The sequence below is a fragment of the Theropithecus gelada genome, chromosome 3 (genome assembly GCF_003255815.1).
Source record: "Theropithecus gelada isolate Dixy chromosome 3, Tgel_1.0, whole genome shotgun sequence".
Taxonomy (NCBI): Eukaryota; Metazoa; Chordata; class Mammalia; order Primates; family Cercopithecidae; genus Theropithecus; species Theropithecus gelada.
This window is the reverse complement of record NC_037670.1, coordinates 56,909,352-56,981,440: the sequence shown is the minus strand read 5'-3', so window position 1 is coordinate 56,981,440 and position 72,089 is coordinate 56,909,352. Positions and strand designations below refer to the sequence as shown.

General features: G+C 43.8%; 2 pseudogenes; both read right to left on the bottom strand.

The window, feature by feature from the left end:
- Positions 1-17,411: 17,411 nt before the first annotated feature.
- Positions 17,412-38,301, bottom strand: LOC112621617 (annotated as a pseudogene).
- Positions 38,302-58,471: 20,170 nt separating this feature from the next.
- LOC112621616 lies at positions 58,472-59,206 on the bottom strand (annotated as a pseudogene).
- Positions 59,207-72,089: the final 12,883 nt, after the last annotated feature.

The following is a 72,089-nucleotide window of genomic DNA, read 5'->3' as shown; positions in this document are numbered from 1 at the left end:
GTAATGATAAAAGGCTCAATTCAACAGGAAGACTTCATTATCCTAAATATATACACACCCAACATTGGAGCACCCAGATTCATAAAACAAGTACTTCCAGACCTATGAAAAAATTTAGAGAGCCACATAATAATAGGGGACTTCCACACCTCACTGACAGCATTAGACAAACCACTGAGACAAAACCTACAAAGAAATTCTGGATTTAAGTTTGACTCCTGATCAATTAGGCCTAACAGACATCTACAGAACACTCTATCCCCAAATCACAGAACATACTTTCTTCTCATGTGCACATGGAACATACTCTAAGGTCAACCGCATGCTTGGCCATTAAGCAAGTCTCCATAAATTAAAAAATAAAATCATACCAAACACATTCTTGTATCACACTGCAATAAAAACATATCAATACCAAGATATCTCAAAACCACAGAATTACATGGAAGTTAAAAAACTTGTTCCTGAATGACTTTTGGGTAAACAATGAAATTAAATAAGAAACAAAAAATCTTCAAAATAAACAAAAACAGATACACAACATATCAAAACCTCTGGGATATTGCAAAAGAAGTGCTAAGAGGAAAGTTTACAGTGTTAAATGCAAATGCCAATAAGTTAGAATGATCTGAAATTAACAATCTGACATTACATTTGGAGGAACCAAAAAATAAGACAATAACCCCAAAGCTAGCAGAAGAAAAGAATTAACTAAAATCAGAGCAGAACTGAATGACACTGAAACCCCAAAACCCACACAAAGGATAAACAGAAATTGATTCCTTGAAAGATTAAAAAAGATTGATAGACTTCTAATTGGATTAACCAAAAAGTGAGAATATTTAAATAAGCACAATCAGAAACGACACAGATGACATTACAACCCATCCAACAGAAATAAACCACATCCTCAGAGACTATTATGAACACCTCCATGCACCTCCATGCACACAAATTAGAACTTCTACAGGAAACAGATAAATTTCTGGAAACACAAAAATGTTCAAGACTGAACCAGGAAAACACTGAAATCATGAACAGACCAGTAACAAGTTCTGAAATTGAAGCAATAATAAAAAACCTACTAACCAAAATAAGGCCTGGACCAGATGGATTCACAGCTGAATCAGAACCAAAGCTGTTCTCAATCCTGCTGAAACTATTCCAAAATATTGATGCAGAGGGATCCCTCCCTAATCCAGGAGTTTGAGAACACCTGGACAACATGGCAAAACCCTGTCTTTACAAAAAATACAAAAATTAGCTAGGCATGCTGGCACACACATGCTGTCCCAGCTACTTGGAGGGCTGAGGCAGGAGGATCGCTTGAGCTCAAGAGGTTGAGGCTGCAGTGAGCTGTGTTTGCACCACTGCACTCTAGCCTGAGTGACAAAGTAAGACCCTGTCTCAAAAAACAAAACACAAAGCTAAAATTGACAAATGGGACTTAACTAAAGAGCTTCTGTACATCAAAAGAAACTATCAACAGAGTAAAAAGACAACCTACAGAATGGGAGATTTTTGCAAACTATGCATCTGACAAAGGACTAATATCCAGCTTCTAAGAGGAACAAACAAATTTACAAGAAAAAACAACCCCATAAAACAGTGGGCCAAAGACATGAACAGCTATTCCCCAAAGAAGACATACATGCATCCAGTAAGCACATTTTAAAAAAAGATCCCTATCACTGATCATTAGAGAAATGCAAATCAAAACCACAAAGAGAGACTAACCCACACCAGTTGGAATGGCTATTAGTCAAAAATACTTAATAACAGATGCTGGTGAGGTTGTACAGAAAAGGGAACACTTACACACTGCTGGTGGGAATGTAAATTAGTTCAGCCATTGTGAAAAGAAGTTTGGTGATTTCCCAAACAACTGGAAACAGAACTACCATTCTACCCAGAAATCCCAACATTGGGTATATACCCAAAGGAATATAAATCATTCTACCAAAAAGACACATGCACTTGTATGTTTATCGCCACAAAATTCACAATAGCAAAGACATGGAATCAACCAGGAGCCCATTAAAGGTGGACTGGATAAAGGAAACATGGTACATTCACACCATGTAACACTATATAGCCATAAAAAGAGCAAAATCATGTACTTTGCAGCAACATGGATGCAGCTGGAAGCCATTATCCTAAGCAAACTAATGCAGGAACAGAAAACCAAATACTACATGTTCTCTCTCACTTAGAACTGGGAGCTAACCACTGGGTACACATGGACAGAAAGATGACAACAGCAGACACTGAAGACTACAAGAAGGGGAAGGATGGGAGGCGAACAAGCGTCAAAAATGACCTATTGAGTAGTAAATACTCACTACCTGGGTGACAGGGTCAATCATAACCCAAACCTCAGCATTATGCAATATACCTTTGTAAAAACATCTGCACATGTACCCCCTCAATCTAAAATAAAAGAAAGAAAACGAATAAATAAAATGCTTTTTAAAACTCACCAAAAAAGGTGGGCGCAGTGGCTCACGCCTGTAATCCCAGCACTTTGGGAGGCCGGGGCTGGCGGATCACAAGGTAAGGACATTGAGGCCATCCTGGCTAACACGGTAAAACCCCGTCTCTATTAAAAATACAAAAATAGGCCGGGCGCGGTGGCTCAAGCCTGTAATCCCAGCACTTTGGGAGGCCGAGACGGGCGGATCACGAGGTCAGGAGATCGAGACCATCTTGGCTAACACAGTGAAACCCCGTCTCTACTAAAAAATACAAAAAACTAGCCGGGCGAGGTGGCGGGCGCCTGTAGTCCCAGCTACTCGGGAGGCTGAGGCAGGAGAATGGCGTAAACCCGGGAGGCGGAGCTTGCAGTGAGCTGAGATCCGGCCACTGCACTCCAGCCTGGGGGACAGAGCAAGACTCCGTCTCCAAAAAAAAAAAAAAAAAAAATACAAAAATAAATTAGCCGGGCGTGGTGGCGGGCGCCTGGAGTCCCAGCTACTCGGGAGGCTGAGGCAGGAGAATGGCGTGAACCCGGGAGGCGGAGCTTGCAGTGAGCCGAGATCGCGCCACTGCACTCAGCCTGGGCGATAGAGACTCTGTCTCCAAAACAAAACAAAACAAACAAAAAAACTTGCCAAAAAAATAGAAAAACAATCCTAAAATTCACATGGAAGCAAAAAAAAAAAAAAAAAAAAAAAAAGAAAGCCAGACTAGTCCACCTAATCATGAGGAAAAAGAGTAAAGCTGGAGGCATCACTTCTACCTGACCTCAAAATGCATTACAAGGGGCCAGGGGCAGTGGCTCAGGCCTGTAATCCCAGCCCTTTGGGAGGCTGAGGCGTGCGGATCATGAGGTCAGGAGATCGAGGCCATCCTGGCTAACACGGTGAAAGCCTGTCTCTATCAAAATACAAAAAATTAGCCGGGCGTGGTGGTGGGCACCTGAGTCCCAGCTACTGGGGAGGCTGAGGCAGGAGAATGGCGTGAACCCAGGAGGCGGAGCTTGCTGTGAGCCGAGATCACGCCCCTGCCCTCCAGCCTGGGTGACAGAGCCAGACTCCCTCTCAACAACAACAACAAAAATTACAAAGTACAGCGAATCTACGTATTTACAGGCACGATTGTTGACAAAGGTGTCAAAGGTGTCAACAACAAAACATTGGGAAAGAACATTCTCTTCAACAAATTGGGCTGGGGAAATTGGATATCAGTAGGACGAAGAATGAAAGCAGATCCTTATCTTTCACCATAAATTCAACTCGAAATGCATTAAAGACTTAAACATAAGACCCCCCCACAGGAAGGGGAGCATCACACACCGGGTTCTATTGTGGGGAGGGGGTTGGGGGAAGAGATAGCATTAGGAGATATACCTAATGTAAATGACAAGTTAATCGGTGCAGCACACCAACACGGCACATGTATACATATGTAACAAACCTGCACGTTGTGCACATGTACCCTAGAACTGAAAGTATAACCAAAAAAAAAAAAAAAATAAGACCCCAAATTATGAAACTACTAGAAGAAAATATAGGGAAAATACTTTAAGACATTGGTCTAGGCAATTATTTTATGGCTAAGACGTAAAAAAAAAAAAAAAAAAAACAGGTAAAAAATAAAAACAAAGATCAAAAATAAAAAAATGAGACTATATTAAAAGTTTCATTACAGCAAGAAAAACAACCAATGGAGTGAAGAAAATCCATAGAATGAGAGAAAATATTTGTAAGCTATTCACCTGACAAAGGTCTAAATCCAGAATATATGGGAAGGCAAACACCTTAACAGTGAAAAAGTTAGTAGTCCAACTAATAAGTAGGTAAAGGCTCTGAGTAGATATTTCTCAAAGGAAGACATACAAATGGCCAATATATGAAAAAGCACTCAATATCATCTCACCACAGTTAGAATGGCTACTATCAGGAAGACAAAAAGTAAAAAATGCTGGTGAGGTTGGGGAGAAAAAGGGAACTCTTATGCACTGGTGTAGGAAATAGTAAACTAGTTATGAAAAACAGTGTGGAGGCTTCTGTAAAAACTAAAAATAGAACTGTGGTATGATCCAGCAATCCTATTATTGAGTACTTATCCAAAAGAAAGAAAATCAATATATCAAAGGACACCAGTGCCCCCATGTTTATTGCAGCACTATTTACAATAACTAAGATGTGGAATTAACCTTAATGTTTATCAACAGATGATTGTGGTTGATGAATTAAAAAAATAGGATATACATACACAATGGAATACTATTTAGTCAAAAAATAAAATCATGTCATTTACAACAACATTAATGAGCCTGCAGGACGTTATGTTACGTGAAATAAGGCCCGAAACCATAAGTACTGCATGTTCTCACTCGTGGGAACTAAAATAAAAAATTTGAGGTCATGGATGTAGACAGTAGAACTGTGGGTATTGGAGGGTGGGAAAGACAGGGTGAGTGGAGGATGGGGAGAGGTTGGTTAATGGATACAAAATTATGGTTATATAGTAAGAATGAACTCTAGTGTTCTGTGGCATTATAGGGTCACTATGATTATGATTTTATAGTGTATTTTTAAAAAGCTAGAGGAGAGGATTTTCAATGTTCAAAGCACAATGAAATAGTAAATACTTGAGGTGATGGCTTTGCTAATTAGCCTGATTTGACCATTATACACTGGCTACACTTATCAAAATATCACTGTGAATCCCGTAAATATGTACAATTATACACGTCCACAAAAAGTAAAAAGGAAATTATTGGGTATGATGTAATACACCTGTAGTCCCAGCTATTCACGAGGCTGAGGCAGGAGGACCCCTTGAGCCCAGGAGTACAAGGCCAGCGTGGGCAACATAGTGAGACACTATGAAACAATAAAAAATAAACAAATAAATAAATAAATAAACAATTCATCTTATAAATAGACTATGGGCCACACTTAGTGACTTGCTTCTAATGAAAAGAATGTGGTACAACTTATACCTCGTGGCCTCCAACATTAGGTTAGAAGAGGCTCTCAACCTCAGACTGCTTGCCCTTAGAACCCAGCCCCCACGTTGTGAGGAAGCTCAGGTCACAAAAAGCACACAGAAGTTCCAGTGCAAGTATTTGGGCTGCCTGCCCCAACTAAAGTTACAATCAACAGCCACTGTCAACAACCAGACATGTCAGTGACCAGACCTTCGGATGATTCCAGTCCCTCAACATTTGATTTACTGCAAGTGAAACTGAGAGGAGCAGAGAAGGTTGTCCTGGACAAGGATTTTCCAAACCACAGGTTGGTGAACTAAATACATGCTGCTGTTTTAAGCCACTCACCTTTGGGTAGTTTGTTAGGGCAAAATAAACAGGAAAACGGACTTAAATAAAAAGACAATAAGAAATATAATAGCTTACACAGTAGTAATTAGTCTCTTTTAAAGTAGGATCTACTAAATGTTGAGGTTAATTTATTAATGAGAAACAATGCTAATGAGAAACAACAACTAGGATACAAACGTATGAACTACTGAGGAGGATGTTTAGAAAAAGTTCCCCTCAGTTACAAATTCTCACAACTAAGCAAATGAGGCTCTTTAGCATTTGCCCCTCAAGTTGTGGGATAAGGAAGATGAGGCAGGAAGGATATATAATTTGAAGTATAAAAGTTGAAAAAAAAAAACCGTAAGTATTTGATATAATAACCTAAATCAGACATTTTACCTGATTTCAATTAACTAAAATTCTAAAAGTGATAAGCAGCACTGAGTAATTATTAATCAATCTAGTATTTGATCTTCATTTTAATTTCCTCAATGAGAAAATAAAAAGAATACTAGGGAATCAGTTTTAATCTTCTCAGTAGTAAAACAAATGTAGTGTCCTTTACATGTATAAAAAATTAAATACAATTTCCCTTCAAGACCATCTCATCCTTACGTTGCACCAAAATGCTGCTCCATATCATACAAATTGGCTCTGAAATTTTGAAATTCAATAACTAATTTGACTATTTGTCTCTGATAAATGCCTGCACATCTCCTGATTTTTAGGTGCTGCATTCCTGAAAATTTTTATTTGAATGGGTTGAACTACTAATTTGATTATGTATTGAGCTATAAAGCATAGCTAGGCACTTCTGTTAAGTAAAAGTAGGTAAATACAGAACACTGTAATTTCTGAGAATGTAGGATCTGTGCCAAGAACAGGATCAGCTGCAGTGTTATACAAAGAACCAAGTACCAGGTCAAAAGAGGATCTATTTGTGAGCTGTAAGATGATGAATTAGCTCAATTTTCAATGAGGATAGCAACAGCCCAGACTTAATCTCCTTTCTACACAGCAAAAATCTACACGATTCTATGACTTATTATGAATTAGTAAATATAATTCAGTAAATAGTAGACTGAGTCAGCAGATCCTCTAATCAAGATTTGATGAAAATGGGAGTGAAGAGGTAGGGACTGAGAGAAAAACAGTTTGAATAGAGAAAAAGAAATGAATATGCTCTTTGTAAGCCTGAGTTCCCATTGTGTCACAGAAGTCAGCAAGGTATTAATACAAGCCGGCCCCACATTCCTCCAGGAAGCAAACAGTGAAATTAAAGGCATCCTACTACTCGAATTTCTATTCTTACTTAGGGCAATTGGAATAATAAGCAACATGACTGAAAAACAATTCTCCTAAAATCAGATTCGGTACTGGCATAATGACAGACATAGATCGACATATTAAAATTGAGAATCCCAAAATAAACCCACATATTTATGGTCAATTGATTTTCAACAAGGGTAAAAAAACAATTAAATGAAACTATTAATTTGTTAAAAATAATAGCCTTTTCAACAAATGGTAATGGGACGACTGGTTATCCACATGCAAAAGAATAAAGATGGACTCCTAACATATGCCATATCTAAAATTAACTCAAAATAGACCTGCTAAATATAAGAGCTAAACTAAAAAGTCTTTATCAAAATTTAAAATGTCTGCACTTGAACAGACATCATCAAGAAAGTAAAAATAAAAGCCATTGAGTGAAAGAAAATATTTGAAAATCGTATCTGTTAAGGATCTTACAGCTACGATATATGAAAAACTCTTAAAATTCAGGAAAAAAGGGAAGGCAATTTAAAAATGGGCATAGCATTTAAATAGACATTTTTCCAAAGATACGCAAGTGGCTCCTAAACACATAAAAAGATGCTTAACATCATTAGTCGTTAGGGAAATGCAAATCAAAACAAGAATGAAGTATTGCTTTGCCGGGTGCGGTGGCTCATGCCTGCAATTCCAGCACTTTGGCAGGCCGAGGCGGGCAGATCACAAAGTCAGGAGATCAAGATCACCCTGGCTAACACGGTGAAACCCCGTCTCTATAAAGATACAAAAAATTAGTCAGGTGTGGTGGCTGGAACCTGTAATCCCAGCCACTCAGGAGCCTGAGGCAGGAGAATGGCTTGAACCTGGTGTGGGGGAGGCTGCAGTGAGCCGAGAGCGTGCCACTGCACTCCAGCCTAGGTGCCAGAGCGAGACTCCATCTCAAAAAAAAAAAAAAAAAAAGGAATGAGGTATCACTTCACACCACTAGGATGGAACCTTCAATCAAAAATGTGAAAAATGTTGGTAAAGATATAGAGAAACTAGAATCCCCATACAATTCTGATGGAAATGTAAAATGGTGCAGCCACTTTGGAAAACAGACTGGCAGCTCCTCAAATTCCACTTGTAAGTATACACCAGCAATTCCACTTGTAAGTATACACCCATGAGAAAGGAAAACATATGCAAACATAAAAACTTGTACATAAAAGTTCATAGCAGTCTGATTAATAGCCAAAACACGGAAACAACCGAAAGGTCCATAACTGATGAATGGGTAAATAAAATGACTGGTATATCCACAGAGTGGAATGTTACTCAGCAATTAGAGGAAGGTGAGTACTGATACATGTTACAATGCGGATGAACCTTAAAAATGTTATGCTAAGTGAGGCCAGGCATGGTGGCTCATGCCTGTAATGCCAGCACTTTGGGAGGCCGAGGTGGGTGGATCATGAGGTCAGGAGATCAAGACCATCCTGGCTAACACGGTGAAACCCCGTCTCTACTAAAAATACAAAAAAATTAGCCGGGCGTGGTGGTGGGCACCCATAATCCCAGCTACTTGGGAGGCTGAGGCAGGAGAATGGCGTGAACTCGGAAGGCAGAGCTTGCAGTGAGCCGAGATCACGCCACTGCCCTCCAGCCTGGGCAACAGAGCAAGACTCCCGTCTCAAAAAAAAAAAAAACCAGTTATGCTAAATGAAAGAAGCCAGTCACAAAAGACCACCACATGTTTTGTGATTCAATTGATATGAAATGTCCAGAATGGGCAACCCTATAGAAACAAAGTAGACTGGTGGTTCCCTAGAGCTGAGGAAGGGCAAACTGGTGGATGATGGCTAAATGATGCAGGGTTTCCTTTCAGGGTTGTCAAGATGTTCTCAAATTGATGTTGCTGATGACTACACAACTCCATGAATATACTAAGAGACTTGTATATTTTCAATGGGTGAACTGTATGGTATGCAAATTATATGTCAACACAGTTGTTTTAAAAACTCCAATGGTAGGATCTACTAGATACATTTCTTAATTCTCTACTTTGGATGTATATACTCTACATGATCTGAGTATTTCCATGCTTTTACAATATACTTAAAATGAAACGAAAATGAAGGAAATGCCTAACATTTCAAGTACTTTGTAAATTAATCTAAAACATTTGCATTTTGAAGAAGAGTTTAATGGCCTTTCTGTACAAGTTATCCTGAAATTCATACAATAAACAGACACAGATTCTGTACCCATTCATGAAAGTAACGACAAGCAGTAAGACACTTCTTTGGAACATTATATTAAACATCCTCTGATTTTAATCTGGCTTGCCTTACCATGACAGTAGAGAAACAGCTAAAAAATAATGGTTTCAAGAAAAAAACTCTCTCAACTTCTGTGAGGAATGACGTATAATTCCCAACTTTCCTAAGGGTAAATATTATTTTTAAAATGTATATACTTATGAGAAAAACATGACAGAACGAAAATCAGAGGTTAAGAAATAAGTGCACGATAAAGATAGTAAAATTAATTACAATAAAAATAAAAAAGAAAACTATCCAACGCAATTAGTATCCTAAAACATTAGATATTATTCCACCACCTATAGATTAACCATTGACATGTTATGTTTCATACATACCTGACTTCTGATTTTACCTAATTCCTTCTATGAATCCTGTGTCTCTTCTAAATTAATATGGCAATGTGGTGTAGCCTCTAGAGAAGGCTCTGACATAGGTTGTATTTTTAGGGTATCAGCCAGTTCTTGTTGAAGTTGTCTCATAACTACCTGTTCAGATATTTTTGTTACTGATTTTACATGTTACCTTATTAGTAAATCATGGTAATAAGATTTAACGTGTACTCTGAAAAATAGCACCACATACATGAATTTACCTTCTTTTCCTATGTGTATACATGCTTCTTTATTACTGAATTCAGTTAAGGACACAGAAGGTGTTATTTCCTGCCAAGTTAGTGTTCTGCTTAGATTCAGTTCACTATTCACTCATTCCTGATACATTTGCAATGCTTAACTTCCTACTTAAGTCTCAAAAAGAAATCAGTATGTGGGTGGGGCTGGAAGTAGAAAATGCAACATTGTAAAACGTTTTTCCTCCTTCTTATTAGAAGCTCAAAGAAACCTCACTACTGACATCCTCAATTGCCTGCTCAGATCATTCCAAAAGATTTCTATCTCAGAATACAAGTAAAATTCCACTGGCCTTGCAGGCTCTAGGTAGTCACCTGGCCTCCACCTCCCTCCCTGACCTCAGCTCCTTTAAATCTCTTCCCTACTCACTGCATTCTCACTGTATGTGAATCCTGCCACCTCCCCTTAGATTGAAAATGGGGACCCAATGTCAAACAAAGCAATCACAGATAGCCACAATTATCTTTGTGTGGGACAAAGTTATATCCAAATGATAGCCATTGAACCTTGAAATAAAAATTATGGGCAAATTATTTTTTAAGAACATTCAAATTATAAATACCAGTGGTAAGATTAAATCAAATATGGTTTTGCTGGAAATTCACATTTGTCCCAAATTATGATTTAATAAAAAGTAAATGCTTCTAAACAATTGAGATGTCATAATAATACTGGGATATTGCAACAGTCTCAGATTAAAGTCAAATTTATATGAATAAAAATAAAATTACACCAACTTAAATACATAAAAACCCCTGAATGAAAAGTATTATGAGATACAACAGTATATACTTCAGTTCACCTGGAAATCTTGAATTAACAAAGTAACCCACCTAATTGAATCTTAATTTCAAAAGACTCATTTCAGATACAAGGTATTTCTGTTTATCTGCGTCATCATGGTCTTAAAATGTGGCCACATACAAATATTAAAATTATTTTAGCAGTGTGTCTACATCATAAATATTAGTCTATATCTACTAAAAACTTGTAACTTAACCTCTTAACATTTCCAAAGTGATATAATTTCTTTACTCAAAGTAAAGCATATTTCAGTTCTTTCTTTTTGCTGATATGTTTCTAGGCTAACACAGCAAATACACTTATATTCTAAGTGTACTTGTACACACTTTTCTTTTTTTCTTTTGAGACGGAGTTTTGCTGCCCAAACTGGAGTGTAATGGTGCGATCCCGGCTCAATGCAACCTCCGCCTCCCAGGTCCAAGTGATTCTCCTGCCTCAGCCCCCCGAGTAGCTGGGATTAGAGGTGCCTGCCACCGCACCCAGCTAATTTTTTATTTTCAGTTGAGACGGGGTTTCTCCATGTTGGTCAGGCTGGTCTTGAACTCCCGACCTCAGGTGATCTGCCTGCCTCCACCTCCCAGAGTGCTGGGATTACAGGCATGAGCCACTGCGCCCGGGCTATTCTACATACTTTTATATTCAACTATATATAACATCTAGCATAACCAAATATTACTTTAAATTTTCTTTCAGTTTGAAAAATACCTTTCTTCATACTTACCTTTTTTCTTTCTCTTTTTCACATTGATATATTCTTTCTTTCAAATTATTACATGCATTGATTAATTCCTTGTTTTTCTCTTCTAGCAGAAGACTCTGCTTTTCACTCCCAGCTAGATTTGTTTACAACAGCATGGATTTGGTCTTGGATAGTACTGATTGTCTTTTCTTGACTGTCAGCTTTCTTGTGGGATCATCCAGTTGCTGTCCAAGCAACCTATTTTCACTTTGTAGTTGAGCACATCTGTCCTCTATAGATTTCTGCTTCTTTGGCGTATTTATTTACTTTGCTTTGTTCATTTTTATACATTCGTTCAATTTCTTTCTTTTGACACTGTGCTTGGCCTAGGTCTCTTTGGAAACATTCTAAAACTGACGTCTTTTCTCTGAGTGTTTCTCTTGCATGATGAAACTTAATTTTTAGGCTGTTAATTTTACTGTCAGCATTACAGAGTTTTTCAGAAAGAATCTCACTGTTATTTTTCAGGTTAGACATATCAGAATTCATTTTCTCCTGCAAATGAACCCAATCACGTCCTGTTCTCTGGAAAGCAAGTTCTAGGTTTGCTTATGCTGTCTGACTTTGATCACAATCATGTACGGCAGCATCCATATGACTGAATTTCCATTTCCAGTCTTTCCTCGTTGTGTTTTACATTCTCAAGTCGAGAACTGAGAATTTTATTCTCAGCTGTCAAAATGCTAAGTTGTCCACTGTACTGAAATACTATTTTTGTTAATGTTTCCTCATTCAGTTTTATCATATTTTGAAGGTTATCATTCTTTTATTTCACACTTTCAACATCCTTCAAACCTTTTTTTCTTTCAGCTGCTTCTGATGTTTTATTGGTCTAGTTGCAGTCTTAGCATGGCGATTTCTTCCTGCAACATACTATTTTTATGCAACAGGTCTTTTTCTTTCTTATGGCCTTGAGAAATCTAAGTAAACAAAGGAAACTTAGCACTCAATAGAATGACATATCACAGTTTCTTCTGAAATTAAAGAATAACCTGTATTGTACAATGAAAGGATTCCCATAAGTGGATATTTAACTGGAAAAAATGTTAAATCAAAATTTCAAACCTGAGTATAAATTCCCAAACGTTAAAAATATCTATTTGAAGACAATGAATCAATAAAAGTAAAAAATAAACCACTAGAGGATTTTTAAGAATCTCAGAATTGACAAAGCCTTTCTCTGAATTACAAAAAACCCAGTGGCATAAAATATGAGATTAATAGATTTGACTACATTTTTTAAATTTTTACATTTTAAAATCTGATATCTAACCTATACACCACTCCATTGTAGGACGCTTAGCTCTGCATTTATTTGGACAGAAGAAATGTCTCAAAGTTCTTTAAGCTCCTTTTTCCTGAGAATGTTCTACAGATATTCTACTTTTCTAACAATTTTATTGTAAGTTATAAAGATTACATTTATTCATAAATGTTAAATCTAAGCATTGTACGCATTTCTACATTTTACACTTCTACATCTACCCATTGCACTTTTACATACATCACTGAATTCACTTAAGGTCACAATTCTGAAAAGCAGAGGTCAAAATATATGCAAGATGCAGGATTTTCCCTTGGTCTTCTGATTCTACTTCTAGTGCTTCTCCATCAAATTGCGGTTACTTCTGTGGTGTAAACATATAAATACAAAAGAAGCCTCTTATTTAAAAATACCAATGGTAAAATTTATAGAGATCTTCTTTAAAAATCATGAGATTATTTCCTATTGCAATAACTTTTATTTCCTCTTTATAATGTTTAAACAGTAGTAAGTGTGAAATAGGGGGAAATACACTGAACTATTTTTCCAGGAACAAAACATTTATCAATAAATTATCATTAAATGTATATTATGCTATATCATTGTTTTCAAAGCCCTTTGCATTGAAATTAGAAACTACTTGGAGAAAACTTTTACCTTCTTCAAAAGTAAGAAGAATGACATCCACAATATGGCCTCTAAACTGGCTATACATTTCCTCCTTACCTATCAGTGAAAATAATAAACTGACTTCTCCATTAATATTTTGAGAAGATAAAACAATGTCCAAAAACTAGAACATCTGTTGTTAGTAGCAAAAGTTTTGAGATTATGGAAAGATCATCAATTCTTATAAAAAATATCAGCTATCAAATGTTTCTTCTTTGACGCCATTGTGAATGTCGCTACTCAACTACTGCAGACTAATGGAGCTGAATTCAGAATATGGCTTTATCCTACACACACACAAACATGCACACAAACACACACGTGTATATTCTATATATATATCTACACACACACACAGGATATGTGTGTGTGTGTGTGTATATATATATAATTTAAAAATCCTTTATACTTCCCAACGTACATAGAGTTGGTTTTTCAAATATATACACATACAAAAATAAATTTGAAAATGACTAAAGAAAATACCTCAGAATTCATTTTCTTTGAGCCCCTTTGACCTTCTTTTGCTTACTGGTCAGAATCTCATCTTGTAATATTCTGGCGTTCTGCTCTTCAGAAAGTTGCTTGTGGGTATCGCTTCGCTCCTGCACAACCTAGACATACACTACATTTTTGGTCTAATAGCATTGGAAAAGAAGGTCTAAAAGAGCAGAACCTCTTCTGTAAAACTGTTTTTTAAAAAAGGTAGCCTATTAAAACACAAGGACTTTTATTCCTCAAGAATCACTCAAATTTTAATTGCATACATGACAACTAAATTTCTCAAAGAGGAAAAACAGTTCTTACCTACAGAAAAATACAGTATTGTGTAATAAAATTTCTTTCAAAACATTTAACTAGCTTTGTTATAGTCTCAAAGCTATACAGCCTGTATTTTAACATAAAAATGCATAAATATTTATGTCAGTGATTAAACTCAATTTATCCTCCATTCCTTCATTCAGAAAACACAGAGACAGTTTGAGCATCTAAGACTGAACATCACAGGCAGAGATGCCAAGGTTTACAAAAAATGTCATACTTCCTTTTTAAGATTAAACTCTNTTTTTTTTTTTTTTTTTTTTGAGACAGAGTCTTGCTCTGTCACCCGGGCTGGAGTGCAATGGCACAGTCTCGGCTCACTGCACCCTCCAACCTCCACTTCCTGGGTTCAAGCGATTCTCCTGCCTCAGCCTGCCAAGTAGCTGGGATTACAGGTGCCCACCACCACACCTGGCTAATCACTCTATATCTCTTGATTGGAGAGTTTGATCCATTTACATTCAATGTTATTATTGATAAGTAAGGACTTACTCTTGTCATTTTGTTATTTGTTTTCTGGTGGGTTTGTGGTCTTCTCTTCCTTTTTACCTACTTTCTTGTCTTCTTTTTAGTCCAGGTGATTTTCTCTGATGGTATGCTTTAATTTCTTGCTTTTTATTTTTTGTGTATCTGTTGTATGTTTTTTGATTTGAGGTTACAATGGGGCTTGTATATAACATCTTATAACTCATTATTTTAAACTGATTACAACTTACCCCTGATTGCATAAATGAACAAAGAAACTAACAAACAAGCAAAAACTAATAAAAACTTTACACTTTAATTTCATCCCTCCACTTTATTAATATTTTTAAAATTTCTATTTATATCTTATACTGTCTATGTCTTGAAAAGTTGTTGTACTTATTATTTTTGATACGTTTACTTTTTAGTATTTCTACTCCAGATATGAGCGCTTTACCCATCACAATAAGCTTGTTTTAACATTCCATGTGTATCTGTATGCTTACTATTAGGTTGGTGCAAAAGTAGTTGCAGTTTTTGCTATTAAAAGTTATGGCATTAAAAGTAATGGCAAAAAACACAGTTCCTCTTTTTGTCTTTGAGACGGAGTCTAGCTCTGTCGGCCAGGCTGGAGTGCAATGGCGTGATCTCAGCTCACTGCAACCTCCGCCTCCCAGGTTCAAGCAGTTCTCCTGCCTCAGCCTTCTGAGTAGCTGGGATTACTTAGGTACTTAGGTGGGTGCCCACCACCATGCCCAGCTAATTTTTGTATTTTTAGTAGAGATGGGGTTTCACTATGTTGACCAGGCTGGTCTCGAACTCCTGACCTCGTGAGCCTCAGCCTCTCAAAGTGCTGGGATTACAAGCATGAGCCACTGTGCCTGGCCCACAGTTCCTCTTGAGTTAACCTAATATTACCAGTGAGTCTTGTACCTTCAAATGGTTTCATATATATATATATAATATATATTATATATATATTTTATATATATGAATTCTCTTTAGTATTTATTTTAAGACAGGTTTGGTGTTAATGAAATCCTTCAACTTTTATTTGTCTAGGAAAGTCTTCATTTATCCTTCATGTTTGTAGGATATTTTTGCTGGTTATACCATTCTTGGCTAAAAGGTTTTCTTCTTCAGCATTTTACATATGTCATGCCACTCTCTCTCGGCCTGTAAGGTTTTCACTGAAAGGTGTGCTGCCAGACACGTTGAAGCTCCATCGTATGTTTGTTTGTTTTCTCTTGCTGCTTTTAGGATCCTTTCTTTATCCTTGACCTTTGGGAGTTTGATTATCACATGCCTTGAGGTAGTCTTCTATGGGTTAAATCTGCTTGGTGTTCTATAACCTTCTTGTACTTGAACATTGATATTTTTCTCTAGGTTTGAGACGTTCCCTGATATTATCCCTTTGAGTAGTCTTTCTCTTCCTATCCCTCTCTCTCTCTGCCTCCTTTTTAAGGCCAATAACTCTTAGATTTGCCGTTTTGAGGCTATTTTTAGATCTCTTAGGCGCACTTTATTTTTAGTTTCATTTTCCTTTTCTTTTATTTTTTTTTCTCTTTCTTTTTGAGATGGAGTCTCGCTCTGTCTCCCAGGCTGGAGTGCAGTGGCGCAATCTCAGCTCACTGCAAACTCCGCCTCCCGGGGTCACGCCATTCTCCTGCCTCAGCCTCCCGAGTAGCTGGGACTACAGGCACCCACCACCATGCCCGGCTAATTTTTTGTATGTTTTTTAGTAGAGATGGGGTTTCACCATGCTAGCCAGGATGTTCTCGATCTCCTGACCTCGTGATCCGCCCGTCTTGGCCTCCCAAAGTGCTGGGATTACAGGTGTGAGCCACCACACGCAGCCTCATTTTTCTTTTGTCTGCTCTAACTGTATTTTCAAATAGCTTTCTTCAAGTTCACTAATTTTTTCTTCTGCTTGACCAGTTCTGCTGTTAAGAGACTCTAATGCATTCTTCAGTATGTCAATTAAATTTTTCAGTTTCAGTATTTCTGCTTGATTTTTAAAAATTATTTTAATCTCTTTGGTAAATTTGTCTAATGTGATTCTGGATTTCTTTTCTCTGTTATCTTGATTTTCATTGAGCTCTTCTAAAACAGCTATTTTGAGTTCTCTGAAAGGTTACATATCTCTGTCCTGAGATGTGTGATTGGGATTGGTCTTTAGTGCCTTATATGGTTCATTTGGTGAGGTCATGTTTTCTGGGATGGTCTTGATGCTTGTCATTGTTCATCTATATGTGGGCATTGAAGAGTTAGATATTTATTGTAGTCTTTGCATTCTGGGCTCAGTTGTGCCTGTTCTTCTTGAGAAGGTTTTCTAAGTATTCAAAGGGAATTTACTAGGGAGTACCCTAAGTCCAGTAACACTGATTCTAGCAGACTCATACTGCCTCAGTGGTCTTGGATAATATCTGCCACAACACTCCAGCCTGGATGACACAGCAAGACTCTGTCTCAAAAAAAAATGAAAGAAAGAAAAAGAAAACCACAATTTGGGTGAGTAGGTATTTGGTCCCCTGAACTGTCCGGGTATGGACGGCCCTCCCATTGGACTGGGACAAGAGGCTGATCTTGAACAGCATACGCCCACCCCAGCCAGCCACCTGCCTGGGTCTCCTTCCCGATCCAGCCCATAGCAGGCAGGGGGCACTCACTGGAAGTAGTAGCCGGCAGATTCCAGGTAGGATGCAGGCTCGTTGGCCATAGACCACTTCACCACAGCATGGTGGTTCTTGTCCCTGCACACCAGTTCCTCCATCAGCCACGTGTGTTGATGCATAGACACAATTGAAGAGCTGCCTGCGGGCCAGGAGGAAAGGGACAGAGGGTCACAGTGCGGCCCATGGGCTGGGCAGGTGGAGCGGGGGCGTGGTGGGGACTCATGGCAGCACCAGGCCCACGGTGGGACACTACTCATTGATGACCACAATCCCATAGCAGTCACATATCTGCAGCACTTCCTCCACCTAGGGGTAGTGGCTGGTGTGGAAGGTGTTGGCACCAAGCCAGAGAAGCAGGCTGAAGTCTTTCACCAGCAGTGGCCAGTCGAAGCCCTTCCCTCGCATCTAGGAGACAGCAGAGCCAAATGACCCTTTCCCTGTCGAAGCTGCACTTCCTCCGAGAGCCAGGACCCTGGAGAGCCACCCCATGAGCCCCCTCTCCAGCCCAAGCACCGGCACCACCATGGGGCAGTTTGGAGCCATTTGCCTCATTGCCCTGAGCTGCCCTCAACTGCGGGACACAGGGAAGGCGAAAGTGGAAGGTGACCAGAAGCCCCCACGAAGACCCAGGGGCACAAATGCAGGTCTGCATCCTCGTGCTTGTTGATGCTGTGGAAATAGAAAGGTTTCCCATTGATGAGGAACTGGCTCTCAATAACAGCCACAGTGCAGATCTCCACAGGGAGTGTGTAGAAGTCAGACACAGGCCCCAGTGACGTCTGTGCAGTCAGCCGCACCTACGACAGCCAAAGCGCCAGGTGTGAGCACCCGACAGCCTGAGCCCCATCCGGCCCGCCCTCCGGCAGGAAAGCCCCTCGTGTACCCCAGCAGCTGCCTCAGGGCTGCAAGCAGAGAGATGCAGCAAACAGAGGCTCTGCCTTTCCCTGGCTGACCCTGGGACCTGTCCTTCAAATCCAGGCCTTCCCCTTGACCAGATGAGGTGGCTCATGCCTAGAGTTCCCATGCTTTGGGAGGCTAAGGGAGGAGGATCACTTCAGTCCAGGAGTTCAAGACCAGCTTGGCAACAGAGTAAGACCCCCATCTCTAAAAAAGAATTTTTTTTTTTTTTAAGACAGTCTCACTCTGTTGCCAAGGCTGGAGTGCAGTGGCGTGATCTCAATTCACTGCAGCCTCTGCCTCCCAAGTTCAAGCAATTCTCCTGCCTCAGCCTCCTTAGTAGCTGGGATTACAGGTGTGCACCACTGTGCCCAGCAAATTTTCGTATTTTTAGTAGAGACAGGGTTTCACCATGTTGGCCAGCCTGCTTTCAAACTCCTGGCCTCAAGTGATCCACCCGCCTCGGCCTCCCAAAGTGCTGAGATTACAGGTGTGAGCCACCATGCCTGGCCTACAAAAAATTTTTTTATATTAGCCAGGCATAGTGGCATGTGCTTGTAGTCCCAACTACTCAGGAGGCCAAGGTAGGATTGCTGCAGTCTGGGAGCTCAAGGCTGCAGTGAGCTGTAATCAGGCCATTGCACTCCAGCCTGGGTGACAGAGTGAGACCATCTCAAAACAAACAAACAAAAACCTGGGCTTCCCACCAAGGGTGGGAAACATCAGAAAGCTCAGAGAAAAGCACCTGCCTGTTCACCTGTCCTGGGCTCCTGCTGAAGCCAGGGCCACCAAATGGGAGCAAAAGACCTCCCTTAAGCGAGTCCCAGCCATCATTACCTCCAACGAGTATAGATAGGTCGAGCATTCGTGCATCAAGTACGGCCACAAGAGGCTGGCAACTGGCACCTTCAGCTGGCCCTGGGTCCTCACTTCATTGACCATGACTTTGTTTTCTGCATCCAAAAGACGCACTTCCAACTCAAACTGTTTACTGCACTTGACGGAGATCTGGTCATTCACTGGCCCTACAGGAGGCAAGAGAGACCAGAGCTGAGGGAGGAATATGGCCTGGGCCACACAAACAGGAGTACCCCACAGCCACCACTCCCAGGCAGCCATTTGTTTCTGTTGCTTTTTTTTTAATATAAATTTTTTTTTTTTTTTTTGAGACAGAGTCTCTCTCTGTCCCCCATATTGGGAGTTCAGTGGTGTGATCTCGGCTCACTGCAACCTCCATCTCCAGGATTCAGGTGATTCTCCTGCCTCAGCCTTCCAAGTACCTGGGATTATAGGTGCGCACCACCATGCCTGGCTAATTTTGTATTTTTAGTAGAGATGGAGTTTTGCCATGTTGGCCAGGCTGGTCTCCAACACGTGACCTCAGGTGATCCTCCCGCCTCAGCCTCCCAAATTGCTAGGATTACAGGTGTGAACCACCGTGTCTGGTGCCTTTTCTTTTAATTGAAAAAAAAATTTTTTTTGGCCAGGCGCAGTGGTCACACCTGTAATCCCAACACCTGGGGAGGCTGGGGTGGAAGGATTGCTTGAGCCCAAGAGTTCAAGACCAGCCTGGGTAACATAAGAAAAGCACTTCTTCCCTAAAAATACAAAAAATTAGCCAGGTGTGGTGGTGCATGCCTGCAGTCCCAGCAGCCCCAGAAGCCGCAGCTACTTGGGAGGCTGAAGTAGGAAGAATGCTTGAGACAGGAGTTCAGGGCTGCAGTGAGCTATGATCTTCAGGCAGGGTAGGTAGTGAAGGAAGGGACTATGTGCCAACCACGGCGCTGAGACATGTGTAAACAAGCAAGTACAGCTACTGCACATGTGCACCAAGAGGATGACCCAGAACGTGCTTAGAGTAACACCTCTTCCCAGCTCCTTAAGAATTTATCAAGTAAGACCCTCAGAAAGGGAGTTTCGCCAGTAATAATCAGCGCCGTCTCATCCTTACGAGCAGCCTGCCCTGAATTCTTTCTCTCAGGGTGAACCGTGTATTTTACACTTCATTATTTTTTTTTTTTTTTGAGAAGAGGTCTCGCTCTGTCACCCAGGCTGGAGTGCAGTGTTGCAATCTCAGCTCACTGCCACCTCCATATCCCGAGTTCAAGCAATTCTCCCATCTCAACCTCCCGAGTAGCTGGTATTACAGCAACACGCCACCATGCCCAGCTAATGTTGGCCAGGCTGGTTTGAAATCCTGAGCTCAAGTGATCCACCCGCCTCGGCCTCTGAACGTGCTGGGATTACAGGCATGAGCCACTGCGCCCAGGCTATTCTGTATTTAACTGTTGAAACACTTTTTCCATTGCAATAAATTGCTCTATGCTGCATCACCTTTGCTGTGACTTTTGTTTAAATTCTTATTTACTTATTTATTTCACTTATTTTTCTTGAGACAGGGTCTCACTATGTTGCCCAGGTGTATCTTGAACTTTCAGCTCAAGCGATTCGCCCACCTTGGCCTCCCAAAGTGCTTGTGGTGACAGGCATTAGCCACCACACCCAGCCTAAATTCTTTTTTTTTTTTCACTATACTTTAAGTTGTAGGGTATATGTGCACAACGTGCAGGTTACATATGTATACATGTGCCATGTTGGTGTGCTGCACCCATTAACTTGTCATTTACATTAGGCATATCTCCTAATGCTATCCCTCCCCCATCCCCACAATAGGCCCCGGTGTGTGATGTTCCCCTTCCTGTGTCCAAGTGATCTCATCATTCAATTCCCACCTATGAGTGAGAACATGAGGTGTTTGGTTTTCTGTTCTTGCGATAGTTTGCTGAGAATGATGGTTTCCAGTTGCATCTATGTCCCTACAAAGGACATGAACTCATCCTTTTTTATGGCTGCATAGTATTCCGTGGTGTATATGTGCCACATTTTCTTAATCGAGTCTGTCACTGATGGACATTTGGGTTGATTCCAAGTCTTTGATATTGTGCATAGTGCTGCAATAAACATACGTGTGCATGTGTTGTTATAGCAGCATGATTTATAATCCTTTGGGTATATACCCAGTAATGGGATGGCTGGGTCAAATGGTATTTCTAGTTCTAGATCCTTGAGGAAGCGCCACACTATTTTCCATAATGGTTGAACTAGTTTACAGTTCCACCAACAGTGTAAAAGTGTTCCTGTTTCTCCACATCTTCTCCAGCACCTGTTGTTTCCTGATTTTTTAATGATTGCCATTCTAACTGGTGTGAGATGGTATCTTATTGTGGTTTTGATTTGCATTTCTCTGATGGCCAGTGATGATGAGCATTTTTTCATGTGTCTGTTGGCTGTATGAATGTCTTCTTTTGAGAAGTGTCTGTTCATATCCTTTGCCCACTTTTTGATGGGGTTGTTCGCTTTTTTCTTGTAAATTTGTTTGAGTTCTTTGTAGGTTCTGGATATTGGCCCTTTATCAGATGAGTAGATTGCAAAAATTTTCTCCCATTCTGTAGGTTGCCTGTTCACTCTGATGGTAGTTTCTTTTGCTGTGTAGAAGCTCTTTAGTTTAATTAGATCCCATTTGTCAATTTTGGCTTCTGTTGCCATTGCTTTTGGTGTTTTAGACATGAAGTCCTTGCCCATGCCTGTGTCCTGAATGGTATCACCTAGGTTTTCTTCTAGGGTTTTTATGGTTTTAGGTCTAACATTTAAGTCTCTAATCCATCTTGAATTAATTTTCGTATGAGGGGTGAGGAAAGCATCCAGTTTCAGCTTTCTACTTATGGCTAGCCAATTTTCCCAGCAGCATTTATTAAATAGTGAATCCTTTCCCCATTTCTTGTTTTTGTCAGGTTTGTCAAAGATCAGATGGCTGTAGATGTGTGGTATTATTTCTGAGGGCTCTGTTCTGTTCCATTGGCCTATCTCTGTTTTGGTGCCAGTACCATGCTGTTTTGGTTACTGTAGCCTTGTAGTATAGTTTGAAGTCAGGTAGCGTGATGCCTCCAGCTTTGTTCTTTTGGTTTAGGATTGTCTTCGCAATGCAGGCTCTTTTTTTGGTTCCATATGAACTTTAAAGCAGTTTTTTCCAATTCTGTGAAGAAACTCATTCGTAGCTTAATGGGGATGGCATTGAATCTATAAATTACCTTGGGCAGTATGGCCATTTTCACGATATTGATTCTTCCTGTCCATGAGCATGGTATGTTCTTCCATTTGCTTGTGTCCTCTTTTATTTCACTGAGCAGTGGTTTGTAGTTCTCCTTCACATCCCTTGTAAATTGGATTCCTAGGTATTTTATTCTCTTTGAAGCAATTGTTAATGGGAGTTCATTCATGATTTGGCTCTCTGTTTATCTGTTACTGGTGTATAAGAATGCTTGTGATTTTTGCACATTGATTTTGTATCCTGAGACTTTGTTGAAGTTGCTTATCAGCTTAAGGAGATTTTGGGCTGAGACGATGGGGTTTTCTAAATATACAATCATGTCATCTGCAAACAGGGACAATTTGACTTCTTTTCCTAATTGAATACCCTTTCTTTCTTTCTCTTGCCTGATTGCCCTAGCCAGAACTTCCAACACTCTGTGGAATAGGATTGGTGAGAGAGGGCATCCGTGTCTTGTGCCAGTTTTCAAAGGGAATGCTTCTAGTTTTTGCCCATTCAGTATAATATTGGCTGTGGGTTTGTCGTAAATAGCTCTTATTATTTTGAGATACGTTCCATCAATACCGAATTTATTGAGAGTTTTTAGCATGAAGGGCTGTTGAATTTTGTCAGAGGCCTTTTCTGCATCTACTGAGATAATCATGTAGTTTTTGTCTTTGGTTCTGTTTATATGCTGGATTACATTTATTGATTTGCATATGTTGAACCAGCCTTGCATCCCAGGGATGAAGCCCACTTGATCGTGGTGGATAAGCTTTTTGATGTGCTGCTGGCTTAAATTCTTTTAAACTTAGAACTGCAGCCCCACAACAGCTGTCAATAATCTCACCACCACACCAAGCCTAAATTCTTTTTTTTTTTTTTGAGACGGAGTCTCGCTCTGTCACCCAGGGTGGAGTGCAGTGGCTCAATCTCGGCTCACTGCAAGCTCCGCCTCCCAAGTTCACGCCATTCTCCTGCCTCAGCCTCCTGAGTAGCTGGGACTACAGGCGCCCACCACCACGCCCGGCTAATTTTTTTTGTATTTTTTAGTAGAGACGGGGTTTCACCGTGTTAGCCAGGATAGTCTCGATCTCCTGACCTCGTGATCCGCCCGTCTCAGCCTCCCAAAGTGCTGGGATTACAGGCGTGAGCTACCACGCCCGGCCCTAAATTCTTTTAAACTTAGAACTGTGGCTCCACAACAGTTGTCAATAATCTCACCACTGCACTCCAGCCTGGGCCACAGGGCAAGGCCTCCTCTCAAAAAAAGAAAAAGATACATTTTTAAAAAGTAAAAAAAAAACTTTAAAAAATTTTTTTTCTAAAAGACAGGGTATCTCAGCTGGGAGTGGTGACTCACGCCTGTAATCTTACACTTTGGGAGGCCAAGGCAGGTGGATCACCTGAGGTCTTGAGTTCAAGACCAGCCAGGCTAGCATGGTGAAACCCCGTATCTACTAAACAAATTCAAAAATTAACCAGGCATGGTGGCAAGTGCCTGTAATCCCAGCTACTCGGGAGGCTGAGGCAGGAGAATCGCTTGAATCCGGGAGGTAGAGTTGCAGTGAGCCAAGATTGCACCACTGCCCTCCAGCCTGGGCAACAGTGAGACCCTGTCTCAAAAAATAAAGGGTCTCCCTCTGTTGCCCAGACTGGAGTGCAGTGGCGCGGTCATAGCTCACTGCACCCTTGACCTCCCAGGCTCAAGTGATTCTCCTACCTCAGCAGCTGGGACTACCAGCATGCATCACTACGCCTGGCTAATTTTTTAATTTTTTGTGGTGATGGTCTCGCTATGTTACCCAGGCTGGTTTTGAACTCCTGGCCTCAAGTGATCCTCCTACCAGGGCCTCCTTGCAAAGAGCTGAGAGGACAGGCATGAGCCACCATGCCCGAACCCCCGAAGCTGCCTGTTCCTTGAGCACGATGTGTAGCAAGGGGAGCTGGAGTGAGAGCAGCACCATGGAGAAGGGACAGGATCGCCACCCTGAGCTGTGTGACGTTAGGCCAGACCCTTCTTCTCCAAGCGAGGTCAAACACATGGGTGATTTCGGGAGCCTGTGCCTGCTCAGACAGCCTGGATTTAGCTTCTTAGGTGGATGGGAACCTGTGAGGGTTTGGAGATGCTGGGAGAACTTTTTCCTGGGAGAGCTTTCCAAACAGAAAACAAACAGAACCACCCTGGGCCCCACTGAGGGAGGATCCTACCAGAAGCCCTCACCACTGTTGTGCTCCACGCCGGTGGTGATGGTGATGTCATCGATGTAGGTGGTGGGTGTCATGTACAGAAGCACCAACCGCTGCAGTCCCGCGTAGTTGTAGAAGTCAAAGTCTGTTTTCTGGACAAAGTAACCCTTGGGATACCTAGCGTGGGAGTTCTGAGGTTTGCTGGGCCCTTACCCTGGGTCCCTTGACCTCAGCTCACTGGCCTCCCCAGATCCAGGGCTTCCACTCTGCGAAGGCCACCCTGTGCCTAGCAGGAAGACCACGGGGTGGGACGGGAAGGTGGGTGTGTGCGGTGGAGACAGGATGGTACCCACTTGGAGGTGCTGGTCATGTAGCGGATGGTCCCTGGTGGCAGGGTGGAGGGCGTGAGGATGTTGTTGATGGCAATAGTGATGCAGAGGCAGGAGGGCAGGGGCCCAACCTCGACCGGGCTGCTGATGTCAGCCCCTCATGCTCTAGCGCGTCGATCCTATTCACCCACTGCAGACACAGGAGATACGGGGAGGGCATGGCAGGTCAGGGCAAGAGGCGGGGCCCTGCTATTGGGCACTCCCTCACATAACCTGCAGCATGGGGCTCAGGGGTCTGCCAGCCAGGCAGGAAGGATGACATCCCAATGGGGTAGATCAGGCCACCTATCCCCCTATACAGGGCACAGCCCCCAGGGTAGCGCAGGGTCCCCCACCATCCCACCGCAGGAGACAGCCTGTGAGTGGCAGTTGGGGTCCCATGCTGTTCAGCAGCCGTGCCCACTCAACCCACCCTGCCTGCTCCTGGCTGCACTGACCACGATGGCATAGGAGTGGGCAGTGCCAATCCTCAGCACCACTCGTGCGCAGATCCTGGGTCCATTGCTCTGGCAGGGTCACCTCCCCTTCGTACCACACCTACCTGAAAAAATGCCACAACCACTAGTCCTGGCCGATGTCATTGAAGCTAGAGGGAACCCACATGTCCAGGGTGGGGCCCAACTGCAGAGAGAAGAGCCAGGTTCAGCTCCTAGGCCCCCAAAGGGATCCAGGACAAGTATGCTGCACAGCTGTGCCCCCAGGCCTAGTGTAAGCCCTGACACATAGCGGGGAATCTTGGCGGAATGGACAGATAACTTGCTGATGACAGGTGAACTGCCAGGGTGGTTTGTGCACCTGGGTCAGTGGGGCCAGGAGTTCCTCCTCGGAGTGGATGGGGCCCAATATCTCCCGAGACAAGTGAGAGCCCAGGGACTCATCCCAGCCCGAGGCAAGAGGATTCAGACCCGTGACTAAGAGGCAGATGACCCACTGCCTGTCACAGGGAGGAAGGCTGGTTGGGGGGATGGGGGGCTTTGCTTAAGACACTGTGAGTGGGGCGCACACTGGCACTCAGCCCTCTCCTCTCTTCCTCCTGTACTGAATGCCATAAAGTCAGAAAAAGAGGATGCAGACCGGCCGGGCGCGGTGGCTCAAGCCTGTAATCCCAGCACTTTGGGAGGCTGAGACGGGTGGATCACAAGGTCAGGAGATCGAGACTATCCTGGCTAACACGGTGAAACCCCGTCTCTACTAAAAAATACAAAAAAAAAAACTAGCCGGGCGATGTGGCGGGCGCCTGTAGTCCCAGCTACTCAGGAGGCTGAGGCAGGAGAACGGCGTGAACCCGGGAGGCGGAGCTTGCAGTGAGCTGAGATCCGGCCACTGCACTCCAGCCTGGGCGACAGAGCGAGACTCCGTCTCAAAAAAAAAAAAAAAAGAGGATGCAGACCAGGCAAAAGCAGCCCAGACTTGGTGCCACTTCTCTGCTGACTACATCCAAGTCAGGAGGGGACCAGGGGTGGTGTCCTTGGTCTGATGTCACATCCTGTCCTCTATCAGAACCTTGAAAACCAAGGGACCTTCCTGCCTCGGCAGAGTTGACCTCAGGATGCCTAAACTGTCCCCTCCTCCCGATCCCTTGGCCCAGCTCTGTGCGGCACGTGCCGCTCTGGCCAGATGGGTGTCTGGGTGGCTCATGCCTGTAATCAGCACTTTGGGAGGTCAACGTGGGAGGATGGTTTGAGGTCAGGAGTTTGAGACCAGCCTGGACAATGTAGTGAGACCCTATATCTTAAAAAAAAAAAGGCTTTTTGTTTTTCTTTTTTGGGACAAGAGTCTCACTCTGTCGCCCACGCTAGAAGTAGCATGATCTCGGCTCACTGCAACCTCTGCCTCCTGGGTTCAAGCAATTCTTCTCCCTCAGCCTCCCAAGTAGCTGCGATTACAGACATGTGCCACCACACCTGGCTAATTTTGTAGTTTTAGTAGAGATGGGGTTTCACCATGTTGGGTGACCTGGTCTTGAACTCCCGACCTCATGTGATCTGCCCACCTCGGCCTCCCAAAGTACTGGGATTACAGGCTTGAGTCACAGTGCCCGGCCCAGGCAAATTTTTAAAAACATTTATTTTAGAAATGGGATCTCACTATGTTGCTCAATGTGGTCTCAAACGATCTTTTTTTTAATGAGATGGAGTCTTGCTGTCACCCAGGCTGGAATGCAATGGTGTGATCTCGGCTCACTGCAACCTCCACCTCCTGGGTCAAGCAATTCTCCTGCCTCAGCCTCCCAAGTAGCTGGGATTACAGGCAGCCATCACCACGCCTGGCTAATTTCTGTATTTTTAGTAGAGATGGGGTTTTGCCCTATTAGGCTGGTCTCGAACTCCTGACCTCGTGATCCGCCACCAAGCCCAGCCCTCCAAAGATCTTTCCACCTCAGTCTCCCAAGTAGCTGGGACTCCAGGCATGTGCCACCACACCTGGCCAAGTTTTGTAATGTGTTTCCAGTCTTTATAACATTAGGATCTTGGACTTAGGCGTCCCAGTTCCCATGATCATGGTAAGCAGAGTACTTTTTTTTTTTAAATTATCTTTTTTTTTTTTTTTTTTGGCTGGGCATAGTGACTCATGCCTGTAATCTCAGCACTTTGGGAGGCTGAGCTCAAGATTGCTTGAGCTCAGGAGTTTGAAACTGGCCTAGGCAACATAGCAAAACTCCACCTCTAAAAAAATACAAAGATTAGCCAGGCGTGGTGGCACATACCTGCAGTCCCAGCTACTTGGGAGGCTGATGTGGGAGGATTGCTTGAGCATGAGAGGTTGAGGCTGCAGTGAGCTGTCATCATACCACTGTACTGCAGCCTGGGGGACAGAGCAAGACCCTGTCTCAAAAATAAAAATAAAAATAAAAAAATATATATATATGGGTAGTACAGGAAGAAGTAACATTAGAAGTCTGGGTGCAGTGGCTCATGCTTGCAATACCAGCATTTTGGGAGGCTAAGGCAGGCAGATCACCTGAGGTCAGGAGTTCAAGACCAGCCTGGCCAACATGGCAAAATCCCGTCTCTACTAAAATACAAAAAATTAGCCTGTTGTGGTGGCACACACCTATAATCCCAGCTACTCAGGAGGCTGAGGCAGGGAAATCACTTGAATCCCAGAGGCAGAGGTTTCAGTGAACCGAGACTGCAACACTACGCTCCAGCCTGGGTGACAGAGCAAGACTCTGTCTCAAAAACAAACAAACAAACAAAAAGAGAAAAAAGAAATAATATTGGATATATATGGACCCAGAAGCTCATGTGTGTGAAGTATTTCGAGTCATCAGAGAAGTACAATTGTAAGCATATAATTTCATTCTTGTTGATACCTCGTCGTAATGTATCATCACTCCTAACAGAATGGCCTCAATCATTTGGTGTGTGAGATCTCACACACACACAGTTTTTGTTTTGTTTTGTTCACATGTTTTAGAGACAGGGATGTGCTCTGGCACCCAGACTGGAGTGCAATGGTGCAATTATAGCTTACTGCAGCCTCCAACTCCTGGATTCAAGCAACCCTGCTGCCACAGCCTCCTGAGTAGCTGGACACAGGTGCATGCCACCATATCTGGCTAACTTTTTTAAAATAGAGTTTGCATTTTTATGAGAATTATGTGCACTAGAAGTTATTACAATTCTTGTGTTTATAGGGTACAAACTTGTACCAGTACTATAAACAATGATAATATCTTTTCATGAAGTCACAGCCCAGTATATCAGTTCACACTTTTTTTGAGATGGAATCTCACTCTGCCTCCCAGGCTGGAGTACAATGGCACAATTTTGGCTTACTGCAACCTCCAACTCCTGGATTCAAGCGATTCTCCTGCCTCAGCTTCCCAAGTAGCTGGGATTACAGGCACGCAACACCACACCCGGCTAATTTTTGTATTTTTAGTAGAGACCGTGTTTCACCATGTTAGCCAGGCTGGTCTTGAACTCCTGACCTCAAGTGATCCATCCGCTTCAGCCTCCCAAAGTGCTGGGATTACAGGCGTGAGCCACCACACGCAGCCAATTTTTTTTTTTTCTTGGAGACAGATCTCACTCTGTTGCCCTGGCTGGAATACAGTGGCACCATCACATCTCACTGCAGCCTCGACCTTCCAGGCTCAAGTGATCCTCCCATCTCAGCCTCCCAAGTAGCTGGGACCACATGCATATACTACCATGTCCTGCTCATTTTAAAATTTTTGGGTGACATTTTGGGGTCTATGTTGCTCAGGCTGGTCTGTCTGAAACTTTTTGGCTCAAATGATCCTCCCACCTCACCTCCCAAAGCGCTGGGATTAAAGGCGTGAGCCACCCTGCCTGGTCTCTTGGTGCACTTGAAATATAATTCATACTCCTGGCCGGGCGCGGTGGCTCAAGCCTGTAATCCCAGCACTTTGGGAGGCCGAGATGGGCGGATCACGAGGTCAGGAGATCGAGACCATCCTGGCTAACACGGTGAAACCCTGTCTCTACTAAAAATACAAAAAAAAAAAACTAGCCGGGCGAGGTGGCAGGCGCCTGTAGTCCCAGCTACTCAGGAGGCTGAGGCAGGAGAATGGCGTGAACCCGGGAGGCGGAGCTTGCAGTAAGCTGAGATCCGGCCACTGTACTCCAGCCTGGGCGGCAGAGCAAGACTCCGTCTCAAAAAAAAAAAAAAAAATACAAAAATTAGGCGGGCGTGGGGGCTGGCGCTTGTAATCCCAGCTACTTGGGAGGCTGAGGCAGGAGAATCCCTTGAACCCAGGAGGTGGAGGTTGCAGTGAGCCGAGATAGCACCACTGCACTCCAGCCTGGGCAACAGAGTGAGACTCCATCTCAAAAATTTTTTCAAAAGCCAGGCACGGTGGCTCACACTTGTAATCCCAGCACTTTGCGAAGCCGAGGCAGGTGGATCACCTTAGGTCAGGAGTTCGAGATCAGGCTGGCCAACATGGTGAAACCTTGTCTCTACTAAAAATACAAAAATTAGCCAGGCGTGGTGGCGGGCGACTATAATCCCAGCAATTCGGGAGGCTGAGGAAGGAGAATTGCTTGAACCTGGGAGGAAGAGATTGTGGTGAGCCGAGACACTGCCATTGCACTCCAGCCTGGGCAACAAGATTGAAACTCCATGTCAAAAAAAAAAAAAGAAAAAGAAAACATTTTGTAGTCAGGGTCTCACTATATTGCCTAGGCTGGCCTTGAAATGCTGGCCTCAAGCAATCCTTCCAGCTCAGCCTCCCAAAGTGTTGAGGTTACAGGCATGAGCCACCATGCCTGGCCTCACACTTTCAAATTTATGCCTGAAGAAGGAATTGACAGAGTCATGGGTTTTATTATGCACTCATACAGAGAGAGAAAAGCAAATTGCTAACTTTCATCCTCTGTGTTTATATACATATATATGAAATGTAGTTTTTATTTTTTTTATTTATTTATTTTGAGACAGAGTCTCACTCTGTCACCCAGGCTGGAGTGCAGTGGCATGATCTTAGTTCACAGCAACCTCTGCCTCCCTGATTGAAGTGATTATCCTGCCTCAGCCTCCCGAGCAGCTGGGACTGCAGGCACATGTGACCACGCCTGGCTAATTTTTTGCATTTTTAGTAGAGACAGGGTTTCACTATGTTGGCCAGGCTGGTTTTGAACTCCTGGCCTCAGGTGATCCATCCCACAGTGCTGGGATTACAAGCATGAGCCACTGCACCTAGCGGCGGAGTTCCTTATATTTAGAAAACAAAATAGTAAAAACCAGCAACGTTCCAAAACAATAACCACAGTTATGCTTTATTAGTTCATTCAGTCCCGTGTAATTAATTCTTGTTCTGCTTGGTCTTGTGTTAGCAGTTTCATGAATGTCAGCTTCTCCGCTAGAGAACTGGGAATTCTTAGTTCATTGATAGGATCTCAAAGTTATTAAAACTATCTTGTCATTAAGCATTTTGTAGCTGAAACTACAGGATTGCAACACCACACCCAGCTAATTTTATTTGGTTTTTTTGACAGGCTGGAGTGCAGTGGTGCAGTTTTGGCTCACTGCAACCTCCGCCTCCCAGGCTCAAGCAGTCCTCCATCTCAGCCTCCTGAGGAGCTGGGATTACAGGCATGCACCAACATACCTGGCTAATTTTTAAATTTTTTGTAAAGACAGGGTCTCACTGTGTTGCCCAAGTTGTCTTGAACTCCTGGACTCTTGAACAATCCGCCTACCTCGGCCTTCCAAAGTGCTGGGATTACAGGCATGAGCCACTGGACCGGCCTATACAACGTTTTATATTCTTACAAGTTTCTTTCCTTCTACATTTTCCACTTTCTCATTCTGGAACAATTCATTCTACTTTGTGACAAAATGATTCTTTTTTTTTTTTTTTTTTTTTTTTATTTTTAATTTCACTTTTTGCCCCAGCTGAAGTTCAGTGGGATGATCTCAGCTCACTGTAACCTCTGCCTCCTGGGTTCAAGCAATTCTCTGTCTCAGCCTCCCGAGTAGCTGAAATTACAGGCACCTGCCACCATGCCCTGCTAATTTTTGTATTTTTAGTAAAGATGGGGTTTCACCATCTTGGCCNTTTTTTTTTTTTTTTTTTTTTTTTTTGAGATAGAGTCTCACTTTGTTGCCCAAGCTGAAGTGCAGTGGCATGATCTCAGCTCACTGTAACCTCTGCCTCCTGGGTTCAAGCAATTCTCTGTCTCAGCCTCCCGAGTAGCTGAAATTACAGGCACCTGCCACCATGCCCTGCTAATTTTTGTATTTTTAGTAAAGATGGGGTTTCACCATCTTGGCCAGGCTGGTCTTGAACTTCTGACCTTGTGAACCACCCACCTTGGCCTCCAAAAGCGCTGGAATTACAGGCATGAGCCACTGTGCTCGGCCATCTCTTTTTCATTAATGGAAACATATCCTTCATACCTCATACCTTTTCTTATAAAAAACACCCTATATTCCTTGCATACTTTTCGTACAGAGTCATTTCCTTTCACCCTTATTACATTTAGTAGGTCAATTATATATATTGATTTGAATTCTTAACCCTTCCTAGCCTCAAACTCCAGGGCTCAACAGATCATTCTGCCTTATCCTCCAGAGTAGCTGGGACTACAGGCATGCACCAGCATGCCCTAATGTTTGTATTTGTAGTAGAGATGGGGTTTCATCATGTCGGCCAGGCTGGTCTCGAACTCCTGAGTTCAGGTGATTCACCCACCTCAGCCTCCCAAAGTGCTGGGATTACAGGTGTGAACCACCATGCCCAGCTGACACCTTCCATTTTCATTGTCAATCTAATACTGGGAATCACATCTCTTCTTTTTTTCTTTTTTTGAGACAGAGTCTTGCTCTGTTGCCTAGGATGCAGTACAGTGGCACCATCTTTTCTCACTGCAGCCTCCACCTCCTGGGATCAAGCAATTCTCTTGCCTCAGCCTCCCAAGTAGCTGGGACTACAGATGCACACGACCACACCTGGCTAATGTTTGTATTTTTTTTTTTTATTAGAGTTGGCATTTCACCATGTTGGCCAGGCTGGTCTTGAACTCCTGACCTCAAGTGATCCACCTGCTTTGGCCTCTCAAAGTGCAGGGATTACAGGTGTGAGCCACCACACCTGGACCATATAGAAAGGTTTTAAAAGGCAGGGAGGCTGAGGTTACAGGCAAAGTCATCAATCAATACATAAAATGGTTTGGCCCCAAAAGGCAGGATATCTTGAAGCCTCTTGGCTAGGCTGGTCTCGAGCCCCGATCTCAGGTGATCCTGCCTCAGCTTTCCAAAGGGCTAGTATCAGGGGAAGCCACCTGCAATATTTCAACATAGGTTCTTTCTATTTTCCCTAAGTGTCGGCCGGTCTGAGAAATAAAGAGAAAGAGTACAAAGAGAGGAATCTTACAGGTGGGCCGCCAGGGGTGACATCACACATCAGTAGGTTCCGTGATGCCCACCTGAGCTGCAAAAGCAGAAAGTTTTTATTAGCGATTTTTTTTTTTTTTTTTTTTTTTTGAGACGGAGTCTCGCTGTGCTCCCAGGCTGGAGTGCAGTGGCGTGATCTCGGCTCACTGCAAGCTCCGCCTCCCGGGTTCACGCCATTCTCCCGCCTCAGCCTCCCAAGTAGCTGAGACTACAGGCGCCCACCACCACGCCCGGCTAGTTTTTTGTATTTTTAGTAGAGACAGGGTTTCACCATGTTAGCCAGGATAGTCTCGATCTCCTGACCTCATGATCCACCCGCCTCGGCCTCCCAAAGTGCTGGGATTACAGGCTTGAGCCATCGCGCCCGGCCTATTAGCGATTTTAAAAGGGAAGGGGGTATACGAACAGGGAGTAGGTCACAAAGATTACATGCTTCTGAGGCCAACAAAGATCACAAGGCAAAGAGCAAAATTAGAATTACTGATAAGGGTCTATGTTCAGCTGTGCACGTATTGTCTTGATAAACAAACAACAGAAAACAGGGTTCGAGAGCAAAGAAACGGTCTGACCTCAAATTCACCAGGATGGGTTTTTTTCCCCACCCTAATAAGCCTGAAGGTACTGCAGGAGACCAGGGTGTATTTCAGTCCTTATTTCAACCGCATAAGACAGACACTCCCAGAGTGACCGTTTATAGACCTCCCCCCAGGAATGCAATTCTTTTCCTAGGGTCTTAATATATTCCTTACTAGGAAAAGAATTTAGCGATATCTCTCCTACTTGCACGTCCGTTTATAGGCTCTCTGCAAAAAGAAAAATATGGCTCTTTTTGCCCAACCCCACAGGCAGGCAGACCTTATGGTCATCTTCCCTTGTTCCCTAAAATTGCTATTATTCTGTTCTTTTTCAAGGTGCACTGATTTCATATTGTTCAAAGACACACGTTTTATAATCAGATTTCATATTGTTCAAACACATATGTTTTACAATCAATTTGTACAGTTAATGTAATCATCACAGGGTCCTGAGGTGACGTACATCCTCAGTTTACAAAGATAACAGGATTAGGAGACTAAAGTAAGACAGGCATAAGAAATTATAAGAGTATTATTAGAGAAGTGATAAATGTCCATGAAATCTTCACAATTTTTGTTTCTTCTGCTGTGGCTCCAGCCAGTCCCTCCGTTTGGGGTCCCTGACTTCCTGCAACATGCTAGGATTACAGGTGTGAGCCACCATGCCTGGTGAAACCCTGTCCCTACTAAAAATACAAAAATTAGCCAGGTATGGTGACAGGCACCTGTAATCCCAGCTACTCAGGAGCCTAAGGCAGGAGTACCGCTTGAATGTGGGAGGCAGAGGTTTGCAGTGAGCCGATGTTGCACCATTGCACTCCAGCCTGGGCAACAAGAGTGAAACTCTGTCTCAGAAAAAAAAAAAAAAAAAAGAAAAAAAAGAAAAGGCATAAGTGACTATTCCTCTACCCTTCCCCCAGATGCACATTGTGTATTTGGTGAAAGGCTGATCAAAGGCTGGGCATGGTGGCTCACGCCTGTAATCCCAGTACTTCAGGAGGCTGAGGTAGGTGCACCACCTGCGGTCAGGGGTTTGAGAACAGCCTGACCAAGATGGTGAAACCCCATCTCTACTAAAAATACAAAAATTAGCCAGGCATGGTGGCACACACCTGTTATCCCAGCTCTTTGGGAAGCTGAGGCAGGAGGATTGCCTGAATCTGGGGACTGGATGTGGCAGTGAGCCAACTTTGAACCACTGCACTCCAGCCTGGGCAAGAGAGTGAGACTCCATCTAAAAAACAAACAAACAAAAAAACCCACAAACAAACAAACAAAAAATGTATGGCTTCAATAGAAGCTGACCAACTGATCCCCATTCCCTATCCCCCCAGCCATAACTACAATTTTAATGAGACAAGAGACTCTAGTTAAACTTTCTCCTGATAAACGCCCACTGACCATGCACTAGTTCTGGCTGAACGACAGAAATTACACATCTGCATGCCTTTGTGTCCTGAAAAGAACGTTTGACAGATAAAATCTAACTGTACATTTAAGAGTTAAGTCTGCATCCCAAAATGAACATGAGTCCTACATTACATGCATATTTATTGGTTCAATACACATGTGTCGGGACCGCCTTCATGAATATTCACAGCTCCTCCTATAACCTGTTAAATATGTGTAACCATTCTGCTGTCAGATCACCATAGAAGCTGCGGGTACAACTGACAGTGCAGAACTTAATTATTAATCAATTTAATAATTAAGACTGAATGCTGGTCAGGCATGGGGGTTCACACCTATAATCTCAGCACTTTGGGAGGCTGAAGCAGGTGGATCACATGAGGCCAGGAGTTCGAGACCAGCCTGGCCAACTTGGTGAAACCCCATCTCTACTAAAAATTTTTTTAAAAACTTAGCCAGGCATGGTGGTGCACACCTCTAATCCCAGCTACTTGGGAGGTTGAGGCACGAGAATTGCTTGAACCCAGGAGGCAGAGGTTGCAGTGAGCCAAGATCACACCCCTACACTCCCACCTGGGCCACAGAATGAGACTCTGTCTCAAAAAAAAAAAAAAAAAAAGAAAAAAAGATTGAATGCTGTGTGTACTTCCAGGATAACTCTGAAAACATCCTCAGCCCTACAAGACATGCACAAGCAAACCAGTCCAGTACTATGTCTGATCCCACAATATCTTTAAATCAATGGCTCTCCTCATGATTTGTATCAGGCTTCCTCGTGGGAAAAGTTGCTCGTGATTATAGCCATGATTACAGGGATAGGATTATTCTTCTGCTGCAGACTGTATTGCTGTTACACACTCCCCATGACGCTCCAGCGGATCTCTTCTCTAAGTTCAGGGACTTTCAAGTGCTGTCAACTCTGGGTGGGTAAGTTCATTCCGTGGCCCCCTGACTATGCCCCTTTTCAATACGAAGTAGCCAGAATGAATCAGTTGCCTGTTTTCCATAGAGACAGAATGAAACTTGACAGTGGGGAGTTTGTAACCAGGGACCTCAGTTATTTAAATCACCCTCTTTCTTTTTCTTCCTTCCCTCCCCTCTGACTGCTTTACTCCTAACCTCTCTAGATACTCCCCTTCGGCAATGCCTGCTTATCCAATTATGCACTTAAAAAATTCCAGACCAGGTGCAGTGGCTCACACCTGTAATCCCAGGCTCACATGTGTAATCCCAGCACTTTGGGAGACCAAAACAGGAAGACTGCATGAGCCCAAGAGGTTAAGACCAGCCTGGGCAACATAGGGAGGCCCTGTCTCTACAAAAAAATTTAAAAATTAGCCAGGCATAGTGGCACATACCTGTGGTCCCATCTACTCAGGAGGCTGAGATGGGAGGATTGCTTGAGCCCAGGACGTCAAGGCTTCAGTGAGCCATGATTGCACCACTGCACTCCAGCCTGGGCGACAGAATGAGATCCTGTCAAAAAAACAAACAAGCAAGCAAACAAACAAAAAAACCAGACACTACTCTTGAAACAAATCAGGCAGGGAGCCACTGTGGAATTTTCCCACTTGGGAGGCGTTGGGCACAATTAGTCCACCACCATCAGGCCAAAGTCAGGTAATCACCAACCAGACCTCCGGAAGTTCAAATCTCCTAGATAGCCGCTGGAAGAGGATCCGCAGACCTGCACGCTGCACCCTGCACCACGCCCGCATGCCTCTCACACCAAGCTTCCCTTTAAAACTCCTACGGTGAATTTCAAAATATAAGATGGTACTTTATAACACTAGCTCACCCTCTTCTTGGTTTTCTGACTTTCCAATTAAACCTGCTTTTCCTGCCATCAACCCTCACCTCTTGTGTTCTGGCTTTTAAGTGGTGAGCAGCTGAACCTGGGTCTGGTTACAAGGCCACATCATTACCTACGTGTGCGCGTGTGTGAGTGGGCAGAATTATATGGTGACATCTGAATGGAGGAGGGATCTGCCCTCAGAACTCATTTCCTCTGTGTCTCCAGTCCCCACTGACCCTGGGAGAGACATTAGATCATAGGACAATTTACGATGTGACAGGCTGTGTGCAGGAGAACAGAGCCTCGATTCTTCACGACACCTGGAGTCTCCCTCCAGCCCAGGGCCTGCCTGACCCATGCTGGGTGATTCACAGGCACCCACATGTCCTTGACTCCCCTGATATCATTCACTGGAAACACTCAACCCTCGGCTCACTACAACCTCCACCTCCCGGGTTCAAGTGATTCTCCTGCCTCAGCCTCCCGAGTCGCTGGGATTTCAGGTGTGTGCTACTATACCCAGCTAATTTTTGTATTTTTAGTAGGGTTGGGGTTTGAGCATGTTGGCCAGGCTGGTCTTGAACGCCTGACCTCAGGTGATCCACCTGCCTTGGCATCCTAAAGTGCTAGAATTACAGGTATAAAATGTATTTTTTAATATTCAGTCCTTTTCCAGGAAAAAATACTTTAATATGGAGACTTGAGCCTACTTTATATGAAGACTTGAGCCTGATGTCATAATAATAATAATATTAAATGCAGAATAGCACAAATGGAGGTATTCTTAAGAATTCTTTTGTAATGTAAACATTCATAGCCCCAATTGGTTCATTTTGTAGATTTAGATATTCTTCCTTAAAACCAGAAATGCTTTTCTACCAAGACTTTTATTCATATGTAAAGAAATAACACCTAAGGAAACAGTGACTGAAAGATTTCATTCTAGGCAGCCTGGCAGAAAGAGACCTCGGTCACTCGGTTCTGTGGTTCCCTGATTGGTGGTGCATGAAGAAATTGCCTTATGTCTTTTATCTGTTTCAACTGCAGAACGAAAGAAGAGACATGTGAGATCTGTATGGCTTTGGATTCAGTTCCAAAGTTTGCCTCCTGGACTCAGAAACTGGCCATTGGTCTGAATTAGACTGAGAGCTGGCAGGTCACTCAGCCTTCTTTCACTTTGTAGATGATGAAAAAAAAAATTGGGAGTTCAATAAAACCGGGACTAAAATCCAGGTCTCCTGATTTTCCAAGTGAAGCCAAGATTCTGCCAGTCACCTGCTGTGTCCCTCTTACACTCCTAGAGCCTTTGCTATAAGCTATCTCCTCTCCAGCTGCCGCAAAACCGAACCCCCAGAACAGCCTTGACTTCAGACGGAAGAACTTGATTCAAATCACAGTTACCGCACATTAGCTGGGTGTCCTTGGGCAAATTGCATGCACTCTCTATGCTTTCATTCGCTCCTCTGCAAAATGGGGCTGATGATGTCTGACGTGCAGTGGTATACGTGTTTTACAGTGCCTGACATGTAGGAGCAGAGTGACAAACAGCCGTGACAATGGTGACAATGAGGAAAAATGAGAATGGTGGACTTAGACACCTGTCCAGAAACAGACCTGCACAGTGAACTCAGACAAGGGATGTCGCATGAACTTGCCTGAGCCCCACATGGAACATTTGTGGTTTTTCTGCCTTGGGATAGCAGAAGCAGTAGTTTTCCTGTCCTAGGTGTTGTCATGAATTTAATGAGCTATTGTTGGATCAATGCACCTTTGGGGGGATAGAGGAAAGCAGTAATGGCTCTTGAGATTCAGGGATTTCCCTGAGGATAGGAAGGTATTAAGTTGGTGCAAAACTAATTGCGGTTTTTGCCATTACTTTTAATGGCTTTTTTTTTTTTTTTTTTGAGGCAGAGTCTCGCTCTTGTCACCCAGGATGGAGTGCAGTGGCACCATCTCGGCTCACTGCAACCTCCGCCTCCTGCGTTCAAACGTTTCTACTGCCTCAGCCTCCCGAGTAACAGATTACAGGCACGCACCACCATGCCTGGCTAATTTTTGTATTTTTAGTAAAGACGGGGTGTCACCGTGTTGGCCAGGCTGATCTCGAACTCCTGACCTGAAGTGATCACCCATGTCTGACTCCTAAAGTGCTGGGATTACAGGCATGAGCCACCATGCACAGCCAAACGGCATTACGTTTAATGAAAAAAACCACAATTAGTTTTGCGCCAACTTAATAGATTTCTCAAAAGGAAAATGGAGATGCACCCCATGGAGACTGGAAGAATGAGACAGTTGATGGACAGGAAAAAAACCCTGAAGGTAGAAAACAGCAGGGAAAAAAGAACGTGCCACAAGGGACCCCTGTGGAGAGTTTATCTTCCTGGAGGCCTTCCTGGTGAGCTATGAAGAAATTATCCTTGACAGTTTTAAGGTTTTTCCCTCCAATGTTGCAAGTCCCCACATCCACAGCCTAATCCAAGCTTGAGTGTTAATATGACGGAGGACAGAGTGTCAGGAGAATAATGAAAAGCGGGACCTGCCTGAACTGTTCCGGAGGTAAAAGTAAACTATACAAACTCAAACTTCACCACTCCCAAGGGCAAACATGCATTGTCAGTGATGGCACCACTGATGTCTAGAAGGAAGACAGATCTGTTTTCCTGTCTTGTCTCATAACCTGAGAGGTTCTTCTCTTGCACAGTGGAGACCATCCTCTACATTATGACAATGACACAGAGCCCTTGTAAGTCCTAGCCTTCATCCTCTCTTTACAAATGGCCCTTGTGTGGCCCATTGGAACTAAGAGAGGGGACTATTGCTCAGCCACATACCTCCCAATGACCACACAAAGACCAGAGAAGCTCAGAATTACTGCCCATTGGGATACCACAACTCTCTTAAGGGTAAGTTACCTAAGTCTTAGTTTCTCCATCTGCAAAATGGAAAGAATAGGTCCTACCCTATATGGGTATCACATCACCTCAGCGAGCAGCTCCAGTTTTATTAAGGCATCCTCTGCAGTGCTTGGCATGTGGTAAAGAGTCACATTGTTGGTTTCTCTCCTCCACTTCTTAGTAATTCTCACTGAAGTCAACTCTCACAGTTCATCTGTGAAAAAATGCTTCCAACAGCACCGTGACAGGACCTTAAAATTTGGGACCCCAAGGAAAGCTTTGCACAAGGGGACATATGGAGCCTCTTCAGAAAGGCTACTCAGCCAGGAAATTGTTTCTAGGAATATGATCTAGCATTATTTCCAGGAAGAAAAAGTGACTCATTGGAAAAAGTGATTAGACTTTGTTCAAAGTTCCCCCTCCCCTTCCAAACTGGGTTCATCTCTACCAAGGTGCAAGGGGCTGGTTAACGTAAAAGAGGCTTTAAGGGAAAGGAAATTCCAATATGTCAATCTGAGGGTTGTGAGCAGACAGAGAAGATGCAGTTCACCACTGGGGCTTGGTGAGGAGGGGATGGGGAGGGCCTTGGGGGTCTCATGGGAAGACATCTTGTGCACCAACCTTGAACCTTGGGTGTTCTTTTTTTTTTTTTTTTTTTTTTTTTTTTTTTTTTTTTTTTTTTTTTACAGACAAGCTCTCTCTCTGTCACCCAGGCTGGAGTGCAGTGGTGCAATCACAGTTCACTGCAGCCTCCAACTCCTGGGCTCAAGTGATCTTCCTGTCTCCTCACCAAGCCCCAGTGGTGAACTGCACCTTCTCTATCTGCTCACAACCCTCAGATTGACATATTGGAACTTCCTTTCCCTTAAAAACTCTTTTATTTTAACTAGCCCCTTGCACCTTGGTAGAAATGAACCTCCTGAGTAGCTTGAACTACAAGTGTTCACCACCGCACCTGGCTAATTTTTTTTATTTTTTGAGATGGGAATCTCACTATATTGCCCAGGTTGATCTTGATCTCCTGGGTTCAAATGATCCTCCCACCTCAGCCTCCCAGTGTTGGGATTATAGGCATGAGCCACTGCGCCCAGCAACTCAAGTGTTCTTTCTAAAAACCACTGGTGGTGACCTTGATCTCTTCAACTTCAGTGATTCCTGACCAGACACAAGCAGGTCAGGAACTCAGGATGATGACCTCACTTCCAGGCCACCCAGTGCTGCAAAGGTGGACGGGAGGCTCCAGATTCCTAGGGATTCAGCCTTCAGGTATCTCCTTTCTGGAATGACTACTGCTGGGTTCCCCTGTGGAACTTGGCCTGCTCTCCCCCAATCCTCCCTCCCCGTGGGTCTCCACAGATTGTCAAAACACCAGCTGGTTCTCCTCAGCCGCTAAGTCTAGGAGAGGAAAGAGCAGAGGAGTTATGGACATGGCTTTGAGGGTTTTTCCATCATCTAAGGGTTCAATATTTAGAGCAATATTGATCCAATTTATCTAGTGTTGTCGTGTTCCATTGGTTGCTAGACAACAGAGTTCTTTCTGCCGTGTACTCTGGATGGCTCATGGGAGTTGGACTACCAAAGAGATTACTTTGTGTATGTTGGACTAAATGGACCATAGGTGCTATACATAAGTGTGGGTGGGGGGATACTGTTTTACTGGGCAGTGTTAAGACCAGTTTTCCTATCATATCTCAGTAATTGCAGTTCAGCCTCCAGAACGAACACAGCCATTCATTTTCACATTCCCTTACAAGATGCCCTCTGAGAACAATTTAACACAAAGTTGTGCTGATGCATAAAACCCTATGTCGTGTGCTTACCATTCCATCCTCATAAAGTTCAGGCCTGCACTGGAGCAAGGATGGATTTATTCCTTCTCCTTTCCACCTGCCACAAGCCCATTCATAACCAAAAATAGCAACGTGGATTACAAAAGGTCACATTCTGGTTTGCACTTCAATCCTAGTATGGCAGGGTCTTTCTTCATTTCCCTTATCCCATCTTCCCTGTTCATCCCAAAATTGCCTTCCCTGTTTTTGTTTTTGTTTTTTTGGAGGCTCTTTTGTAAGTCCTTAACACAGATGCTTGCTGTGACTTTAAAATCCCATCAGAACAGCAGGTAATGAGGCAAAAGGAAGGGGAGAGTGCAGGGAGAGGCAAGTGCAGGCAAGTGACCAACAACGCACATTTATAGGGAACAGAAATGGAAAACAGATACTATGCAGGAGTATAAAGCATTGCCCTAGGAGCGCCTTCATCAGCCTCGGAGAATAGAGTTTCTGAGATCCAGGCAAATCATACAGTAAATCATTGGGAGCTGCAGACTCATTGTAAGCAGCTCTAAGCAATGGCCCTTCTGGGCTGCCTGGTACCCTGTCTCAACATCTTTCTAGTGGCTGTGCAGTAGCCAGCATTCCTCTGATAACCATTGAGGTTTTCTTGAGTTGTCCACATTGCAGCTGCCCTGGGTGGTGGACCACCAACCTTAACTTCCTTCTTTCCTCCAAGAGTGCTACAACTCCTTTGCTAGACTCTCCAAATAGTGGCCTTGGTCCTTTTGCATCCTTGTAACTCCCACTCTCTTGGAACAAATTCCACTGGAGCCACTAGAAAATGGCTTACAGAGCCACCATCTCCCTCTTGGAGGTCCAGGTCTTGCTGCTCCTGCAAGGTAAGAAGCTCTGCTATAGATGAAAACACCCCATTGCTAGTTAAAGAGACAAGAACATCTATTCAGAGGAATGCTGGCTACACAAAAGACTCAGAGAAGGCAAGAAAGAGTGACTAGAAAAAGGATGGTTTCTGATTTTGTCAATCTATTTTGCAGCTCATAGAAGTTGTTGATTTAAATAATCTATTAAAAGACTTTGTGGCTGGGCACAGTGGCTCACACCTATAATCCCAGCACTTTGGGAGGCCAAGGAGGGTGGATCACTTGAGGTCAGGAGTTCAAGACTAGCCTGGCCAACATGGTAAAACCCCATCTCTACTAAAAATACAAAAATTAGCCAGGTGTGCTGGGGTGTGCCTGTAATCCCAGCTATTCAGGAGGCTGAGGCAGAAGAATCACTTGAACCTGAGAGGTGGAGGTTGCAGTGAGCCAAGATCCTGCCACTGCATTCTAGCCTGGGCGACAGAGTGAGACTCCATTTAAAAAAAAAAAAAAAAAAAGACTTTGTGGGCTCTTGTCTTCAGGAAGCAATTTGTTAGCCAGACTTATCACTACATTCAATTATAGGGTTTTTGTTTTGGTTTATTTTCTCTGGTAGAAACAGGGTCAAGCGATTCTATTAGCTTGGTCTTCCAAAGCACTGGGATTATAGGCATGAGCCACTGCACCCGGCCACCATGTTCAATTTTAGTGACTTGCCAGAGTGGACGCTTATTTCTTACTTGTATTTCTCTGCTTGTGACTTGCCTGGAACGGTTATGTTCTTGGGACCTATCTGCTCTAATGGACTTGCTTCCTGGGCCACAGCCTGGTCAGAGAAGACAGTTATACCTCCGGCTATCTACCTCCCAGAATGCTGGGACCCCACACCCTTCCATTCCTTATTCTGGCTCTTTTTTTTTTTTTTTTTTTTTTTGAGTTGGAGTCTCGCTGTGTCGCCCAGGCTAGAGTGCAGCGGCGCGATCTCGGCTCACTGCCAGCTCCGCCTCCCGGGTTCATGCCATTCTCCTGCCTCAGCCTTCTGAGAAGCTGGGACTACAGGCACCCGCCACCACACCCGGCTAATTTTTTGTATTTTAGTAGAGACGGGGTTTCACCGTGTTAGCTGGGATGGTCTCGATTTCCTGACCTCGTGATCTGCCTGCCTCTGCCTCCCAAAGTGTATTCTCTCTCTCTTTAACTGGTAATGAGGTGCCCCACATACCCCAGAGCTTCTTACTTTGGAGGAGCAGCAAGACCTGGCCCTCCAAGAGGGAGATGGTGGCTCTGTGAGCCTTTTTCTAGCAGCCCCGATGGAATTTGTTCCAGGACAGTGGGAGTTACAAGGAAGCAAAAGGACCAGGGCCTCTATTCGGAGAGTCTAACAGAGGAGTTGTAGCACTCCTTCAGCAATGAGTGAAGTCAAGGTCAGTGGTCTATGACCCAGGCAGCTGCACTGTGGACAACTCAAGAAAACTTCAGTGACTATCAATAAGTGTCTATGCTTGAACCACCTGGGACCTGCCAAGGGGAAGAAAGGGGTGTAGAAGGTGTGGGTTCCCAGCATTCTGGGAGGTAGAAAGCCAGAAATACAACAGTCTTCTCTGATCAGGTTGTGGCCTAGGAAGCAAGCCCATAAGAGCAGGGGTCCCTAACCCTTGGGTCACAGACCGGCACCAGTACTGGTACCGGTCTATGGCTTGTTAGGAACCGGGCTTCACAGCAGGAGGTGAGCCATGGGCAGCTGAGCGAAGCTTCACCTGTACCATACAGCTGATCCCCATCACTCACATTCCCGCCTAAGCTCTGCCTCCTGTCACATCAGTGGTGGCATTAGATTCTCATAGGAGCGGGAACCCTGTTGTGAAGTGTGCATGTGAAGGATCTAGGTTGCACACTCCTTAGGAGAATCGAATGCCTGATGATCTCTCACTGTCTCCCATCACCCCCAGATGGGACCATCTAGTTGCAGGAAAACGAGCTCAGGGCTCCCACTGATTCTACATTATGGCAAGTTGTAGAATTATTTCATTACATATTACAATGTAATAATAATAGAAATAAAGTGAACAATCAACATATTTCACTTGAGTCATCCCGAAACCATCCCCTTCACCCCTGCTGTCCATGGAAAAATTGTTTTCCATGAAACTGGTCCCTGATGCCAAAAGGGTTGGGGACTGTTGCATTAGAGCAAACAGAGGAGAACTCTGCTGAGGGGTCCAAGAACATAAAGGGCCCAGGCAAGTCATAAGCAGAGAAATAAAAGTAAAACATTAATGTTCACTGTGACAAGTCATTAAAATTGAACATAGTGGCTGAGTGCAGTGGTTCACGCCTATAATCTCAGCACTTTCAGAGGCTGAGACAGAAGGATTGCCTGAGGCCAGGAGTTTGAGACCAGCCTGGGCAACATAGAAAGACCCCGTCTCTAAAAAAAAAAAAAAGAAAAATTTCAATTGAATCTAGTGAAAAATCTAGCTAGCAAATTGTTCTCTGCAAACTGAGCCCATGGAGTCTTGTCATAGATTATTTAAATCAATAACTTGTATAAGCTGTGAAATAGATTGACAAAATCAGAAGTCATCCTTTTACTAGAGAAAAGAGTGACTAGACACTCTTTTCTGCCTTCTCTGAGTCTTCTTTTAGAATTTCACATTGCAGGTAGGTGCTGCTATATTTTGGGCCCAAAAATATTTTCAGGAAAGCAAACTCGAAATAGCAACCTGTCAGACATTGTCTTAGGTTCTTAGCCTGTCTGGTGCTGCCTTGCAGAAGCTGGCTGGAAGTTGGACCAGGTGTGTGTTTCCCCCCCTTTCCCTACATACTTCCTTTGTTTACCCAGCATATTTTCCTAGGATTATGATTCACGTATTTAAAATTAGAGCAGAAAAAGGAGGGAAAGAGGTGATTCATGTTCTTTCCCCATTCCTAGCAATGTTTAGCCTCTGGAATCTAGATTAGCAATGTGATGTGCTGAGAGCCTGAAGGAAAATGAAAGAGGGGAGGAAAAAAAGGAGGAGGACAAATTGAAGAAGACAGAGCTCACTGCAAATTATATTTCCAGTTCCCAGACTTAGAAGGACATTGCAATTGAAATTGCTTGTGCTTGTAAAATTCTATCATGCTTGAAGAACCTATTTTATAGATGAAATCAGGTTTAACAGAAGAATATTGTGTCTTGAATAAATCAGTTCCCTAATGAAATATACCATCAAGCATGAAAAAAATACCTAAAGGGTAAGAAGTATTAATGTGTCAATTAAGAGGAATGATGGGCCAGGCACAGTGGCTCACGCCTGTAATCCCAGCACTTTAGGAGGCCAAAGCGGGTGGATCACAAGGTCAGGAGTTCGAGACCAGCCTGGCCAACATAGTGAAACCCCATCTCTACTAAAAATACAAAAATTAGCCAGGTGCAATGGCAGGCGCCTGTAATCCCAGCTACTAGGGAGGCTGAGGCAGGAGCATCCCTTGAACCAGGGAGGCAAAGGTTGCAGTAAGCCGAGATTATGCCACTACACTCCAGCCTGAGCAACAGAGCGAAACTCCATCTCACAGAAAAAAAAAAAAAAGAGGAATGATGATTAGGATGTCAGTTTATGTCTATATACGCAGATGGCTTTGAAAGATAACAACTCTTCCAACAGTTGGATCACAACCAACCAGTTACAAACTGCTTGGTTGCTTGACTGAATTCAGCTGGTTTGTTTTGAAAATTACCCACACTCTGCCTAACATCATCACTTTCCAAACCACTTTGCTGGCTGCTAGCTTCACATGCCTGCTTGAGTTCAAACTGTTGACGATGACACTTGGGAATTGGCTGAAGAAGAGAGTTAACAGCACGTTCTGAAATCAGGAGAGAACCAAACAAGAGCTGCTGGCAGAAAGCCAACTTCAATTGAAGAGAGATACCAAACCAAGACGGTGAAAGTGCCCAAGAGAAAACCAGGCGATTCTAGAAAATTCCATCCTAAAACATGTGGAGCCTGGTTTTTCCTAAGCACCAGTGCTCAGGCGGTAATCCTTGAAAACAGGAAGAAGGAACCAACTCAGTGATCTGGTCTTTCCATACGGGAATTTAGTGAGGTGGGATTATTAGTCAATGACACCTCGGCACTCTCCCCGATATAAAATTCATTCCTATTTTCATAATCCACAGTTTTTTAGGAACAGAACTGTTGATGTACTGCTCAACTGACCTTTAGTTAGTTCCAAGAGAAAGATGGCGAAGTCCACAGAGAGCCAGCTCTTATTCTAAACAAATGGGGTAAAGTTGGAATGACACAAATGTATATATTCATTTCTAGCACCTCACAGTATTCACACAGTTCCAGAGAAAGGTAGGGGGACTGATTCCTTTCTAATTAGTCACAGAAGCTTTGGGTAAGAGCCCCAAGAGATCTGTGCCCCCAAATACCACTTGACACATGAGTACATGAGTCCGCTAAATGCATCCTGGATGAGATGGATAGGTGGTGCCAAGTCCTAAATCTATGGGGTTTCCCTTGACAGTCCACTCTTACGATTTAGGGCACCATCGGTGGCCCTGGTTTGATTCCTCACTTGGTAATTCATCTCCAACAAGCTATGGTTCTTGTTTTGTAACACCCTTCCATTCTTTTCCTTTGAAGAGAGAGAAAAACAGTGATAAAAGCCAGGCTTTGGAACAGAATTCTAGCTTTGTCCTTCCAGAATCAGCCCTCAGTAAGAAGAAACAAACAGACAATGAGGTCAGCTTAAAGAAAGACTGTTCCTATGGACAAAACCATGACCATTTACATCAAATATGCCACCTGTATTATTTAACATGTCTGCGTAAGTCCCCTGACCAGCCATAGCAACATATGAACAAGTGAGTGGACTTTTCCATCTGAACATTCTGACTATTTAAAAGTTAAAAACACATATGGGCTTTTGTCTTTTGTTTGTTTTGTTTCATTTTGTTTTTGAGATGGAGTCTCGCTGACTCCCAGGCTGGAGTGCAATAGAGCCATCTCAGCTCACTGTAACCTCTGCCTCCCAGGTTCAAACGATTCTTCTATCTCGGCCTCCCAAGCAGCTGGAACTACAGGTGTGCACCACCACGTCCAGCTAAATTTTTTTTCTTTTTATTATTTATTTATTTATTTATTTATTTTTGAGACGGAGTCTGGCTCTGTCGCCCAGGCTGGAGTGCAGTGGCGGGATCTCAGCTCACTGCAAGCTCCGCCTCCTGGGTTTACGCCATTCTCCTGCCTCAGCCTCCCGAGTAGCTGGGACTACAGGCGCCCGCCAACTCACCCGGCTAGTTTTTTGTATTTTTTTAGTAGAGACGGGGTTTGACCGTGTTAGCCAGGATGGTCTCGATCTCCTGACCTCGTGATCCGCCCGTCTCGGCCTCCCAAAGTGCTGGGATTACAGGTTTGAGCCACTGCGCCCGGCCTCTTTTTTTTTCTTTTTTTTTGGTATTTTAGTAGAGATGGGGTTTTGTCATGTTGCCCAGGGTGGTCTTGAATTCCTGAGCTCAGGCAGTCTGCTCCCTTTGACTTCCCAACATATGGGTTTTTAAAAGAAAATTATATTTTGACTCATGTATATACATTTGTTAATATATTATGTCTCACAATTCTGTCCTACAAATTATTACTGCCATTTTTTTTTTTTTTTTAATTTGAGACAGGGTCTGCCTCCATCACCCTGGCTGGAGTGCAGTGGCATGATCTCAACTCACTCCAGCCTTGGCCTCCTGGGCTCAAGCAGTCCTCCCACTTCAGCCTCCCCAGTAGCTAGGAATATAGCTGTGCACCACCACACCTGGCTAATTCTTGTATTTTTTGTAGAGACGGAATTTCCCCATATTGCTCAGGCTGGTCTCAAACACCTCAGTTCAAACGATCCTCCCACACTGGCCTCTCAAAGTACTGGGATTACAGGCGTCAGCCGCCGCACCTGGCCATTACTGCCATTTTGAATTTTGTTATGTATTATCTGCTTTGGCAATTGTAAGTTCCTAAACTTCTTACTTTTACAACATTTGTAAGCAATACTTACTGTGCTTTTATTATAGAAGCAATGCATATGCATTATAGTGAACTTACAAAAATAACATTTCAGGCTAAAATAAAGAAAAAAACGGTATACTACTAATACTATCTACTAGGAAAAATCATTATACGTAACTTGTTAAATTTTGTATATTTACATATGACATACATGTTAGATAAAATATATAAATATTAGGGTCATTTAATCTAAAGGTAACATAGTAACATGTTGCTTTTCTCTATAAACTATCCTCATCCTAGTCAGCCCTAATCAGCTTGTAGTAAACTCTGTATGAAGGGAGTTTATTATCGAAAGAAAGCATAGAGTAAACTGAAGTAAAACTCAGCTTTTGAAATTCAAAAATGGGATTCTGCATCATACAATACCTGTATCAGACAATCTGAGGTATGTTCTGAAGAAAGGTATGTCTAAATCTCATAATCTCCCCTACCCTAACACAACCCAAGCCAACTATTTTTGTCATTTAGATTGTAGATTTTTATTTAAAAGACATACAGATAGAAAGAGGAAAGGGAAAATCTCGCCCTCTAATATAGATGTGCCAATTTTCCTCTCTCCAGCCTGAGAAGGACAGCTATACAGATAAATGAAGGTGCTACAGGAGGCAGATATATGGATAAATGAAGGTGTTACAGAGTGCAAAGCAGACCCCAGACTACATTTCTCATCTACGACTCTACTTCTGAGTCTTGCCTCTCATGTTTCCCCAGCACCATCTCGGGGTGCAGTCACATGAATCTGTTTGCAGAGTATCAGTCAGACAGGGAAACACCCTGAGATTTGGCTCTCCTGAGCTGTCCTGGGTTCCCGGGTAGCAAGGATATGCAGTAGGGAGCCGAACGGGTTGTCCAGGGGTATGACAGAGCAAGGTGGGTGTATTAGTCCATTCTCATGGTGCTATAAAGACATACCTGAGACTGGATAATTTATAAAGAAAAGTGGTTTAATTGACTCACAGTCCTGCATGGCTGGGGAGGCCTAAGATGTTTAGATTCATGGATTTTAAACTTGGCTAAGTTTTTATTTATGGTTGAGGGTAGAAGCAAAATATTATAGAACATGTAAGGACCTAGGAAACTTACCAACTACTTGCTCTTTGTGGGAAGAAAATGGTTTTGGAAGACATTGTCTAAATTGACCTAGAGCCAAATCAATATAATGAACTCATAAAAGTCAGTGCTCTGACACACTTTGTATATAAAAATGAAACTTACAATCATGGCGGAAAGCACCTCTTCACAGGGTGGCAGGAGACAGAATGGATGCTGAGCAAAGGAGGAAGTCCCTTATAAAACCATCAGATCTCATGAGAACTCACTATCACAAGAACAGCATCAGGAAAACCACCTCCGTGATTCAATTACCTCCACCTGGTGTTGCCCTTGACACATGGGGATTATTACAATTCAAGGTGAGATTTGGGTGGAGACACAGAGCCAAATTGTATCAGTGGGCCTTCTGCAGAGCTGAGATGGGCCCCTAGGCCAGCAGCCTGAATGGAGGATGAGGTAGAAGCTCCAGGATCATTTTTGAGACAGGGTCTCACTGTGTTGCCCAGGCTGGAGTGCAGCAGTGCAATCATAGTTCACTACAACCTCAAAGTCCTAGGCTAAAGCAATCCTCCTACCTCAGCCTCCCAAGTAGCTGGGACTACAGGCACACACCATCATGCTGGGCTAATTTTTATTGTTATTTTGGAGGGACAGGGGGTCTTGCTATGTTTCCCCAGCTGGCCTGTAACTCCTGGCCTCAAGCAATCCTTTCACTTCAGCCTCCCAAAACTCTGAAATTACAGGAATGAGCTACTGTGCCTGACTAGGGATCATTTTCTATACAAAGAGTGTCAGAGCACTGATTTTTATGAGTTCATAATACTGATTTAGCTCTAGGTCAATTAGACAATGTCTTCCAAAACAACTTTTGCCCCCACAAAGAGCAAGTAGTTGGTAGATTTCCTAGATCCTTACATGTTCTATAATATTTTGCTTCTACCTTCAACCACAAATACAAATTCAGGCCAGTTTAAAATCCATGGATCTGGCTAGGCTCATGCCTCTAATCGCAGCACTTTGGGAGGCCAAGGTGGGCGGATCACGAGGTCAGGAGATCGAGACCATCCTGGCTAACACAGTGAAACCCCCGTCTACTAAAAATACAAAAAATATTAGTCAGGCATGGTGGCGGGCGCCTGTAGTCCCAGCTACTCCGGAGTCTGAGGCAGGAGAATGGCGTGAACCTGGGAGGCAGAGCTTGCAGTGAGCCGAGATCTCGCCACTGTACTCCAGCCTGGGCGGCAGAGCGAGACTCCATCTCAAAAAAAAAAAAAATCCATGGATCTAAACATCTTTTCTGTAAAACCTGGGGGATATTATACCATTCATTTCTGCATTTCATATTAAGGAGTAGAAGTCTGAAACCAACCTAATATTTTGTTGTCCTGTGGTGAAACTGAGTATTTTCCTGCCTAGATATTCCTAGATATTTTCAAAATCTTGTATGGCTTTTTTTTTTTTTTTTTTTTTTTTTTTTTTTTTTTTTTTTTTTTTTTTGAGACAGGGCCTTACTCTGTCACCCTGGCCGGAGTACAGTGGCACAGACAAAGCTCATTTCAGCCTCCAAATCCTGGGCTTAAGTGTTCCTCTGCCTCTGCCTCCTGAGTAGCTGGGACTACTAGGCATGCGCCACCATGCCTGGTTAATTTTTTCATTTTTTGTAGAGATGGGGGTCTCACCATGTTACCCAGGCTGGTCTCCACCTCCTGGGCTCAAGCTACCCTCCTGCCTCAACCTCCCAAAGTGCTGGGATTACAGACATAAGCCACCACACTGGGCCTGTGAGGCTTATTTTAATTCTTGGAATTTTTTTTTATTGCTAAAATATGAGTGAGTTTGTGTGTGTGTTTTACCTGTAGTATAACAAACCATTTTGATCTTTAAATTCAGATGTTTTTCAAATTCATATAGATTCCTTAAACACACATTTTTTATTTTGTTCCTTTGGCCTGTTTCTTTCCTCAGAAATCTCTTATCATTCTTAAGTTTTCTATATATATGATTCATATCTGTCTAATTTTTCTGACATTTATCTATTAGTTTTTTTCTCCTGAACTCTGAGAGTTTCTCAAGTTTGTCTTCCACGTCATTGTGTTTTTTTAACCTTAATACTGTATATCAGTTTCCTTGATTTCTTCTGTTAACTTCTTTTTCTTCCTGTTTGTCTTGGCTTATTAAATCTGAATCTCATCCTGTTAAACCCTTCACCTCTTCCATTTCCTTTTTATAATTTTGCTTCCTCTTTGATCAAGGCAATCTTCCCGAAAATATTGTGGTCACCAAACACTTTTCTAAAAGGTTGCCTTGTTCTTTCAGTAAATATTTTTGGAACTATATTTTTCTACTTAGTGTATCAAGAACTTCTGTCATTTTCTTATTTTTCAGCATTTTTTCCACCTAGCCTATGTGAATTATTCTTTAATGTTCTCATCCTGAAAGTAGGAAAGCATACCTGTACTGGGGGGTTCTCAAGAGGAGATTTCATGTGAACTTCTTTGGGCTCTACTCACAAGCCTCATAAGTGCCAGGATGTCCCCTTTTCTTTATATCAGAATGACCTGAATGAGATTCCCTTAATCAGTGGCTACTTTTACATTGTTTAGCCTATTGATTTAATATATTGATCCCCTGCAAAATGCAAAATGTGTTGGAAGCTACTTTCAGGTTATAGTTCTTAGGAATAATTATAACAGTAGTAGTAAGAAAACTTTCCTGTAGAAAGCTCCTTGACATTATTTTAGGTAATCTTTACCTAGGTTTACGTCAGAGAAGGGGATGTCCTGGCCCTTATGGGGCTTGTGAGTGACTGAATGATCCCAGCTCCTTCTTAAGGATTTTAGATGCATTGATCTAGTGATAATTTTCTGTTTTCTCCCATCCCCACAGCTTGGTCCTCTACCCTTAAGAAATAATGGAGGCCTGGGGCAGTGACTCATGCCTGTAATTCCAGCACTTTGGGAGGCCGAGACAGGTGGATTGCTTGAGGCCAGGAGTTTGAGACCAGCCTGGCCAACATGGCAAAACCCCATCTCTACTAAAAATACAAAAATTAGCCAGGCATGGTGATGTACACTTGTAATCCCAGCTACTTGTGAGGCTGAGTTGGGAGAATCGCTTGAACCCGGGAGGTAGAGGTTGCAGTAAGCAGAGATCATGCCACTGCACTCCAGCCTGGGTGACAGAGCAAGACTCCATCTCAAAAAAAAGAAAGAAAGAAAGAAAGAATGGAATATAGACTTACTGTTAGCATTTGTATGCAGTAGAAAATAGACCTAAAAGTTTATAATGACTCAAATACAACAGACATATATTTCTAGTTTGTGTAAGTTCAAGAGCTGCTGAAAGAGAAGCAGCTCTCCTCCATGTGGTGATTCAAGGACTTAGGCTCCTTGAGTCTCCATCCAGAAGATGGAAAAAGGAAAGAGAACAAGGAGGAGATAAAATCTCTTAAAAGTCTTGGCCTAGGATGAGCACTAATCACTTCGACTCACATTTCATTGGAAATAACTAAATCATGACTATATTCAGCTTTGAGTGAAGTCTAGCTGTGTGTTCAGGAAAAAGAAAAGAACACTCGTGTGGGTGAACAAGTCTGCCACAACATTAGAAACTTTCATCACCAGTACATACTGCTATGCAGATTTTTCCTGCCTTCTCCCCTTGTCACCATTGCTTTTCTTGGTTGTAAAAAATACAACTCCCAGATTCATTACTGTGACTCTTACGGCTCCTTCTTTTCCTGGCTATTTTGAGTAAGATGGCCCACCCATCCCAGCCTCAGTCCCTGGGGTGCAAATTCTATAACAGCCCAGGGAGCCTCAGATCATACTAGAAATTAATCAGAGAAAATGACAAGGAGAGAAGGAAGTGGCCAACATAAGCTAATTCCTCTTCTGTACTTGTTTCAGAAGACTCAGATTTTCTCTGGCAACAGAGGAAAAACAAAGAAAGCCAACACACCCCCAACTCAACAGTTCTCAAAGTGTGGTCCTCAGGTCAGAGCCTTAGCATCACCTGTGTACTTATTAGAAATGCACATTTCAGGCTCCACCCCGACCTGCTGAATTAGAAACTTGGGAATAGGCTCAGCAATCTGTTTGAACAAGCCCTTCAGGTGATTCTGTTATGCACTGTAAGTTTGAGAACTACTGTTCTAAATAAAGCACGGCTGTGACCTGGGCCCTAGCAAGGAACCCTAAGTGGACTAGGAGCAGTTTATTTTCATTACAAGCAAAGCATACAAGAGGAATGAAATTCTAATCTTATGAAACTGAAAGTACAGAATGATGATAGTAAAACTCAAAGCTCTATTCTGACTTACAAGGAAAACTTTTAAAGTCTTCATTAAATAGGAAGATTTCATCATTCACAAATGGTTGCTTATTTTTCTTTGAGGCTAATTATCTCATTCCCTGTGCTAAATCAATATGACCATTGGTTATAAACACAGAGACATAAAATATCTGATGTGAAAGGAATTTCGGTGACCATCAAGTCAATCCCCTTTATTTTCTTTATTTACTTTATTTATTTATTTATTTATTTATTTATTTATGAGATTGAGTTTCACTGTCTCCCAGACTGAAGTGCAGTCGCGCAATTTCATCTCACTGCAACCTCCACCTCCCAGGTTCAAATGATTCTCCCGCCTCAGCCTCCCAAGAAACTGGGATTACAGGCATGCACCACCAGGCCAAGTTAATTTTTGTATTTTTAGTAGAGACGGTTTCACTATGTTGGGCAGGCTGGTCTCAAATTCCTGACCTCAAGTGATCCACCTGCCTCGGCCTCCCAAAGTGCTAAAATTACAGGCATGAGCCACCATGCCTGTCCAGATCCCCTTTATTTTAGAAACTGGAAAACTGAGGTCCAGGAAGAGTAAGTGGATCTTCCAATGTCCCACCCTCTGTGTGCAGGGAGAGCCAGAACTAGTGCCCAAAAGTCCTGATTCCAGACCCAAGCACTCATTCTGCCTGTATCATCTCATGTAATCATGTTTGTGAAATGCTCTGAAACATAACAAAGTGCAAAGTGGTTGCATTCCATTAATATTAAATTGGGTTTGGAAAACTTGAATTCCAAATCTTAAAGAGCCAAAATTAAACGTGTGTGCAAATTTGCCCTCTAAGCCCTGTCCAAATGCAAATAAAAAATGAACAATATCATCATAGAAGAATAGAGCACTTTGGAGCATTAATGTTGATATTAAGAAATGTACTGGAGGCAATCCCAGCACTTTGGGAGGCCAAGGTGGGCGGATCACGAGGTCAATAGATCGAGACCATCCTGGCCAACATGGTGAAACTCTATCTCTACAAAAAAAATACAAAAATTAGCTGGGCGTGGTGGCACCTGCCTGCAGTTCCAGCTACTTGGGAGGCGGAGACAGGATAATCGTTTGATCCCGGGATGCAGAGGCTGCAGTGAGCCGAGATGGCACCACTGCACTCCAGCCTGGTGACAGAGCGAGACTGTGTCTCAAAAGAAGAAAAGATACGTAATGGAAAAGCCTCAGGCAGCACGCTCTGATAGTTCCTTTTTATGTTTTCCTCTAAAATGCCTGTGGTTATCATAGAGATCTCAGAGAAATTTCCATTAACTGTAAGACAAATGGGCCTGAAGAGGGAACAGTAATCTGTGGGCTCCATAGACCTCATTTCACAAAAAGAAAAACCCAGGCATTGTAAAAGAAAGTGAGAAACTTGATTTTTCCCTCACTGACCCAAGAAACTAGAGCAAAAGCAACAAGAAATGTGGATCACACAGATGGTACACAAAACACTCTTTCCTGCTACTTTCTCCTGCCTCAGCCTTCCTGTGTCATTTTAACAGCCCTTCAGAGACAACACCTCCTAGGAACCCACTGGTTAACCTGGTCAGAGATGTTCAGTTTCCGAACGCACTAAGAGCCAGAGCCATGCACTGTGGCAGAGCCAGAACATATCAGAGATGGTCAGCAAGTGAGGCAGTAATGGGCTTGTGTCCCAGGTCACTGATAAATGGAGTCGGGTGACCCTGTGTCGACTTTGTGGGTGGTCCTGCTACCTAATACCCCATTGGCTCAGACAGGCCTGGAATAGCCCTGGGAGCCCTGTGTACTTTGCAGTTGCCTTTCCCCAGGAGTGGTGTTCCTTCCCATTTATTTTTTAGGGTGTGAGCTAAAATAGTTGTCTCTCTGCCTTAACTTTGTAACTGGCTGAATTGGGTCTTTGACTTGGCAATCATTTTTTAATAGCTTTATTTATATATAATTCACGTACCATACAATTCATCCATTGAAACTGTACATTTCAATGGTGTTCAGTATATTCACAGATCTGTGCACCCATAACCACAATTTTAGAACTATTTCATCACCTCTAAAACCCCATGCCCTTCCACTATCACCTTTCAATTCCCACATCCTTCCCAGCTCTAAGCAACCACTAATTTACTTTCTCAATAGATTTCCTTGTTATGAACATAGTATGAATGGAGTCATACAGCACGTGGTCTTTTTTGATTGGCTTCTTTCACTCAGCATAGTGTTTTTGTGAGTCATTCATTTTGTAGCATGTACCAGGGCTTCATTCCTTTTCATTGCTGAATACTATTCCATTGCATGAATTGACCACATTTTGTGTACCCATTCTTCAGCTAATGAACATTCAGATTGTTTCCACCTTTTGGCCATTATGAATCATAGAATTGGAATTTTAGAATTGCCATCTAAGAGGAAAAAATTTTGAATTAGGTAATTTCCTTAATAACTAGCTCCTTTTACATTGTTTAGTCTATTGGTTTAATATATTGAGCCCCTGCAAAATGTAAACATACTGGAAGCTACTTTGAGGTTATAGTTCTTAAGACTATTTATAACAGTAGTAGTAATGTCTCTCTTACAAAGACATTATTATTAATGTCTTGTACATTATTTTAGGTAATCTTTATAACACTGTGAATCTGATATTACCAGTCCCCTTTCATAGAAGACATAAACTCTGATAATTCAGGATCACTAGAAGACAGCTTGGAAGACTTCTAGTTCAGTCTCTTGGTAAGATATATTTTCATATCATTTTCATAGGGAAGAAATCCTTTTATTACCCTTTTCCGTAACAAGGCTTTTGCAGCCCTAGGTTCTGAATCAGAGACAAGTCTGTTTCCCCTATTCTAAATTCCATTATCTCTTTTTCTACCTTGTAGAACATCACCTTTAGTGTTTTATCATCACATCTGGGTTTAGGGTTATTCTCTTTGCTGGTAGTCCACAGGAAAAAGATTGCATCAGAAGTCCTCTGAGATGGCTGCTAGCCCTAAAGATTCTGTAGCATTTTATTCAGAGATGTAGAATGATTCCACCATTAAAACAATATTGGTGGCTTTCCTATCAGTTGGTTCCTTTCTGTAAGGCTGGGTAAACACAATAGAAATGCTGGCCATGTGGACTCATGCTGGCTGGACCTAGAACCACACGAAGCCAGGGTCTTGGATGGGTCAATGCCAGGGAGCTTCATGTGTTTGCTACAGGAATAATATCATGAGGAAAGGAGATTCCCACCAGAGCAAGGAATGAGTAAGAATTCAGAAGGCAAAGAGAAGAGTCAGAGGCTGGAAATGGAAAGAAACATAAGATGAGTTAGGGCTGTGGATGAATCAAGGTAACTGAAGTCTTAGTTATGTTGTATCTTTGTGTCTTGCTAAAAGGCAGAGTTGTCTAACAACCTAAATGTCCATCAGTTGTGACAAATTAAACTATGGTAAATCCATATAATGGGTAAATCCATACTATCAGTTCTTTAAACAGTGGTAGAAAGCTACACATTTTTCTGGGCAGATATTCATGGTATAGTATTGAGTAAAAACAGGTTATAAAACACCATGTCATTCATGTAAAAATGTGTATGTATATATGTGTATGTAATTATTTGTGTATATGTGTATGTAATTATGTGTGTGTGCACGTGTGTAGATAATTTTATGTCTCTGTCTCTACCTTAAGACAATACTATTGACCATTCATTCACTATTTGCTAGTTACATGCATTATCTTGTCAGAACTTCACAGCAATTCTCAAGTAAAATATTATTATGTTTTGGATGAGGCAAGCAGGACTTTAGAATGTTGAGAAATTGACCCACAGTCACAGAGCAAACAAATGACAGACCTCGAACAGTAATGTCAGACTAACTCCACAGTAGATGCCCTCAATCACTGTATTGTACCCCCATAAACAATACAAGAAATACAGGTCTTCTCTAGTAAGGACCATGACAATCCATGAGCATCATTTCCCATGTTACTTCTCCAGGGACACAGTGAGCAGATCATTATGAACTCGAATCAGCCTTGACAAAGAAAGTTCAGCACTCACAAACCTATTCAAAATTGAGTGACTTAATCCTCTTCATATACCACTGTGATGATTACTTTTATGTGTCAACTTGACTGAGTTAAGGGATGCCCAGATGGCTGGTAAAACATTATTTCCAGGTGCATCTGTGAAGATGTTTCTGGAAGAGATTAGCATTTGAATCAGTAGACTGGGTAAAGAAGATTGACCCTCACCAATGTGGAAGGACACCATCCAATCTATTGAGGGCCCGCATGGTACAAAAAGGTAGAGAAAGGGCAAATTAACTCTTTCTTCTTGAGCTGAGACTCACATCCATCTGCTCTCAGACATCAGAGCTCTGGGTGATTGGGCCTTTGAACTCTAGGACTTACATCAGCAGCACCCCCAGTTCTCAGGCCTTCAGATTTAAACCTCGAGTTAACATCATCAGCTTCCGTGATTCTCAGATCTTCAGACTTAGACTGAATTACATCACGGGCTTTCCTGGTCTCCAGGTTGCACTTGGCGGATGGTGGAACTTCTCAGGCTCCATAATCCCGTGAGCCAATTCCCATGATAAATCTCCTCTCATATATAAATATACACACATTACATATACATTATATGATATATGCATTACATTTTATATATACATTACACATTATATATACATTATATACAATTTACATTAGATATACACGGTATATGTTATATACACATATATGTAATTTGACTAACAGATATATCTATAGATATACTGTATTAGGTTGGTGCAAAAGAAATTGCAGTTTGTGTTTTTGGTTTTTTTTTAGAAAGCTGCAGTTTGTGAATTTCTCTTGCTTTTTAAAACAGAGTATTTCCCAAACTTGGGCATCAATGCTGGCTTTTTTTAGGTGGGGGAATAAAACACTGGGGCATCTTCACAGACCCTCAGACCCTGGCTCTTGGCAGCCCCATCCGCCAGCCAAACTTCCTACTTGGGGGATGGCTGCTTTCCAACCCCACCCCCCACCTGCACTGCTCCATGCAGTTTTGCAGCTACTGGTCTTGCTCAGCGAGGCAAGGTTCTATCTGACCAGTTGTCTATACTTTCCCATCCTGGCTTCGCGGAAGGCACTGGATTTTGGGTATCACTTCATACACTCTGACAAGGGCATCTTTAAAATCTGCAACTTATTAGTAATTGATGGATGCGCTTAGACGCAGTTTTAGGAGCACACTGTTGGGGTCCAGCTCCCTGTAGAGTTCCAGGCTTCTGCTGAAGTACTTTTGGGAGTTGAGTGCGTCCACCACTGCGGCACAGGTTCCATGCTTCTCCCTCTCATGCTTCCAGAAGTGGCTACGATAGGGAAACGAGTGAATTACATCAGACCAGTGTGCCTTCATTTCCGGCAAAATATCCTTAATCTCTTCTAAATTAAAGTGCCACGATCCATTACATCCTTCATTTTTATCGGGCCATAGTCCACGTATTGTTCAGTAATCCGGAGGGGCCCCACAGTCGTTCTGCACTTTCTCACATACTGTCTCAGGCCAGGCCTGGCACAGGCAGCCCAGCAGGGCCCCGCGCAGGGCTGCAGGGAGCATGGTGCCCATCTGCGGAGACATGACGCCTCCCGCTGCCGCCCCGGCCCCCACTTCCCACCCACCGCCCCAGGAAGCCTTCCGGGAGAAACGCTGTCTCCGAGGACCCCGAGCCGCCGAGCTCCTCCCGCGGCAGCTGCAGCCACCGGGTGCGCCTGAGCCAACTCCTAGCGTGCCCCGCGCCGGGTTCAGGGAAGGGCCCAGCAGCCCCTGGCGACCCGGACCCCTCCGCGCTCCCCTTGAGTCTCGTGCGCCAAGCGCGCATGTCCTGTGCTGGGCTTAGCGACCCACCGCGACCCCAGCTCCTCCGCGTTGCAGTCACCGCCTGTCCGCAGCCACAGTCAGTCGCGTTTCCGCCCAGCCCAAGGAGTCCCTCTGGCCTTCACCAGAGCAGAGAGCCACGCCCCCTGGAGAGCACGCCCCCCGCAGGCGGACAGGTCCCCACCCGACGCCAGGGCCCCGCCAGGCGTTCACGCCCGGCCCTGCGTTTGGCCGACAGAGGTCGTGGCCCGAGCAGCTCCGTAGGCCTTGCAGGCGTGTCAGGCAGCTCAGTTCCTTCGCCACGCAGGCGCCCCGCACCTTTCCACGCAGCTCTGCGCCACTCCCCTACTCCAGGCTAGCTCGGGCTACCCTGGACCGCCCTCGGGGTGACCGCCCATGTCTGCGCCACCCCCCGCCAGCAAGTGGGCGTGCGGGCCCCAGGGCCACCCGGCGCTCCAGGGACAGCCCTCAGCCCAACCCGCGCACTCCGCAGGCCTGCGGCCCGCACGCCGCAACCGCCTTGCACGCTGCCCGGGACCTCCTGACTGCGGACGGTGCTTGGCCGCCCCGGCTCCCCGCAGCCGTCACCTCGGCGCTCCACTGCGCAGCCCGAGGGATGGCTCCATAATTAGGCGGGGACGTACTCGGGCCACTCCCCTGGAAACCTCTGGATGCTGGGAGCACCAACATTCCTAGAAAGGCCTGGCCTCACCCAGCCCTGGGCCTCACCTGCCCCTCCCCGCGGGCCCCAGGAGCCCAGAAGGCATCTCTGTGGGGTCCGCAAAGAGCCGCCTCGGAGCGCGACTTGGGAAGTCATCTTGTGAGGGATCCTCTCCCAGAGGGACGGGCCACCCCCAAAAATGCAGGGGACTTCATGTCAGCCCCAACTTGGCGCAGCCAGGCCCAGTCCCAGAGGCCCGGGCGCCTCCCCCAACATGCTGGCCTTCTCAGCCCCTCCAAGGCGCGGGGTCCCCACCCTGACCCCCCTACCGCCCGCGCCAACCCACCCACCCCCGTCCCCCTCTGCTCCCCCAGCCTCCTCCCCCTTTCCCACCCACCCTGTCCTCATCGTTCCCCCTCCCTCCCCCTCGCCTGCGCTAGGCTGCCTAGGCCTCCCGAAGTGTTGGGATTACAGGCCTGTGAGCCACTGCGCCTGGCCCTTCCTATAACTTTTGATGTAATGTGTTGTGCTGGGTGGGATCATTGTCAAGTTAAGCATTAGGATGGAAAACTGACAGCAGGCTTCTTAAGTCCCTTCTAACTCCAAGCCTCTATGAGTCGAATCTAGTGTTTTCCTCATTCATAAAATAAGCATAGTTATTACCTCCCCTGCCTACTTCACACCACTCCTGTTAGCATTGGTTGTGACCACACTGGTTTGGAAAGTGCTAAAAATTTAAAGGATATCCTTTTGGGCAACACTCATCATGTTTACCTCATTTCAGCATGCCAACTCCACGTGACTTACGGAAGTTTCCAAAACACCTCAAAATAGGATTCTAATATGACCCCTTCTGCCCATGCTCATCACCCAGTGGCAAAAATTACCAGTATTTTTTTTGCTAAGCCCACCATATGGTTTATTGACCTCGTTCCCATCTGCCTTCTCCTGAGCACTTTCTACATTGTCAGCGTCCCCAATGAAATGGAATGATCAGTGAATTTTAAGCTGTCGGAGTAGAGAGCATGTCTGTCTTGTTTATCATGGTACCTCTAGTGCCTGGCACTGCCCTGGTCATGGTAGGCTCTTAATAAAAAATTATTCAATAACTGGACTTGGCTGGGCACAGTGGCTCATGCCACTCCATCTCAAAACAAAACAAAACAGTTGAACTCATGGAGATAGAGTAGAAGGATGGTTATAAGCTGGGAAGGCAAGGGTAGTAGGGGGGATGTGGGTGGTTAATGGGTATAAAAATATAGTTAGATAGAATGAATAGGACCTAGTATTTGACAGCACAACAGGGTGACTGCAGTCCACAATAACTTATTGTACGTTAAATAATAACTTATGCTGGGCGCTGTGGCTCACGCCTGTAATCCCAGCACTTTGGGAGGCTGAGGCAGGCAGATCACAAGGTCAAGAGATCGAGATCGTCCTGGCCAACATAGTGAAACCCCGTCTCTACTAAAAATACAAAAAAATTAGCTGGGCATGGTGGCGCACTCCTGTAGTCCCAGCTACAGAGGAGAATCTCTTGAACCTGGGAGGAGGAGGTTGCAGTTAACTGAGATCCCGCCACTGCACTACAGCCTGATGACAGAACAAGACTCCATCTCAATAAATAAATAAATAAATAGTATATTTGGAATATTTATAACACAAAGAAAGGATAGATACTTGAGGTGATGGATACCCCATCCACCCTGATGTATTACACATTGCATGCCTGTATCAAAATATTTCAGGTACCCCATAAATATTAGGTTGGTGCAAAAATAATCACTTTTTTGCCATTATTTTTGCACCAACCTAATATATACATCTGCTGTGCACCCATACAAATTAAAAATTAAAAGACACGGTGGGGCACGGTGGCTCATGCTTATAGTACCAGCACTTTGGGAGGGTGAGGCCACTGGATCACGAGGTCAGGAGTTTGAGACCAGCCTGGCCAACATGGGGAAATCCCATCTCTACTAAAAACATGAGAAAAAATTAGCTGGGCGTGGTGATGCTTACCTGTCATCCCAACTAATGGGGAGGCTGAGGCAGGAGAATTGCTTCAACCGGGGAGGTGGAGGTTGCAGTGAGCCAAGATTGCATCACTGCACTCCAACCTGGATGATAAGAGCAAGACTGTGTCCAGAAAAAAAAATTATCTGGGCATGGTAGTGTGAGCCTATAATCCCAGTTATTGGGGAGGCTGAGGCAAGAGAATTGTTTGAACCCAGGAGGAGGAGGTTGCAGTGAGCCAGGATTGAGCCAAATACAAGCCACTGCACTCCAGCCTAGGTAACAGAGAGAGACTTCATCTCAAAAAATAAATAAATAAATAAAAGACACCAGAAAGTATTAAGGAAGGAGACCACTACTACTCCTGCTGCCCTCCTCCCCCAACCTTGCCTAGTTCTCAAGACAGGAGGAAAGAGAGAAAGAAACAAAAGTAAGATAAATAGCCAGACAACCTTGGCACCACCACCCGGCCCTAGGAGTTAAACAAAGTAATAATAATAACATCAACCCCTGGACTAAACTACTTGTGTTATCTGTAGATTCCAGACACTGTATGAAAAAAGCATTGTAAAACTTTTTGTTAGCTGATGCATGTAGCCCCCAGTCACGTTTCCTACGCTTCCTCGATTTATCACGACCCTTTCACGTGGACCCCTTAAAGTTGTAAGCCTTTAAAAATGCCAAGTATTTCTTTCTTGGGGAGCTCGGCTCTTAAGACGCGAGTCTGCCGACGCTCCCGGCCGAATAAAAACCTTCTTCCTTCTTTAATCTGGTGTCTGAGGAGTTTTGTCTGTGGCTCATCCTGCTACAGTATGAGTGTTGCCTTATGGAAGAAGAGAAGCTATTGCCTGTTTGCTTTTACATGTTCTTTATTCTTGAACATATGCCTTCTGTCTTATCTCAAGATGCATGGACATCATTGTCAGGCAGATCTTGGCTCAAGGCTGGGCTCAGCCTCCTTTACAGTGGTATGAACGTGGTGAGTTACTTAACCTCCAAGGCCATACTTTGTTCATTTGATTTTTAAAATACTTCACTGGCTCTTCATGGGGATTAAATGGGATATTTAATATTTCACTTACTGTGCTCTACAAAATTCCTGATAAGTTCCCAGTAAGGGATAGCCATTTACAGTCTTATCCTCTGTAGTTTTCTTCCTCGTATTATGTTTAAGTATTTTTTTTTCTTTCATGGAGAAGGTACTAGGAAAGTAAGATGTGGGAAAATGGGACTATTTACATATCAGAAAAGGAAGATTAGTAAAAAATTAATACGTGTTTATTTCTTCTGCTTGTCTATGTTGATTTCTCCTGCAAGGATGAACTTGTCTCTTTTTGCTCATTGCACCCAGGAGGGACAAAATCATGTCCAGAGGTCCCCTTGTTGAGGCTCTGACATGAGCTATTTTTTTATTTTGTTTTGGGGCATACCACCCCCTGGGAACACTGGTCTTGCCGTCTACACAGGCAGAGAGGTCTGACCACTGGACATATAGGTCTGAAACTTTGGAGAAAGGATTAGGCTGGAGATATCTACTCAGGAATTCATCAGTGTATGACCTAAGCCATATTGGTAGGAGTGCACAGGGAGATTTAGAGCAGAAACAGGGCCACGGTGAAATCGTGGTGGGGGGGCAACATGTAAGAGCTCACCGGGGCCGGGTGCAGTGGCTCACACTTGTAATCCCAGCACTTTGAGAGGCCAAGGCAGGCAGATTGCTTGAGCCCAGGAGTTTGAGACCAGCCTGGGCAACATGGTGAGACCCTGTCTCTACCGAAAAAGTACAAAAATTAGCAAGACATGGTGGGATACACCTGTAGTCCCAGATCCCTGGGAGGCTGAGGTGGGAGAATTGCTTGAGCCCAGGAGGTGAAGGTTGCAGTGAGCCAAAATTGCACCATGGCTTTCCAGCCTAGGCAACAGGGCAAGATCCTGCCTTAAAGAAAAAAAAAATCACAGAAGAATAAAAAGCCAATGAAGGGAAATGAGGCAAAGTGGTCAGAAAGCAAAGAAGAGAGAACTAGGAGAGAGAAGTGTCCCCATCTCTGTGGCAGGCAGAATAGTGGTCCCCAAAGATGTCCACCTCCTCAGGGGCCACAGACGGTAACTGGCACCAGTCCTTGGACTGTTAGGAACTGGCCGCACAGCAGGAGTGAATACTTGCCTATTTATGTTATCACTATGAAAGCCATGAACAGGTCAACATGGGGTCATTTATTCTTATCTAGAGCACTGGTTTCATCTTTTACTTGCTACCATAAAGGAGGTCCTTGACCAATTCTTGTATTCGTGGATAAATTCATAGTATGGTTAAACCTTGCTTTTTCAGTTATTGGATCTGGAGGAATACCTTCAGATATGTACAGCCAGGAATAGGAACTATTTGTTATGCAAGTTAAAGAAAATCATGCATGGGAAAAATATTGCCTCACCTAAGGAAAGAAGGAAGGAGAGAAGGAAGGAGGGAAGGATGGAAGGAATGAAGGATGGATGAAAGAAATGAAGGATGGAGGCTGGGTGCAGTGGCTCATGCCTGTAATCCTAGCACTTTGGGAGGCCGAGGTGGGCAGATTGCCTGAGCTCAGAAGTTCGAGACCAGCCTGGGCAACATGGTGAAACCACGTCTCTACTAAAATACAAAAAAAAAAGCCAGGTGTGGCAGCATGCACCTGTAGTCCCAGCTACTCAGGAGGCTGAGGCAGGAGAGTTGCTTGAACTGGGAGGCGGAGGTTGCAGTGAGCCAAGATCACGCCACTGCACTCCAGCGTGGGTGACAGAGCGAGACTCCGTCTCCAAAAACAAAAAAAGAAAAAGAAAAAACAAATGAAGGATGGATGAAAGGAAGGAAAGGAAGGAAGGAAGGTACCAGTATGTAGCCTGTTAGGAACTGGGCCAGTAGGCAAGCAAAGCTTCATCTGTATTTACAGCCATTGCCCATGGCTCACATTATCACCTTTTCTTTATAAAGAAAGATAACACATTGCATCCTTTAAACCACTAAGTTTGTGGTAACTTGTTACAGCAACACAAGCAAAGAATAAAGCCACCAAGGGTATAATAAACTGTCCAAAGAGGGAGTGGTTGGCAGAGTTCAATGCCTCAGGCATATGGGTGGCTGCAGATGGGGTGGTACTCTAAGTCAACTTGGGGTGTGCATTTTTTAAAATTAGGGTAGAGGCAACAGGTTTTGAGGGCAAGGCTCAGAGTAAGGGGTGGGACTTCGTTGACCAGGGATGGGAAGGGTGAGCCAGGCTGGAAGGGGTTGGGTCTTGGCACCAAGCCCGCCTCTTGGGGTGAGCCAGAGTCTGGGGCCAACAGCCTAGGTGTAGGTACAGTAGCAGCAGATAGAAGAAAAGTGAGGCCATCTCTAGTTGCTGCTTGGACAAGATTGGCAGGTGGGCAGTGCACAGAGATGGCGCACCTGGGAAGGGGGTGGGGTGTATCTAGCTGGACAATCCTGCAGACTCTTGGCATTAAGAAGGCCTCTCTGGGGCTGGGTATGGTGGCTCATTCCTGTAATCCCAGCACTTTGAGAGGCCAAGGCAGGAGGATCACTTGAGGCCAGGAATTTGAGACCAGTCTGGGCAACATGGCAAGATCCTGTCTCTTCAAAAAATAAAAAACATTAGTTGGGCATGCCTGTGTTCTCAGTTACTCAGGAGGCTGAGGTGGGAGGCTCGCTTGAGCCCAGGAGGTGGACTCTGCAGTGAGCTATGATCATACCTAGCCTGAGTGCTGTACTGCACTCTAGCCTGAGTGACAGAGCAGGGCTGTGCCTCTAAAAAACAAAACAATAAATAAATAAATAAATAAATAAAGGCTTTTCCATAGGAGCAGGCTGAGTCACTCACTGACTGGGTTGGGACTGAAGGTTAGGGCTTCAGTCCAAGATGAGACTTAGAATGTTAAATGGGTGACTATGAGCTGGACTAAAACAGAAAACAAATGAAAAGGTGAGACTCCAGGTAGATCCTGGTTTGGGTGCACAAGGTGCAAGTCTAGGTATCAGAATATGCTCTTGAGAAATGGGGGCAGAGGCACCTAGGTGATGGGAAACTGAGGTTGAATGTCAGAGTGAGGCCTGGAGGGAGTTAGTTCTCCTTCCCGCACCAGTTCAGATCTGAGACTGTCAGGAGGGGGATCAAATAGCCACAGTCAGAGCCAGCAAGGCTTGCCATAGAGAGCAGAAGTAATGTCACAAAACTGGGTCAAGGAATAGTTAAGAGCAAAGCAGCACCAACCAAGGGTGAAGCTCTGTCTCATCCACAAGTTCTTCCAGTGCTCCTGGTGAGGCTCCTAGTCTGAGGATGGAGCAGATTAGAAGGTGAAGATAGGGAGGGAAGATGAGTGCATGAGTATCAACTTAAGGCCAGGAGTCTGAGACCAGCCCGGGCAACATAGCAAGAACTCGTCTTTATATGGAAAGCTATATAATTTTATTACAACCCTGTGTCAAGTTGAAGATGCTGAGGCTTTCAGGGGAGATCGCTTTGCCCAGTGCCCCAAAGCTATTAAGTGGTGAAAACAGAAATGGCTTTGGGTCTCTGAACTCTCGGGCTTGGGCTATTTTCCCTTCACCACAGCCAGCTCTCCAAACAGAGCCAGGTCATGATTTGCATCTGGCTTGGGTCGACATGCACATAAGGATTGTACAATCTTGGCTCCTTTTTGGTAGGGAAAATTCTATGCATTTGAATCCTGAGAAGAGGACACTAGATTTCGTAAAGCTATTGCCTTTTCTATACTGGCTGCGAGTCAACTGGAGTTGAGATGAGGTGAGAAAGGGCTGGGAATAAGAGCTAATGGATTCGGCATGGAGATATGACCCTTGCATTTTTCACTCCATTTTAATCTACAGTGAGATGGCCGTCCATGGAATATTTCTGTGATGAAGTCCTGTCCAAAAAAGAAATCACTCATCACAGATGGTAGAGTGAGATGTAAAAATAAATGGAACAGCATATCAATGTTTTTTGAGAAATCATTGTTCTGAAAAGGGGAGGGGACACAGCCAACTCACGCCTGCCATCATTTACAATTAGGCACACTGGATCCCATCCTCAGAGATTCCAACTAGGTAGGTTTGCACCCAGGCATTCAAAGAGCCATTCTGATGCACGTCAAAGGCTGAGCACCACGGTGCTAAGTTCTTCTTGTGACAATTTCACTTTTGTGGGTTTCATTATCCTCGAGTGGCCCTGTAACTCCTTGCGTTGCAGAAATCTGTGCAGAGGCGGGAATCAGAAACCTGCCCTATGTGAGACCTGCGGTGAGAACGACGACACCAGTAAGCCCAGCTGACTTCCTCGAATTTGAGTATTGGTTGGTTAGTTAGTCTCTCTATGACTCTGCCTCATTTAGGGTCTGGAGTTGTGCTCCAGTTTTTGGAGAAAAAAAGTGCTGGCATAGTACTCACAAATTGGAGGATTTCAATGTTTCCCTTGACAGCGTTAAAAACCTATCACCTAAGCCTTTCCAAGTGTTCTCTTTGCTTACTTGCCACATGTGGGTTTCACATCCAGAATAAGTCACCAGCCCTGAGAACATCTGATTTCCATTATCCTGGTGGTTTCTCTGATGGGGCTTCTCTGGGTGAGCAAATGTATCCTTCTCTCTTTCTTGTTTTACCTGGTTGGCATAGGAGGGAAGAAACCCAACACAGATTTTGGTCTATAAAGATTGTGGAATATTTCCAGATGTGAAGTGTATAATCCTGTTGGTTCTGCTATGTCTGCCAAGCGAGAGTCTAACAACTGTGCATTACAGAATAGAACAGAGTGTGAAACAAATGTGTAACATGATTCTGTTAGCAGGCTGTGCTTGAGGAGAAATGAACACAGTGTAATTAGCATGCACACTGGGCTGCCTTTTCCCCTTTGTGTGTATTTTAAGATAATTTTTAATGGAAAGATGGTTGAAGGGGAAAGGTAAGGTTGATCTGATGGAGCAGAAAATATTGAAGAACAATGTGTTTCTCTGGTTCTAATTCAAGGAGATTGAATTTTTCTGAAAATTGTGGCTCAGTGAACAGGCTCATGTTAAACAGAGGGAAAGAGGCAAGCAGTCATCCTGGAGAGGTGGCGGGGTAAAGAACTGATGACTTGTCTGCTCTCTCTCTCCCTTCCTGGTGTTGAATTATTTGGACAAGCCTTTCTCAGCATGGGGAGGTGATGGGTTAAATGCAAAACTATATGGGAGAGACGACTGGGCATGGTGGCTCATGCCTGTGATCCCAGCACTTTGGGAGGCTGAGGCAGGAGTATCTCTTGAGCTCAGGAGTTCAAGACCAGCCTGGGCAATGTGGCAAAACCCTGTCTCTACAAAAAAATACAAAAATTAGCCAGGTGTGGTGGCGCATAGCTGTAGTCCCAGCTACTTGGGAGGTTGAGGTGGGAGGATCATCTGAGCCTGGGAGGTCAAGGCTGTAGTGAGCTGAGCTGTGATTGCGCCACTGCGACACAACCCTGTCTTAAATATATATATGTGTGTGTGTGTATGTCACCATGCTCAGTATATGTATATATTTATAGATATGTATATATGTGTATATATGTATTTATAAGTATATATGTATCTATATATTTATACGTATACGTATATATATACGTATATGTATTTATATATATTTATAGATACGTATACGTACACGAGCACCATACTGAGCATGGTGACATACACACACACACACACACACATATATATATATTTAAGACAGGGTCTCTGTTGTAGTATAATATATATGCGTATAAATATAGAGACACGTATATATATACACACACACACACGCATGCACATATATATACACACACATATATAAGGGAGAGGTTAGAAAAGTGAACACTTTGCCAGGCGTGGTGGCTCACACCTGTAATCCCAGCACTTTGGGAGGCCAAGGCAGGTGGATCACCTGAGGTCAGGAGTTGGAGACCAGCATGAACAACATAGTGAAACCCCATCTCCATAAAAAAAAAATACAAAAATTAGCCTGTAATCCCAGCTACTCGGGAGGCTGAGGCAGGAGAATCTCTTGAACCTGGGGGTTGGAGGTTGCAGTGAGCCGAGATTGTGCCATTGCACTCCAGCCTGGGTGACAAGATCAAAACTCTGTCTCAGGGGAAAAAAAAAAAGTGAACACCTTAATACATGCCTGTAATGGAATCTGCTTGATTTCTGACTGTGGATGGTCTTGAAACCCTGCAAGGTCCTGAGCCCAGTACTCAGCCTTGTCCAGAACACTTGTAGCTCTACTGGAAGTTAGACCCTATTGCCTGCATCACGATGGACTTTCTTGATCTAGGGCTCTGCCTTTCTGCAAGACCTCTGATAATAACAGCCTAGTGTCATGCTTTGCAAATGCTGACTGTCCCCCAACGTAGACTGCCTATTGCTTGCTCCATTGCATCTCCTTCTGACGACTGCTACCATCACTGATGGGTTTGGTCCTGGGTCTTGGTCAGTTGCACCTCCAACATTCAGTGCATATCTATGAGAGCATCCCCAATACAAGCATATCTTGCCTCCTGTTACACTACCACTGTGATTCATGAATGCTTGACCTGTGTGATTTCTTTTCTTTTCTTTTTTTGTTTTTTGTTTTTTGAGACAGAATCTCACTCTGCATCCCAGGCTGGAGTGCAGTGGCATGATCTTGGCTCACTGCAACCTTTGCCTCCCAGGTTCAAGCAATTCTCATGCCTCAACTTCCCAGGTAGCTGGGATTACAGGCATGCGATACCACATCAAGCTGGTTTTTGTATTTTTAGTAGAGACAGGGTTTTGCCATGTTGACCAGGCTGGTCTCCAACTCCTGGCCTTGTGATCTGCCCCCTTTGGCCTCCCAAAGTGCTGGGATTATAGGTGTGAGCCACCATGCCCCGCTTCTTTTTTTTTTTTTGAGACAGAGTCTCCCTCTGTCTCCCAAGCTGGAGTGCAGTGGCATAATGTCGGCTCATTGCAACCTTCACCTCCCAAGTTCAAGTGATTCTTGTGCCTCAGCCTCCCACATAGCTGGGATAACAGGTGTGCGGCACCACATACAGCTAATTTTTGTATTTTTAGTAGAGATGGGGTTTTGCCATGTTGGCCAGGCTGGTCTTGAACTCCTGACTTCAGGTGATCCACCCGCTTCAGCCTCCCAAAGTGCTGGGATTACAGGCGTGAACCATGGCACCCTGCCGACCTTGTGATTTCTAACTATCTTCATGAACAGTCACAAAACAGTCCTGGGAACCTGGGTTTCAGTCTTGGGAGCTTGGATGTGTTGCTTAACTGCTCTCTGTGTTAGTGGCTTTGTCCAAAGAAGGGATCATGGTACCTAGACCTCGCACCTTTGCAACTAGATAAACCAAAAGTCAAAAGATGCTTGATAACAATGAACTGCGCTAATGTCCTGGTGTCTTTATTGGGTCTGTGCTTGCTGTATTTCACCTCTCTAGGATGACAGGCATCCTCAGAGTGGGACCCAAGTTTGTGGTTCAATTTGGAGAGCATGCAGGATGTTCCAGAAGTATTATAGAATGCCATCAGACATGTTTAAAATTTGTTAAATTTTACACAAACACTTTACTTCTACTTGCAATATCATTGTCTTCTAAATTATAAATCCACTTTTTGAGTCACTTAAATATTTTCAATGCTCATTGTCACTTTCGTCCAATGTAGGTATATTTTTTGAGACAGGGTCTTATTCCGTCAACTAGGCTGGAGTGCAATGGCTCAATCATAGCTCACAGTAACCTTGAACTCCTGGGCTCAAGTGATCCTCCTACTTCAGTCTTCTGAGTAACTGGGACTTTAGGTGTGAGGTGGCTCAGCTAATTAAAACAAACCTTTTTTGGTAGAGATGGGCTCTCACTATGTTGCCCAGGCTGGTCTCAAACTCCTGACCTCAAGTGATCCTCCTGCATCAGCCTCCAAAAGCACTGGGATTACAGGCATGAGCCACTGTGCCCAGCTCATTTTTGTTGAAATCTTTAAAACTTCTATTTGGCAGTGGGTGTGGCTCAAAGGTAAGCAAAATAACAAGTATTTTTGGAAAGTACAAATTGAGCAAATGCAATGTGAAATGCAGGGATAAGTACATATATCAGTAGTGAACATAGAGAGCTTGGGCTTAAAATAAAGTCCCAGTTGTACTATGTAAATAAGAGCATCCTCTGTATTCTTTACGGATGGAGTAAGAGGAATTGATTTTGAGATCACCTGTGTTAAATTCTTTGGAAGAACTATCATGTATTTTAAAAATTCTGTTTGTGCCGGGCGCGGTGGCTCAAGCCTGTAATCCCAGCACTTTGGGAGGCCGAGACGGGCGGATCATGAGGTCAGGAGATCGAGACCATCCTGGCTAACACGGTGAAACCCCGTCTCTACTAAAAAAATACAAAAAACTAGCCGGGCGTGGTGGCGGGCGCCTGTTGTCCCAGCAACTCGGGAGGCTGAGGCAGGAGAATGGCGTGAACCCGGGAGGCGGAGCTTGCGGAGAGCCGAGATGGCGCCACTGCACTCCAGCCTGGGCGACAGAGCGAGACTCCGTCTCAAAAAAAAACAGTTCATTGATCTGTGTCCTTATAATCTGTGCATGTTTCTGTGTCAAGGTTGTGCTTGTGTAAAAGTAGAGATTTTTAAAGGCACAGATACCTTACTAATTTCATACTCGCCTTTGCCTCTGTTTTTGTTTCTCGGTTTTTGCATTCTTCTCTCCCCTCCCAGGGTGAATCACCCTACTCGTTAAAATTGTACTACAGCAAATGTTAGTAAATTATGTGCCTTGTGGTGGTGATGAAGTCAAATCAAACACATTTGTCACTGAAGAGATGGCCTCCAGCTGTTTATCTGGGAGATATAATGGAATACTAATGGGATAAACACTNGGCAACTTCTAGTGTTTATCCCATTAGTATTCCATTATATCTCCCAGATAAACAGCTGGAGGCCATCTCTTCAGTGACAAATGTGTTTGATTTGACTTCA